The sequence below is a fragment of the Lissotriton helveticus genome, chromosome 4_1 (assembly GCF_964261635.1).
Source record: "Lissotriton helveticus chromosome 4_1, aLisHel1.1, whole genome shotgun sequence".
Lineage (NCBI taxonomy): Eukaryota > Metazoa > Chordata > Amphibia > Caudata > Salamandridae > Lissotriton > Lissotriton helveticus.
Genome location: NC_136063.1, coordinates 334,146,001 through 334,218,089, shown reverse-complemented (window position 1 = coordinate 334,218,089; position 72,089 = coordinate 334,146,001).

Sequence of the window (72,089 nt, the reverse complement as noted above, 5' to 3'; positions counted from 1 at the left end):
TTTGGACTCTTGAAGCAAACACACTCGTGTATCACCCAATGTCAACACTGGGAATTGCCTTACTGCCAGCATCAGTCATTATCATCGTTTTTTCTCCGGATACCAAAGGCTTCAAATTGGAGGCCTCCCTCAGACTACTTTACCTTTTTAAACTCTTCTCATTCATTGCTCCACATTGTTTTCCAACATGTTTTTCATCTTGGCCTATTTGGAAGCATAGTTCTTTATAAAATGTCATGATGTCTGATGCCCTAGGTATTCTATTTCACTAGTCTCACACGTTATGTTATGTTATGTTATGTTATTAGTTTTTATATCGCGCACAGCTTCCCCAGCGAAGGGGCGTCCTGGCGCGTGAACAGGTACCGAACATAACAGAACAAGACAGAAAGAATCCTAGTCGGAAACAGGGAACAGGAAGGTTTTAATCATACGTCTGAAAACAGTAAGATTATTCAACGCACGAATATGCACCGGTAGGGCATTCCACAAACCAGCGGCAAGTACTCGGTAAGATCGACCCCCCATCCTACTGAGCTTGAAACGGGGGCAAAGCGTCAGATGAAGAGCCTCCGATCTTAGGGACCTCAATGGTACATACGGAGTTAGCAAATTCGCTAATGCCGGCGGTGAAAAGAACTTTAGAATTTTAAACGCCAGGCATAGCGACTTAAACTGAATTCTTTGCCTGACCGGCAGCCAATGAAGAGCGGTAATCGTACTGGACACAGAGCAGTATTTAGGGAGGCCAACTATAGCCCTTGCTGCGGCCTTCTGCACCCTTTGGAGTCTAGATGCTTCGGCCTGATTGATCCCCAGCAACAGCACACTGCCGTAGTCCAGCCGAGATAGAACCTTGGCTTGAACCACGATTTGCCGGGTAGAAGAGTCAAAAAACTTAAGGACAGGTCTGAGGCCCCGCAAAATACCATAGCAGGTGGCTGCAACCTTCTTCGTGTGACTCGAGAAGGATAGGGCTGAATCCATCCAGGCTCCTAGATTCTTTACCTCGGAGACAGGGACGGGGGCAACGCCCAATTCCGGCGGCCACCACTGATCACTCCAGAGCTCTGCATGTTTCCCCAACACCATAACTTCCGTTTTTTTGGCGTTCAGTTGTAGGCAATTGGATCTTAGCCAATCTGCCACGGCCAAAAGTCCTGCTCGGAATCTGGGGGCGTCCATCTCGGGGTCACTGCTCAGAGTCACCGCCAGCTGCGTATCGTCAGCATATGAGGTCATAGTCAAACCCCATTGTTTGACGATCACAGCTAGCGGTTTCACATACAAGTTGAACAATGTTGGGCTCAACGAGGAACCCTGAGGGACCCCCAGATCCAACGAGTGAAAGGTGGACTGGCCAGGTGGTATAGCCACTTTGAAGGACCGACCGGAAAGGAAAGAGCAGAACCACTGAAGGGCAATCCCCGCAATACCAGCCTCCTCCAAGCGCAGGGCCAGAATACGGTGAGACACAGTATCGAACGCGGCGCTCAGATCTAATAAAAGGAGCGCCGCCGTTCGCCCAGCATCGAGTACTCCACGTAGATGCTCGGTCATGTAGAGCAACGCGGTCTCGGTACTGTGTCCCGACCGGAAACCATTCTGACTCGGATCTAGGATGTCATTGCGAGCAAGGTGGTCAGACAGGATGGAATTTACATGTGCCTCAGTGATTTTGGCTATCCAGGGGAGAAGGGATATGGGGCGGTAGTTCTCAGGTAGAGCTGGATCCAAGGTAGCCTTCTTTAAGACAGGAGTAACTACCGCCTGCTTCCACAAGGAAGGAACCGTTCCCGAGGCTAGCGACAAGTTGATCAAGGACAACATCGAGGCCCGACACGAGAGGGGAAGGATCCTGATATGATCAGGCTTCAGCGGATCTAACGGAGACCCAGATTTGATCCTCAGACCCAGTGTGTCAAAGGCCTCCATGGACAATGCCGGCAAAGAGGACAGAGTCTCCACCTCTAACAAGTTGAAACTCCCCAACTCTGAGTCATGCAGTGCGCGGTTAAATCCTCGGTAAATAGTCTGCACTTTTTCTAAAAAGAAGGATGCCAAACCTTCGCAATGAGCGTCAGTGCAGATAGCAGTCGAGGTGGCCCTTTTATTCAGAAGGTCCTTGATGACCTTAAAGATAAGTTTAGAGGGATTAGTGCTGGTTTGGAATTCCTGGGCGTAGAATGTGGCTCGGGTTCTGCAAATCGTTCTGTGATAGTTCTTGAGTTTAGCAAAATAAATGGACTTCAGAATAGGATCATAAGTCTTCCTCCATTCCCTCTCAGCTTTCCGACAGATTTTTTTTAGTTCGGCAAGCGAGTCATTGTACCATGGGCTAGATACTTTAGCATGGCATTTGGACCAGCGCATTGGTATGAGGGAGTGGAGGGCGTCCGAAATCCATTTACAAAACGATTCATACCCTTGTTCCACAACACTCCTTTACTTTTAACGCCATGACACTTATTTTCAGAAGGACTTTAACTACCATAACTCTTTTGTCAGGTTCTTCATGATGCTTCCATACCCTAAGAACATTGTCTTGGAGAAAAATGCAAATCTTCTATTTCTCCCAGCAGTTTATTCCTCACACTTTTAGAACCAAACCTGTGGTCACTAGGGGCCCGATGTAGGTAATCCCAGATTACCGATTCTTAAATACCGAATCATACCGATTCGGTATTTAAGAACTGGCAATCGGGATTTAGGTAATTTTACCAATTTCATTTCCGAATCGGTATGACTCGGTAATTACCTGGAGGCCCATAGGAATGAATGGCAATTACCGAATCGGTAAATACCGATTCGGTAATTGGGGGAAACATTGAAGGGTGGCAGGGTGTCACTTTGACACCCTGTTGCACCCCTCAAATGTGCATGGGTGCACATGTTGCACATGTTGCAGACGTACATGCCCTTAGGGCATGTATGTCTGCAACATGGCACTGTTTAAAAAGCAAAAAAAATGCTTTTTAAGGTTTTTTTTAAGGGGTTTTCATTATTTACCACCAACTTCTAGTTGGTGGTAAATAACGAATTCTTAGACCCCTGTAGCACTGATTGCAGTGCTACCTACATGTCAAAATACAGAATCGGTAATTTTACAGATTAAGTATTTTACAGAATCGGTAAAATTACCGATTCGGTAAATTTACCGAATCTGTATTTTAACATGCCCCTACATCTCCATCTTCAAATAACGGTCGGTAACGGCCGAAAACGGCCGTTACCGACCGGTATTTGGCGACCTACATCGGGACCTAGCAATACAAATTCAGTCACAAAAGCTGTAAAACATCAAGACTGCTCAAGCAGGATAATCTGGTGGTATAGTGTGCACACTAAATATTGACCCCAGAATATCAACACAATATCGAGGACAAAATGTAGACAGGTAAGTAAGACTAGGTCATCCTCAAGGTACATAGATACGGAGTTAAGAACAGGACATCTACACTTCTCTAAATGCACTTATCTTTTGATAATTTGTCTATCAATATTCTGTCCTCAAGCTTCTAGTACCATGGTTTCATGGGGGTCGATATTCAGTAGAACCTGGTGGTCTGTTGAGTGATGTTAGGGCCAATGATGTAAACTTTTCTTGTTTCAAAAACACAAAGCATGTCCCAATTCTGCACTACCTGTTATTATCCAAATTGAAACCTGTAAATAGCAAAGCATCCTCCATCTAAAAATATCTTTATAATCATGTTCTGGTACCCCCAGTTGTGAGAGTAGGCCTTCAGTACTCCATCACTGTTTTCAATTTAATGAATGCCCAATTCGGTGCTGTTCAATGTTATTTCAGGAAAATCCACATGAAATATACAAATGTAGTAAATACAATATTTCATAAAACATTTAAAACATAAAAATACACATTTCAGCAGTTAATTGAGAAAATAAATACAACTGATGTACTAAAAATCTATGCTTACCCACCTAATTTGTTTCTTAAATACCAGGCAGAGTATAAAAATGTAGACAATCTCATACATATCAATTAATTAATAACTGACTCAAAACCCTTATTGTAGTTATACATTGCCTTATAGCCAGATTCCAACAAATAGGGATAATTAATTTCCTCCTGCCAATTTCCCTGCCCCTTTGAGAATGGCTACTGGTTTGTCCCAAATATCAAGTAATCTAAGTTAATAAAACCAAGACCTTCCATATTCAAGCCAAAGGCAGAGTACAAGCATTGGTCTTATCTTTCAGCTCAATAAATTAGATACTATATCGCTTTACTTGGTGATTCAAACAAAGTCTCAGTCAATATAATAAAGGTTTTTGGTTTGCTATATGTGCTATGCTCTTAAGGCCCAAGTCCAGGTGAAGAGGGATCACTGGGGTGTTTTGTGGCATATGAGGCAATGAGGGTAATAATTTTTTTCTGCTCTGACTAATCCACTAGTGTTGTCATTGACCCATACCTCAGCACCATGCAAAACAGCATCCACGTTCTTGGCTCACTATATTTCTAATGCAGGTGATACAAGCTGAAAAATAGAGAATTTTTGCATTTTCACAACTAAGGAGGCTCTGTATTGCAAAATAAATTTCCTCTTCATGATCTGTGGAACCCATGATACTGGATTTGTCACTATGCAGTGGGGGCAGGACCCTAAGCCCCATAAGCCAAATGTCTGGCAGCAAGGAGGCAGGACCTTTGATTCTTGCTGGTTGAACACTACAAATTGCGGACTCTCTGCCCATAGCACAGGATGTGCTAGGCAGTGGGGGCAGGATTCAAAGCCCCATAAGCCAACAACCCAGCAGCATGGAGGTGGGGCCTTTGATTTGTTCATATCAGGTGCTACAAAAAGTGGACTCTCTGCCTGCGGCATGGGATATACAAGGCAGTGGGCGCAGGACTCAAAGCATCATAAGTCAACAGTCCTGCAGCAAGGAGGCAAGGCCTTCGATTTGCAGTGGTTTGGTGCTACAAATCTGCCCGTGGCACGTAATGTGCATGGGATACACCTATGTACGTGCCTGGGCAAAGATCAGGCCAAGTGAGGGCCCTTCTGTACCAGTTCCTGGCTGAACGAGACCAAGCTGGGCCTACTCTCTTGTCTGACTGCCTCTAGGAGGCTGAGAAGCCGCAGGAAAGTATTGTCATCTATACACGTTACTGTTATGTGTTAGCTTTTAATATTTGGACCATCCTTCAGCATGGGGAAGAGGTAAGCTAATGGTTCACAAAAAAGTTAGTTGTTTAAGGCCATTGGTAATCATTTGACTACTACTATGGGGGCTGTTAAGTCAGAGATCGGCACTGTTGAGGGGATAATACAGTGCCACCAGAAATGCTTCATCTGAAGGACATAAGGCCAATTTTAGTGATGTCACTGAAGTCAAGAATCCATCTGATAATATGCCAGATGAAGACGGGGAAAAGTAGAAGAAACATAATTGGCTCACTTGAGGGAACCTGAGGGGCAAATTCGGAATAGGGATGGACAGATGGGAGAAAAATTCTTTTATTTCTATCCCCCCTGATCGAAGAGGAAAAAAGGGTATAATACCACTAGAGGGTGGTTTATGGCTGTTCCTAATCCTTTTTCAGATTTAGAAAAAGGGGGAATGGGGAGCCTAGAGCCACTAAAAAGAAATAGATTACTAACTTGAGGGCCCTACTTGCAGAAGATATACAGGAGTTGAAATTTTATTTTTCAAACAACTTTTCAAATTGTTTGGACAATTTGGATTGTGTGTTTATCGATTTCTCTGTTAACGAATTGGCAAGTTTGGAAAAACAAATGCACAAACTAGATGGATTAGAGACCCTTATCCAACAGTTTGGTGAACTTCAAGGAAATAAACCTAATCAATTTGCTCAAGGTGCAGTCATGGCCTGTATGCTCTGAGAGGCCAATGGTAACGTTGGTATAAGTAGGGCAAGGAATTTACCTATAACTTAAGGGACGGAATTGAAATTAATGGCATTGGTCAGTGAGATCACCAGAGTAAGGGAAATACTTTCCAACAGTTATTGCCAGCATGTACTCTGTATTTAATAATTTTAAAAGATGTACCAACATTACCTCCAACTGTGAAAATAAGACAATCTACTGGTTAAGGAAAAGTTCTGGTTGGCCTTTCAATCTCATAACCGAGGTATTGATGGTAAGAAGAACATCATGGATTGATCCAGGCAAAAAGGAAGTACCAGGAGACTGTGTAATCATCGGTTTTAGGTCTCCCAAGACTGTTCATTCACTCTTTAGACACCAGCATAGCCAGATTCATACTCTGGGTTCAGTTCAGGCTGTACATTTAGGATATTTTTACAGACCCTCTGTTCTTCTAACAAATAATGCTGCTACAAATGGATAGGCCAAGTTTCAATGTGGAAGTACATAGCGCTTTTAATGTACTGGATTCCTTTAAAGACCTCAACTGACTTTCTCCCATAGCAGGTTCAGTGGCCCAGAAATATATGAACATTGTTGAAGCTCGATCAGCGGATGATAAGTGTTTTAACTCTGATAAGGCTTCTAAGGGCAATTCAATCTGAAGTCCAGCAGTTGTTAAGCCACACTGAATGGGACGATATTTCCACAACCAGCTCTCACGCTCCTCAGATGGAACGCTGCTGGCATACATTTGAAGCTTTCAAATCCATAATGGCTTTATGGTATTACCAAAGTAGATGCATGTCTGGAAACAACATGGGATACTGAGGTCTTCAGTATAAACAGTTTTCAATCTGTGTGTAACCCCACTATGCCTTCTCATGTAGGTAGAGCTAAAGGGGGCCTAACTATTTTGTTTCTGTGAAATTAACTGAACTGTTGACAAAAGAAATTATTTCTATGCCTTAGTATCAATTGGTGTTATTGAACATTCCCAACTCCTTTGATGTCTTGTTAATTAATTTTTACAGTAGAATTTCTGATACATGTGCTGCCAATGTAATAGATTACATTGAGGATAGTTTAATGAAATGTTATGATAGTCATACAAAGGAGGCTCCATCAATATGGGTGGGGGTTTTTAAAATGTGTCTATGTGTGGATAGTAAATCATCACTCTGTTGCCTGAATGGGTTGGAGGGAATGGACACTTTACACTTTCTGCATATCCATAACGGGGAGGCTCTAAATAGGAAGGATTTTAGTGTCCATAAATCTGCCTGTTGCTAAAGTATTCAGGACAAGTGAGATACCTCCCCCCACCCATAAATGTTTAAATCCTGGGAGTGACATATACCACATTATTTGTCCTCAGATAAAACTGCACTATTGAAGGACTATAATGTAGAAATCTCCTTCATAAGTGACCATAACCCCTTTGTCATGGTCCTTGATCTAGATCTCTTTGACTCCAAAGGGTCTATGGGAAATCTGCCTTTAAAATGTTCACAGAATAAAAGCACCAGGATAAAATGGGACAGAGTAGATAAGGAGGCCTTTCTACTTAGGTTCATTAAACATCATAGTCAATCAATTTTATCTTTAACTTCCCCTGAGTAAACTCCTGAAAACATTCTAATGGTTTTTAATACTCTTTACACTTCCACAGTAAAGGGGCTGAAAATATGTAATATTTCTAAACAGTTTCATCTACAGGACTGGTTTTGACCATGCATGCACAACTGCTCATAAAAAATTAAAGCTTGCATTATCCAATATTCCACTCTTAAAAAGAAGACATTAGGGGCCATATGTAGATAGCCCAATACCGGTCAGTAATGGCCGAAATTACCAAATTTTGGCCGTTACAGACCGGTATTTAGGGTTTGAGATGTAGGAGGCAGGTTTAAGGATTCGGTAATTACCGATTTCTTAAGGAATCGGTAAAATACTGATTCCTTATTTTAAGGAATCGGTATTTACCATATCCAAAAAGCTATGTAGGAGGCATTCAAGTGAGTGCCTTCTTGAATTCAGGATTCGTTATGCAGGGTGTCAATGTGACACCCTGCCACCCTTGAATATGTGCCCCCTATTACCGATTCGGTATTTACCAAATCGGTAATAGTGAATGACTTCCCATTCATATGGACCTCCAGGCCCATAGGAATGAATGGGAATTACCGAATTGGTAAATACCGATTCTTACATACCGAATCATACCTATTCGGTAGTATTTACTGAATTGTTTCCTACATACCATTTACCGATTCTAAAACACTGAATTGGTAAAATTCGGTATTTTAGAATCGGTAAATGTAGATTACCTACATATGGCCCTAGCTGTGCTCAGAGTCTCTCTAAGGAAAACCTTGAGGCTAGGAAAACAGAGGTAAGAAGGAAGGTGTGGGAGAAGTTAGAAAAGGCACCTACTCTGAGGGAAGTGCACATTTTTTAGAAGGCCGTAAATCAACATTTTCTTTCTGTGTACAAAAAGCCCTTAATGGAGTCTATTGTACTTTTTCAAGCCTGGCTGGAACATTTCACATGCATTCATGACCCAGGAAATAAGAATGTTACTCTAGGAAACAGGGAAGTAACATGTAAGTAGGAAGCCATCGCCCAATTTAATGAAACTATCAGAGATGTAATTGCTATCACCCTGAGTCCCCCTGGTAAGGCCCCTTGTCCCAATAGAGACCATTAGATCTATATCAAGAAAATGTTACTTCCTGTTTTTAAGACTCCAATAAAGGGGCAACTGCTCCCATCCTGGAGTAAACCAGTGGTTGTTCCCATTTTCAAAAATGGTAACAGATATTTTCCTAATGTTATCATCCAATATCCCTCCTAGATAGCTCCTTTACGTTGAGCTATCGATAATTGGCAAAAAACCAATGACAGGAGCGGATCAATTCACCTTGCATTTATGGACCTCTCCTGTGCCTCTGACATGGTGAACAGGGTGAAACTTTTGGATATTATGTGAATGAAGGGGATTGATCAGGTCCTGATTGATTTACTTGCATTGGGACACTGGTGAGGATTAGGAATGGTATACAGGGTGAACTTTCCAACATAATGAAATCTTCTTAAGGGGGCCATAAAGGATGTGTGATGGCTCCATTGTTATTCCACATGTATATTACTGGCCTAGAACAACATCTGTGCAATATAGGGAAATATCTATCTCAAATTAATTCCTGTGCAATACCAGTTTTACTCTATGCAGATGTTTTAGTTTCCAGAATGGTAAATGGTTTACAACTTCTTCTTGATGCTTTTAATTCTTTCATAGATGTTTGGATCTTAAAACCATTCTTAGCTAAGCAAATAATTTGCCAAAAGCATAGGCCCAACAAATATTAAAACAAGATAATTTCAATTAGGAGGGTCATTAATCTCTGAAATAACAACTTTACTTATCTAATCTTGATTCTCAGCTGAATTGGAACAGCATGTTTAACAGAAGGGTATTGCAATGCCAAAGAGCTATAGAGTCAGACTTAAGCTTTGCACATCGATTCAGAAACAGAGTTAGTCACCATCTATAAAAGAAAGAGTGCTTCAGTTACAATGTATGGAGCTGTTGTTTGGGGGTGCAATCCAATTACATTGGGCTGAAACTAAATGTATTCTCAGAGTTCGGGCTTTCCCTTAATCTACACCGTCCTTTATGTGTCATCTCGTGGTAGGACTGGCACCAATGGTGGATAGGATAAAGCTACGTCCCTTACTTCTGTAAATAAGAATCTGGAGGAATCTGGAAGCTCTCTTCATGAAGGAAGTGTTGTCGGATGGTCCTACTTTAGACAATGCTATGGCAATTCCATGGATTAGATCTATCAAAAGGGTTTTTTCAGACCTGGGTCTAGCGTAGTTGTTTTGCAGCCCAGAGGTTATTGAAGCACGAACCAAGATACAGGTGAAGGGAATGTCCCTGGAAAGTCAAGCTAGACTTCACCATGAGAAATTTGACAAACTGCTTCCCAGCATTAATTACAGTTTAATTCAACAGTCTTTGAGAAGGAAGTTTTATCTAGTCGGTGTCCCAAATGTTAAACATAGGTTTTATCTTAGAGATTTCGTTTCACCCATATCCATTTGCCAGTGGCATTTCCAAGGAAATGTGATTGGAATTCTTTATTGCCAAATTGTCCATGTGATAGTGATTCCCTTCAAATCACCTTGCACCTTAAGCTTTTTTGCCAGATATATTCCTGTGTACCTAAGTTTTATCTAGAACCAATCTTGTGCAACACTACTATCAGACATCACAAGGAAGCTTGAGTGTATTCACAACATTTAAAAATTTAGAAACATATGTTGCTGTGTTAAATTGTATTCTCTGTGCCTTGGTAAGTAGTAATATATATGACACTTTATAAACTATTTTGTGATCTGTTTCTTAGGTTTTTATCTGGTGAATATTGTATGAGAACAGTTTTAATATGTGATTTTAGTGTATATTTGATGTATTTTGTATACTTGTATTTGCATTGTTCTTTTATCGATGTGCACTTTTATGGCTTTCAAGCCGAAAAAAATTGTTGGAATGATGATGGGTTTGCCAACCTAACTCCTAAATAATAAAAAAAAACCTTAGCATACTCCAAGTTGGCGTCTCCTGATTTTAAATCACCCTGGAATAGTTTATGCAGGATAAATGTAATTTAACAGTATTGATTTGTAAGCCATGCCGCTTTAAAAATATATGTGTATAATGAGCCCATTTTTATATTATCACAAGGAGCAGTAATTGATGTAGCACTGCTGCTTAGGACTGTTCAGGCTTCCAAAATTGGTGCTCCAACTCTTTTTCAGTCTCTATCTTCAAGATCTGAATCTGTCAGTAAAATTGTTGGTACAAAATCTTTACCTCAGTTACTTTAAATAGATACATGTTGGTAAAAAATCTTTACCTCAGTTATTTTAAACAGATACATCTCTGGCAAGGATGGAGGTTGAATTATGATGTTGCACGTATGAAGGTTTAAGTTTAAATTGGATTTTGGATCTGTTTAGTGGCGAAGTCCATTGGTCAAGACCCAACAAACCCTACACTGGTTCTTCTTTTAGTGCAATAGAATCAAATGCTCATGTGGGGATGAGTAACACGTGATGCATGGAAGGTCAGAGTGCAACTCCGAGTAACAGTGGTGTGTGTGTCTAACCCAGTGTATAACTTTATTTTTCAGAGAATAGCAATTTTCCCAGGAATGAGGTGAGAGTTTGAGGACTTTAGTCATGTACAGCTGTGGAATCCACATCCTCCGCTCCTATCCAAACACCTTTGGGGAGTTTGGCAAAACCTGCCCTGACTCATCCTTGGATACTAAATATTCCAACCCTTTGTAAAGATGCTTTTCAGACTTATTCTGAGTCTATTATCACTTGTGCAACACCTCACAACTGGAGGGTGCTATTACATTATGAGTAGGGCTCCCGGTTTTATGGTATTCACTTTTCTGACATTTCTGTCTGTATTTATCCATATTTCTTTTTTGTCAACTTTATCTGTATTTATCCATATTTATTATGGGTTTTGTGAAAAAAAAAAATCTGAATCTGGTATATTTCCACATTTATTTAGCCAATAAATATGAAGTCATGCTTGAACACCTGCCAGGTTTCAGTGATATGAACACCCGCAGAAGATAAATCAATGCACTTATATGAAAATATGCACATTTCAGTATCAACCTTGTGCATATCTACTGCTGCTTAAGCCTCTTTACTAAAAATCTTTTTTTAACCCTGTTACCTATGAATCCACACAGTTATTGCCCTCGCAGCCATAGCAAAGTGTATTAACAATCACTCAAAGAGCACCCAATTTCCGTTTTTATCCACATTTAAAAATAAATACAGACACGAAAATAAATGGTTTTCTGTCTGTATTTATCTGTAAAAATCAGTAAAAACGGAAAACAGGGAGCCTTAATTATGAGGGATGTCTTCTGTTCAGAATAGATGTTCCTTTTGCCAGATCTTTCTGTTCTTAAATCAACCTCGCCTCTAGGTTCTCTCTTATTCCCTTCACTCATTGCTTTTTCATAAAGAGCTTGGCTACTTTTTGAGTTACTTTTATGGTTCTTGCTAAATCTTTCAGAATGTAGGACAGACTCTATCTCCTCAATGAGAACATCTATTCCCCCTAGGATGCAATTTCTGCAGCATGGCTAACTGATTTCTTAGTACTAACAGTGTCCTCCTGGTTCTCTACTGCTTTCCTTTCGCCCATCGCTATTAATAGATGCTTCTGCTGTTTTGGGGGGGATTTGGGTTGAAAATAATCCCCTACTGGGGAGAAAGAACATTCTCAATCAGAATAAGACCCTTACAGCATACCACAACTCACTAGTAATAAAGGCATACACAAACTCAGTACATACATTAGCACAAACAGTAACAATGAGAGCTATTACTAAACAGATCATAGATAATAAGAATTCAAAACTATACTCAACTGATATACTTAAGTAACATGAATTAATAACCAGAGAGTTAAAAAGAACTCAATCCAGTGGCAGTTACAACATGCTTATTTCCAGTGGGCTGAAACATACAATCTTGTTTTTAACAAGGCCAAATAATTAAAACTTGTTGACAGACTAATGGGTGTATCTGCTCTGCTACTTCCTCTTCCTGTTGCTGATGGGTGGACCCTTGACTGAAGCATCACCCGCACACCTGCATGGCTGGTGATGTCCAGCATGAAAGGCCTGTTTCCTTCTTACCCCTGGTACTGCCTAGAACTGTGGACATGTGGTCTCCAAGATCAAGGTAATTTTCTCTAATTTATCCAAAGTCATATGAATCTTTTTCAAGTTCTTTTTTTTGTGTTTGCTCTTTGAACAACAAAGTCCGATTTTTTTGCTGTATTATCATGAAAAATGCATTCTTGAGCCAAAGTTGTTAAATCATGGCTGCATATATCTAGTTCATAATTGGTATTCCACAAAAATTAATGTCAGCCCTAATGCATTTAGGACATGTAGGTGTTTCAGTAGGGGAAAATTTTCCAAATTACTTACATCACTGCAAATTAAAACAAAAGTGCAGGTTTATGCATTCAGTAAGCATACAAAATATTTATGTCAAACAGCTGGACGTATAAAAATCTGTCATAAATGATAGATCAGAAAGATGCTCTGTACACGTAATTCATCATTTTGTGCATTGTGCCCTAGAACAAAATCTTTTGTCAAGATTTCTAAAACAAATCATTACGCTGAAAGAGAAATATTCTAATGCAGTGGGACAAGGCATATGTTTAAACTGGCTGTGTTGATATATCCGAAAAAGTTCAATGCATCTAACTAGGGCCGGACTGGCTACTGGCCAGTTTGGAATGCTGCTGAGCAGGGTGCTGATTTCGTTCATGGAGACCTGCGTGTGCTAAACTAAATTCATTTTGCTTTAATTATTTCGAAGTACACGCAGGTCTCCGTGAACGAAATCAGCCCCCACTGCAATAAAATCAGCCCCCAGCTCGGCAGCATTCCAAACTGCCCAGTAGTCAGTCCGGCCCTGCATCTAACCGATTATACGATCATTGCCAATGAATTTGTTCGTAAATACCAGCTTTGTAACATAATATTATACAATATAAAATGGATATGACAATGGTGTAACTGAGTCTGCTTACCACCTAATGTGATCAGTTAAACGTTCCCATTGTCAGATCTCTGATATGCCCTGTGAGAAGTTGGCCTGACATATGCTGTCTATTCTAGTGGGCACCTTGCACCAGTCCAAATGACCCCTTATTGATGGTAGGTTAAGGCAACCTTTATAGAAAGCTATCCTAGAGGTAGCTGTGGAGAGCAGCCTTCTGGCTAAGTCTTGAAGGAATGTAAAGCATCTTGCTTTACTAGTCTATAATCTTGTGAATGACCAAATGAAAGGAGAACCACACCAGGTATTTATATATATATGTATATATAAAATATATGTATTTATTCTAAACACATCCCTCTAGTCTCTTTATGAGACTAGAGGCAAAAGTACATACGGTAAACTTATTGTCACACAGTAAATTAGCACAATATACGTTGAGCCCTAGTGGCGTGCCAAACCATATATCAATAAAGTGGTATAAGGACCACGACTTGCATAGACACAAGGCCTGAAGCCTTCAAAACCACTGTGGCCACCAGGAACCACCCAAGGTAGTGACACAGGGGCCCACGGGATGAGAGCAGTGTGTGAACACAGCCGCAAATCCCCATTAACTTCTATGAGGAAAGTCGCGTTGGAATATTAAAGATAAAGGACACTTAGAAGAGGACTTGGAGCAAACCCTTTTAGAACTAGGGGGTTATAGAGTCAACACCCACTGGAGCACCGGAGTACTCGAGTTACCTCACCCAGGGAAGCCGGGTGCATAGGTGTCTTTTCGTGTCGGGTTTCGTCGTCGTTTTCAATGGCGATCTGCTGTAAAGTGCTGCTGGCGTCCAAGTGCAAAGTGTCCGGTGTGATCCATGCCATGATCGAAGATGAAAAGAACCTTAAAGCAGAGGGGATGGAATATGGGTCATCTGCCAGTGACCAGGAACACGATAGGAGGATGTCCACCAATGTCGGGTGATTTCAGGTGAAGAAGGTGAAGCTTGACTCTTCAGCCAAGAAGGCCAGGAGGTGTCGACGACAACCAGGATCTGGATTTGAGCTGTTCCACAAAGGATGTCGAGTGCTGCAGTGTCGGTTTCCAGATTGGACCCAACAAGGACCCACCAGTGAACGGACCAAGGATCGCGAAGGAGCCTCAAGCAGAAATGCAAGAAGCGGGCTCACAGAACACTTGTGGAGTGGCAGCCCACAATCTTCAGTGCATATGATGCTCAGGGCTTGGTCTACAAGCAACCCAAAGCAAAACTTCAGGAAGGATCGGGAAGTTAATGCTCTAGCAAATTTGCACGGTGTCCAGGAGTTCTGGTTCCACATCACTCGTGAAGGCTGCAGGTCTCAGCTTTGCTGGGGACTTGGTTCGGCCTTCGAGGAATCTGGAAATCCTCTTCCTGCACTGCAAATACTTCGGAGTCTGGCAGGAGCTTTGCCGATGCAGACCGGCAAATGCTTTGTTGGTGCCTGTTTGAACAGGGGAGTCACTCCTTGACTCCAAGGGAGATTGTTCCATCCTCTAATCGTTAGGAGAGCATCGAAGTTCCAGGATTCACTTTCAGAGTTTTGTCCAGGTGTTATCTAAAGTCCTGTTGCCTGGGGTCCCTTACTTATACTAAGAAAAGGGATTGGACATACTTTGGGGACCCACCTATGGGAGGGTCTGGAAAGAGGGGTGGCTACACCCATTTCCTTTGTCCAGTTTCATGCCAGGGCAGGGGCTGAGTGTCCCTGCCACTGGTTTGAACTGGACTATGCACAGGAACACCCAATATGCCCCCAGTGCAGACTTTCTGGCACTCTCAGAGTGCACCAACCCAGCCCCAATACACTAAAGCCGGTCTGGGAGGTGCTTACACCTCCCTGTGACAGGAAACCTATTGTCCAGGCCTACTCTGCCGGAGTTTCATCCAGCAGCAGGAGGTCAGATGCGTGTCTGTGGCTGCAGCATCCATTTTATGATGCTGGGGCTCGTTTAAACTAATACCGGGCAGAACAGTGTGTACATATCTCTCCCTCTAGAAGGGTGGAATTCTACCCCCGCCACCAGGACTGGTAGGGGGGGGGGATAGGATTCCAAAGTGACACCAAACACGGCATGTTTCCATGCAGCCATTCCGAAGTTAGCATTTACCGCGAGATTATAATGGACTTAAGAGTGTATGGTCTGGCTGCATCACAGAACAGCTTCAGAGAATAGGCTCCGAAAGCTGCAGAGGGGTCCTGCTCATGCAGGGGCACCCTCTCACACAAAACCAAGAACTCTGCCTTTGGGATTGTTAAGGCCTGCCATAGGAGTGACTGATAGGTTTATATGTGTCAGTGATTAAAGGTTGATATAGGTAACTTATATCTTAGTAAGGGGTGCATGCACCACCTTACCCAGGCTGCAGTAGCAGCCATGTGGTGTCATTTTGGAAGGCTTCCCAGGGGTGGCATAATACATGCTGCAGCCCCTGGTAGGCCTTGGGTGTTCCTATGCCCTTGATACCTAAGTTACCATATACTAGGGACTCACAAGGGTACCCCAGTAACCAAACTGGAGTGTACCCAATGTACATGCAATCAATTTAGAGAGGAAGCAGCTAGGCTGGGGTCCTAGATAGCAGGGCCCCAGCCAGAATAAAGTCGGAAAACAGTGAAACACCAGCGTAAAAAGTGGGGTAACGATAGTAAGCAGATCCTACTCTCCTACATGCCCCATCAAACATTATATTGGGGGTGCCATAATAAGACCATTTTATACTTGTAGATGTGCTCATTCCTCAGAGTCAATCGAATAAAACATTGTGGGCGCAAACTCCTTCACGATGATGGCCATCTTGTAATATAGAGATAATCCGTTTAGAATAAGCAAAGTAACAGCCAAAGTTATGACTGGCTCATGGGATGTTAGCTTAATATTGTTACGGAATAACAGACTATGTGACTGCACTGTATCACCCATATATCAATCTGAGTTACAGAATGCATCATATACTGAAATTAAAACAACTTTTTTCACATTCACAAAGGGGAAGGGATCAAAAAGGGACCCCTTCCCCTTTGTGAATGGGTTACTACATTCCTTAAGGAATCATTACAATAGCTTGCGACTGAAAATAAATACATTAGAATCTTATGTACAGGTATGCTATCAAGCTAGGCTCAATGTTGTATTACAGTCTTCTTTGTCACTAACAGAGCCTCACGTAGGGTGGATCATCATTTAACTACAGTCCTTCTAGAAATATAGTATTCTGACATTTCAACATGAATGAGTCACTAATTCTTTCTTCTGTGGTTACTCCAAACTTGCATGTTGAAACTAACTTGTGCACTGATGTAATATATTTCTCAACACTCTTCCCTTCCATATTTAACCTCATTCCAAGATTATGTCTTTCAAGAACTGTGCTTACTTTGGGTAGATTTATTTTCTGCAGACACAACTCCTGTTCATACTGCTTTCTTGTTTTCCAAGTGTGGTGAATTTTCAAAAACTTGACAAAGCATTATCAAGGATGCTTTACTCTCCACTGACAGCCTTGTGCAACACTCCCTTGAATAATGATACTAGGTTCCAGAGGTGTTGTTAAATAGAATGATGGAGGTGAAACTTTCTGCATGGATGATTGAAATCGAGCCAAAACTCTGAGTTCAAAAGGCACAAGAACTGTAGAAGAGATAGGGGTTACATCCCTAACAACTTCCAACCTCTGACACCTATGCAATGCCTCTTGCTTGAAAAGACCCCAACCATAATGATGCCTCAGCAACGTCTTGCTTGAAATGATCCTAGTGTCCCATTTTGCTGCATCATTTTTCAGTGGCGGCTGGCAAAGATCGGAGGTGGGAGGGTAGAGGGTTGGATGAGCAGAGGGGGTAAAGAAGAAAATTAACTTACGCTGCGTCTTGCAGCTCTCTCCACCCTTGTCACTGGAGCAGCACCCAGGCTTCCCTGAGCCAAACACAACACTGCAATGTAGCATTATGATTGGCTCCCCTTAGCCAATCACAACGCTGTAATGCAGAATTGTGATTGGCCTGAGCACCGTGGCTCAGACAGAAACTGGGGGCCTGGACATGTTCTCCACACAGGTTGTAATGCAGCCTGCGTGGAGAACATGCAAAGGGCTAATGGCTGTTTTTGCTGGCCCTAGATGGGCAGCCAAACATTCATGCGCACTATGGGAGGACAAACCACTCCTCCCCTGCTCTGTCAACAGATCAGCCTGGAGCCACAGCAAAGCTGCCACAACAAAGAAAAAATAAAATAACAACTTACAGTTATTTTCATTTAATTTTTTCTACATCTATACTTCTTTAATAGCAGTGCCTTTTTATTTACAACAATCGAAAAATATCACCAAACAGCGTTGTTCACCTCTTCACAGTCTCACCTTTAAAACTGTGTATTTCTCAGAGATATGCAAGTGACATCAGAATGCTGACAGCACAGTTGGTTCTTTCTCTAAATTCTGCACTGTTGTTTCAGAACTCTGCAAGCATTGCAACCTGGCCAGTAGGTGCATTTTTTCTTGCTTACACTGGCAGTACATCACTACCATACACCACAATCTTTGCATCCTTAGGCACACTGTGTGATGATGATTTTCATCTCACACAGGAAGATATTCTACGGTGCATAAGAGCCACTGGCGTAACGAAGAGTGAGGGGGCCTCCCTGCACGATACTTAGAGGGGCCCCCTCTGGGCTCAATCAGGAGCTCTCCGGCCAGAGTGCAGCGCTGAGGGGGCCCCTTGGAGCTAGAGGCCCCCCCGCGCCGTGGGGTCTGCGGGGGCCGGTGTTACGCCCCTGATAAGAACTATGTGTCAGCACCTTTGTATCATCGTGGGATTTCACGTGATGTCAGTATCATTCTCTTGAAGTGGCCTCTTGATGCCTGTCCCTTGTGATGATGCACTGAAATCTTCATTTATTAGGAGATTCCCTCTGGTTGATGCTGGTAAGTAGAGTGATGCTTGTGCCTTGTCGTAGCGTTCTGTGATTTCCCCAGAATATGGGCTACTTTTAACCGATGGCTTTTTCCACCTGCTTTCAGTTGGCTTTAGGGTGGTAAACAGAAATTAGAGCACAATTCAGTCCAGTATCTCTGCACCACAACTCAGAAAGGATACTCCTGTACCAAAATGCTCATTCACGGGTGATCATCTATTCCTTATCACCATTGAAGTGGTGCAGACTCCACAACAGCTGTGAGTTAGTTGACTTCCTTTACTGTGCTATGCAATCCAGCGGCAGCTATCAGAACCAAGTCTGTCTTTCTAGCAGCACAGCCACAACTCTTCTAACATATATATTCCTTCCTTCATTACTATTCTTAAAGAAGTCCATGAAAACTCACCATTTTTTCCAGGCAGAGCAACACAGTTCTCCCATTACCAAGGACTTCACCAAAGCATTAGAAAAAAATAACCATGGGCAATAAACCTCTTCCTTTTCTCCTGAAGCATCATTTACTTTCCAGTTCAGTTGCTTTAAGATTGTGGCTCTGCATTGTCTTTGCAATTCTGTGCACTCTTGCTTGTATAGGGCTTCCTTTATATTGTGACTGTGTACAGCTATTGCATGGTCAGATATCCTCCAAGAAGCAATTTCCTTCTCCAATTTGCTCCTTTAATCTAGACACTGTCAGCAAGTGAATTGATGGTGGACTTTTGTGTCCAGAGAGATTCCCTTTGTGTAAAGCTAGCACACACTATATCTGTGTTCCGTCTAAGGAAACAAATCAAAGAAAAAAACCAGATGAATGCCTTTACTCCGACTGATTTGACGTGGAGGATTTTTACCAGTGTCTGATTATAATTGAAGCACTATGAACAATACAACTAAGCAAAGGCATGGCCCGGAAATATATTTTTTGCTATATTCTTTCAATAAAAGTTTGAACTTAACAATATTCCTAGGTATATGCCAGTGCCATATAACTATTTATGTTGGGTGTAGTGTTAGGTTAATCCTCTGCCAGCCATTTGATCAAGAATTCTGTAAGGAATTAGAGGAAGTTCAATGGGCAGAGCATGGTTGACCAGAACTAAATGCTCATTAGAGTAACTTGAAAGCAAATGAGGTGAAAAGCAATTTATCTGGTACTACCTATACCTTTCAGGTGGAGTAACAACACTCTGTGATCACTTTTTTCTTAAGCCCCTAATAAGTCCAGCATCGCAAGTTCAGCCACCTCTGCATTAATCATTGAAGAGGAATCATCATCCAGATCCACTGAGGCAGTCTCTGAGCCATGACCATCCTGGAACTCGATCTCACTGAAATCGAAACCACCCTTTTGACTCAGGACAAGGAAATCCACTGATCTTGTCAGTGGACTGCTCCCTTCCATGCACACCTCTGCCTGGTAACTGCTGCCCCTGTAGATCCTGCTGCTGAACCTCACGTCAGTGGTTTGAGGGCCTCCTCCACCGCAGGCACCTGCCTGCGCCTCATCGCTGGTGGTCCAGTGGGAAGCTTCTCTGCTCTGCCGCTGCTATGCCTTTCTTTTCCCTTCCTTTCTCTTGCTTGCTTTCCTCTTACTGTTTTTACTCTCTCCTTTTTGCGCCTTTTTCCGTGCCCTGTTCGTGCCCCATGGCCCTGCCCACTCCAGGGCTGATTCCCACTTCTCCACCCCCCAGTTGTCCAACCCTCCCATCTTACTCAACACAGGCTCCCTCTACAAACACGTCATGGAGATCTGGAACCTGTTTGACTCTGTCAACACCAACATCGCCTTCCTCATGGAAACCTGGATGAAGTTGTGCCACAGACATCACCACCGCCATCCTGGATGGCTACAAGGTAATCCACAAGGATCGCTCGAACAAACCAGGGGGAGACATCGCCATCATACATAAAAGCACCCTCCGCAACCCACACAGATGACCTCTCAGTCAACATGGAGCTCCTCAACTTTCAGGTCCAGACCAACCTGAAAACCACCCTCCATGGCACCCTCATCTACTGGTCGCCCGGACCCTCCCGCCCTTCAACAATTCCATAATCGACTTTATCAGACCCCTCGTTCTCGCTTCCACAGACTACATCTTCCTCAGTGACCTCAACTTTCACCTGGACAACCCCAATGACAAAAAGACCTCGTCCCTGCTGGAGAGTCTCACCACCACTGGACTCAAACAACTGGTCACCTTCCCAATGCACTCATCGGGACACACACTCGACCCCATCTTCTCCGCCAGTGACAACATCACCTCCAGCCACACCACCAGCTCGTGTGGACTGACCACTGCTGCCTCCACTCCACTCCGCCTTCACCAAACTCACCATACACCACCACACCTACTGCTACTCTCTTAGAAGCTGGACCAATGTCACTGAAGTACAGCTCACCGCCTTCCTCAGCAAAACCCCACACCTGACATCCACAGGCGCCAAAACTATAGCACACAACTTCCAGCAATGGCTCTCCGACAGCGCCAACACTTTGGCTCCTCTGAAGAAAGCCCAAAGCCAGCTGGTTCTCTCCCGCCCTTATTAAGTCCAGATGCACCTGTAGATGGCTCGAGAAGAGATGGTGGAGCAGCAAGACCCAGTGATATTACTCAGCCTTAAAGACCGCTAACACCACACACCACTACTTCATCAGAACAATGAAGAAAGTGGCCCTACAAGAAAATACCAATGCCAACGCACTCAACAGCAAGGAACCTTTTTGCTGTGGTCAAATAATTCACCAGACCCAGCACAGAGTCAGCAGACATCCCCCTCCTAAGACATCTGCAACAACCTCGGCACCTACTTCCACCACAAGATCAAGGAGATATATGACAGCTGTGACTGCCTCAATACCCAAGACCCTCCCATCCCACCCCACCCAGAACTACCATATGCTACAACGCCAGACCCCAATAGACTCTACTCATCTGTACCCCTTTCATCGTGGACAACACCCTAAAGATCATAAAGAGCATCCACTCTGAAGCACCCTCTTTCCCCGGCCCACATCACATCTTCAACAGAGTATGCACTACTATCGCCTCAGAACTCTGCCTCACCTTCAAGAGATCCATCAACTCCACCAGCTTCCTGGACGTCTGGAAACACACAGAGATCAACTCCTTGCTGAAGAAACCCACTGCTGACCCAACGGACCTCAAGAACATCAGAACCATCTCGCTCCTCCCCTTCTCAGCCAAGGTCATCGAGAAGACCATCAGCGCTCAACTTTCCGAGTTCATTGAAGCGAACCATATTCTGGACCTGTCCCAATCCAGAGCATCCTCAGCACAGAGACCGCCCTCCTTGCTGCCATAGATGAGAACCATGCCCTCCTCAACTGAGGAGAACCCGCAGCCCGCATCCTCCTGGACCGCTCGGCTGCCTTCAATACCATCTCTAACTGCACCCTGTGCACAACAAGAGTACAAGACACTGGCCATCTGTGACAAAACCCTGTAATAGATCTGCTCCTTCATCACCGGCCGAACACAGAGAGTCGGAACCCACAGAGATCAGCTGTGGAGTACCTCAAGGCTCCTTCCTGAACCCTATGCTTTTCAACATCTACATGGCCCCGCTCACAGCCATCATCAGAAACCACAAACTCAACATCGTCTCCTATGCCGACGACACCCAGCTGATTCTCTCCCTCACCAACAAACCCACAGTTGCAAAGAACAACTTTCATGACGGGATGAAGGGTGTCGCCACCTGGATGAAGGACATCTGCCTCAAGCTCAACTCAGAAAAGACCAAAGTCCTCATCATGGGCTCCACCCCCTCCGCCTGGGATGACTCCTGGTGGCCTGTAGCACTTGGAACTCCACCACAGACCACACACTGAACCTCTGCTCCATCCTGGACTGCTGCCTCACCATGAACTGCCTGATCAACACATCATATCATCCTGCTTACACACACTGTGCTTGCTACGAATGATCTTCAAAAAGATTGCCGCTGTGTACAGAAAGATGGTCACCCATGCACTCATCAGCAGCAGAATCGACTACAGCAACACACTCTACACCAGCATCACCCAGAAATTGCAGAACCTTCATATTGCCTCTGCCAGGCTCATACTCAACATCCCCCGCGACATCACCAGCCAACTCAGAAATCTCCACTGGCTCCCAGTCAACAAAAGAATTACGTTCAAGCTCCTCACACACGCCTACAAAGCCCTACATGACGCAGGACCTGCCTAACTCAGCCATTGCCTCACATTCCATGTACCCACCAAAGACCTCCTCTCCACCCAAATGACCCTGGCTACTGTCCCGCTATCAGCAAGACCACAGCTGAAGGAAGATATCCTTCTCCTACCTCACAGCGAAGAACTGGAACACTTTGCCTCTCCACCTCAGGCAATCCCAGTCACTGCCTCAATTCAGTAAGGGTCTCAATACCCGGCTCTTCGACTGCCCTCCATTCCCCAGTGCCTTGAGACCCTTACAAGACATTGATTGATTGATTGATTGAGGACAGGGTGTCAGTGTGTGGTTTCCAACCACTACAAATCTTTTGTGCAGAGGGAACACTAGAGATAGCTTTATTGCCATGAAGTTATTCTCTGGTACATAATATTCCGGTGGTGACCTCACCATCGTCCTTCCTGAGGCCAGCTTCAAGCAAGCATTCTGCATGGGAAACGCTAATTAACCTACTCCTCTTTAGAGATAAGCAAGCTGCACATCGGTCCTAAAGCCAGGTAGTCAAATACATTCCAACAAGTAGCTGCTTATGTGTGGGACAATGCTTGTGGATGAACTGAGAAATCATATGTAGGCTTAATTCTAAGGTTGTATTACTTTATTAAAAACTAGTGAAATCTCATTTTGTATTTGAGACATATCAGTAAGATATAAAGGGAATCTGCTGCATCTCTCTACTACTGGCATTTTATATGCTGATTATACAATCCCTATGAAACAGGCTGAAAAACATAAAGGTGATAATTCAAGTTGACAAGTTCATTGCTCACAAAATGTCCTGTTCTCTTTCATGAATCACACATTAACAATATACATTGTTAATGGCCCTTTAATATTGATATTATGAAGGACCATAAGAACATTTCCTCTAAAACTGAAATAGAAGGAAAAAAAGTGTATTAAGTTGAGTTTGTCATGAATATTGCACTTCATATTTTTAAGTTAAAATTTCATTCATGAATTTTATTCTGTGTATGATCCGCCATACTGGTGGGCGCCATGTCTGCAGCATTTGTGCATAACATGCATGCAATCCTGTTACGACTTCACCTTACAAAATGTGGTAATCATAATTCGAGTATAGGTTTGATTGTAAAAGATTCTAAAGCATTTTGAAGCTACAGCTAATTACACCTCACATTTCTTACGATTTTTTGATGAATACTACAGAAAGAATTACAGAATTACATCGCAGTACACTCGGTGCACAAATTATGGAAGCACAAATACTTTTTATTTGCACAAGAGCAAGGAACATCTCAAAAGTAGATGAGATTTATAAATAAAGGTTGAGCAATCGCAATGGGATAATATATTCAAAGCAAACAAGACAATCCGTTTTCCCTTTTTATATCTGTCTCCCAGCTATAGGTGAACCAATACCCTTAAAGCACACATATAATTCCAATCATTACAGCTGGCAGAAGCTACTGAGAAATTTTAATTGCCTGTTGCTGTATGAAGATAATTGCAACCAGTGACGTCAGGCATGTCAGGTGGCATTGTAAGGACCAGGTCAGCACACTGGTGCAATGTGTTGTTGTTAGCCTTATGAGATTCCTCACAATTAATAAACCTTCAAGCAGGCTTCCTTTAAATTCTATAAATAAACGTTGCACATGAGCCCGAAGCCTTAAGAAAGTGCAGGATCTGGTGAATAATGTCCCACTCCCTCGACTCTCCTCTTTTGGCGCTCAGCCACAGCGTTTTATAGGTCACTCCAACTGATCGTTCACCATATTTTAGTAATAACAATTCTGTATTCCATAAGATTCAACCGTTAAAGCAACATCAATACTAAGTTGTCAATACATAGAAAACCTACCACTCTTTTTTTTTTTACAAAATAAACACACCCATAAACAAATAATAAAATAAAAGGAACCATTATGATTTTACATAATCTCCAAACTTCACAAGACTTCTTCTAGTTTTGCCACTTTTTCGTTGCATACACTTATCCTGTGAACTAGCCTTCACTACAATTTAGTTGTCTACCTCACGTGCAGAGTAGGGACCATTTCTAGTATTATCACCACTTATTAATAACAACTGCACCATCGTTAGACACATTGACCCCAGCTGAATTAAGAAATGCTTGAGAACCATCACCCAAAATGATGTCCCTGCCAACATCAGAAAATGCATAACCATCACCACACTCATTCTCCACATTGTCCTTAAACAATGAAATTCTTCTGAGGTCCCATATCTTTTCTTCTTCCATTCTTTCAGCTTTCCTGAAAACTTCCACTACCCTTACAGGATCAGGCTACCTAGAAGCTCTTTACCAGATTTTATAAGTAATTACATTTTTAAAAGATCTAGGATTTTTAATTTAGTACTGAAATGTCATCTTCCTCTTTCATTTTCATTTTCTTTTGATGTACTTTCACACGGTCTCTGACTTTAGAAAATCAATATCACAATCAACTTCCTTCTTCCCTATGAGTCGACAAAAGTTCAACTTCAATCCAGGTTTTCTCCCTCTTAACATTTCAAAAGGAGACATTCCAGTGACCAGATTGGGAGAGGTCTTATAAATTAAGACAGGATGCTACATTATGTATGTTGGTAGCCATGAAGGACAACTCCTCCAGGACAGCCCACTTTTAATTTCTAACTGAACGGACTCTTTCACAGCACTGTTAGAGAACTCCACTTGGCCCTTGGCTTGTGGGTGATAGATTGACAGCCTTTTATGTACTATATCATACCTATTTAAATGTCTAGAGGCCTGTTCCTCTGCCAGGGCGAAGGAATAATTTGCTATGTCACCCTGGCGGAGATGCTCCCTGCCAAATACAGAATTGACTGCCAAGCTGGTGTAATTTCTAATCGCATTGCCAGGACCCTCTGTCACTGCAGTACCTGACAATGTTTTTCGCAGTTTGGTGCAGGAATCCGTCAACATGACGGAGCATTGCACCAACCTGGTTTCTTTTTTGTTTTCAAAAAGAAAATACCAAAGCTGTATTTTCTTTGAGGAAAATAAAAGAAAATGCCCACCCACCCCATGGCGAGGAGGACATTTTTTGTATTTGATTGTCCCTTACTGCCAAGGTTTGCCTGCAAGTGATGGACAGTACAAAACAGCTGTATGTCCGCCCATCATAATTGGCCAGACAGACATATAGCAAATTCTCTGATGGTCCGATGGAGTAAGGGCCATCAGAGAACTCTGGTATGGGGGTGATGGACTAGTCACCATAAAAGGCATAAATACTGGGTACTTGTTATGTCTCATGCTGCTGACGGCGGCGGAGCTCTTGGTGTGTGTGAGATTTGGGGTTCCAATTCCATGAGCGAAGTCTATTGCTGTTGTCCTGTATTGCCATTACTTTTTTTCTTTTACAGAGTTTTATATAGCGCAAACTTGACCTGAATCGGGTATCAGAGCAATATACATGGCACCAGTTGCATTACATGAGGACACATTCATTTTTGTTAGGCACGGGGAGATTAGGTGATTTGCCCAAAATCACAGGATGTTCATCGTCATTGCTGAGACTCGAACCCAGTTCCCCAGATTCGAGGTCGACCGCAATAGCCTTTAGACCAACTAATCTCCGCAACTTGATTTGATTGTGTCAATAAATAGACAGCTGAATTAAGTGGACTTACCTGCTTTTTAACGGATGTGGGAGTACCACGGTTTCAATTCCACTGGTGGGTCGTCAGCCATTTGTGATTAAGAGGGCAATATTTGTCACATTGAATGCATAAGGAGAATAAGGCAGGATTATATTGTTTACAAGAAATAAAAAAAATTCAACGTAACAAAAGTGGTAAATAGTTAGTGAGCGGTACTAACAAACAGGATTTCTGGTGTTTCTATACATGTATGCAAGTATTACTGAAGAAAACGTACTACCCACTATAAATCTGTGCACAAAGATACACAATATGCTTTCCAATGACAATGATCCCAATCAAAGATGGTGACCGGTTTCTGACAAAATACACACCTCTAGTGCATTGTGAGTCAAGCACAGACCAAGTTAAGTTGCTTCCAGTGACCTTTATAAACATGCCACTGTATTGAGAATTAGGAGGAAGAAAGATATGCAAATATAAACATCCCAAGGAAACACTCAGCAAGCTAAACTTTGCAAGTGATGATGTATACAGCTGATAGAAAAGCGTCTGACACAGTGGCATTCACATCATGTGGTCTGGTTCCAAACCTAGGAATTGCATTTCCTTGCCTCACTGCAGCCGCGGTCCGTGCAGGTAACATCGGTGGGATGGTGGGGCTGTGTGAGGGTGAGGGGGATTTCAAGGGACAATACCTAGGGCAAATTATTTATTTATTTAGTTTTAAATGGCCTTCAAAGGAGCATTTGACATCAGAAGTTACACCCAGCTTCCTCACCTTACATACTTGTATAGGAAGAGAGCCAAGTTACTGCTGGCACCATTTTGGCAACCAAAAGGACACAATATTCCAAAAGAGTAGGCCCTCTTTTGTATTGGAGTTAAGCTCTAGACAATTTAAAGCCATCCAATTGTTGACCTGAAGCAGGCATTCGTGGAAATGTGCGGCAGTGTAAGTAGGGTTACTGGCCACAGATACTACAATTTTGGTGTCATCAGCGTAGGACACTACCGAGAACCCAAAGAACTGAATCAGTTTTTCCCGTGCAGCAATATAAATATTAACAAACATTTGCAATGCAATTGGTCTCGCCTTTGGGACCTTATATGTATTTGGCTATGCAGCATATTAGCCTGGGTGCTGAAACATCTACTGTTTTTTCAGAAGAAGGGAAAGTATGCATTAAACTGCGAGACACACAAATATTGACTTTCAGCGGGAAATGGTAAAGTCCACAGCTCTGTTTTTAATTTAAAATCAGGGTCTTCGGTGGACATATCACTGAAAATACAAGATTTGAAAAAATATTATTGTCTATGGGTGCTCGTGGAAGACAATTTCTATGGACTGGAATCTAAAGAATGCTAAAGTGATTCTGGTATTTTACTGACCTCTGCTGGTCCTTTTCTATCAAGAAAGTTAAATAGAGGCAGTTGCCAGATTTTAAAAAAAAAAGAAAGTCCTTCAGGAGAAATAAATTCTGGTAATTTACTGACCTCTGCTGCTCGTTTTCTATCAAGACAGTAATAGAGGCAGTTGAACAGAAAAAAAAGTCCCTAAGCGGGAGCAGACAAGTCCTACGGCTGATCTCCAGAGCCCACAAAGTACATACACAAATAAGTATATACTAAAGTATATACAAGAGGTCTTGAATGCTCAACCTAAAAAGGGTAGGGCTCAACGGTAGGGGACGCCAAATTGGAGAGTGAAAGTTGGTGAGTTAAAATCCACCAAAGCAACAAATTATTTTCGATCGGTAAGAAGACATTTGAGCAGTGAGAATGCACACCCCTTAATACAGATTGAGGTGAGAAGGTCTAGTAGCGTTTTATAGTTCACAGTATTGAACGCTGGGGAGAGGTCTAAAAGCACCAGTAGCACATTGCCTCCTACTTCTACTGTCTTTCTGACTTGTCTGAAAGTTTAGTACTGTGGTGGCTTCTGAACCCAAACTGGGTGGAGTCAAGGTGTCTGTGAGCCTCAATGAAGGCTGTAATTTGTGTATTCATAGCCTTCTCCAACATCTTGGCAGGGAAGCGAATTCTAGAAATGGGCAGATAGTTATTTGGGTCGGTGTTATCCAGATTTGGCTTTTTCAGAAGCGGAAGGACTGATGTTAACTTCCATTTAGTAGGGAAATTACCAGAAGTGAACATGTATTTGAAAATGACCAAGAGATGCTCTGCGCTGGTATCTGGTACTAGATGACATACCATGGGAGGGGGATCAAGTGGGGAGGCAGACTTCATTTCAGAAAGTACGTTCATGACTGTAGCTGTGGTAAGAGTTGAAAAGGATGTTAGGGGGGGTGTCACATGAGACCCCTACTAGGTCCTTCAAGCTGAAAGACAAAGATTGCCCAGGGAGGTAGTTGCTTGAGAAGTTGCTATAAACTGCCTTGATCTTAACCTGAAAGAAGGTTGCACGGGTGTCACAGAACTCTTGGTTAGCATTGGTATTTGTATTTTCGGGAGGCTTGGGGAGTTTTTTCACTGTGGCAAACAGTTCCTTAGATGAATTTTTTGAGGCTTCATTGGCAATCGTGTAAAAGTGTTTTTTTTTTCTTGGAAGATTAAAGTTTTGTAAGTTGCTAAGGACTGTTGAGAGGATTTCCTTTCAGTGGAGCCATAGTGAGGGTCCGTTTTCTTTCTAGCTGGTGTCAAGTTTACTTATGGATCATAAGACTCTCTGAATATCATGGTTCTGAGAGCTTGATTCTCTGTTTTTTGTATTTTTTTGGCTGGTGCCAAAATATTCAGAGATGCATTGATCCACTGGTTAAAAGAGATTGCAGCTTCATTTAAGTCTTACTAGGTGGCAGGGAATTATGAGAAAGGGACACCCCCAAGGCTTCTGCTGTAATAGAATCCCAGGGGCGGATCATTTTCTTTGCATTCTGCAGCACACATTGAAAGAGGAAAATGCCTGTTGCGATTGTTTTCGTGCAGGAAAGTGACCCTTCCTGCACAAGAACAATCTCCCCATGACGCAGGCATCCTTGCACCATGGTGCAAGGGTGCCTGCGCCCGTGCATGGCAGCAGTTTGTGTGCCAGCGCAGTGGAGAGCACAGGAATGCGACATATCATTGTAAACATGACACATTCCTGTGCTCTGAAAGTAGCGCCAAAGGGATTCCGGTGCCGTGCGGGATAGCTGTTTCGTTCGTGCCGTTTAGCATCCTGGTCCCAGACATTACCCTCACATCCATTCCATCATTATCGCCTGTGGCTCCGGTTTCTTCCCAGACTGGTTGCCCGTTTACACCATGTTCAATTGAACCGCCCAGTTGTGTTAATATCACCTACTTACCCTCTACAGTCCGCCGCTGTGCACCTTCCTCGGGCCCGAGTTACGTTCACCTGTATTAAGGATCATCTTTGGATGGACACTTGATATTTCAGAGTCATTTCAACACCTATCACCTTCATCTACGTATTCGCCACTGCGGTTTCTGGAACCAGCTAAGTTTAAAGAATTCTTCTTTCTCTCTAGAGCATACGTTCTTTATAGAAGATTACCCAGCTGCTGTCTTCTTTCAAGTATTAGAGACGTTTCCTTGAGGATTTTTGCACAACGCCTATAATCTGAAACTCCTGATGAAGACTGTGTTTCAGTCGAAATGCGCGTCGAGTTAGACTTGTACCCGTTTCCATTTTTAAAAAGATTCATCAATTCATCTATATAGATTGCACATCATCCATAATTGCACATTTTGTTATAATTTATCTTAGTATTTATTTATGAATTGAGTTCTATGTGGGATAGTATGAATGTGGTAAGTATGTTGTGCGTCTGTGAAAGTCTCTACCATTATTGTGTGGTCATTGTTATTATCTCCGTATGCAAAATTATTGTGTTTTATAAATCTATATTCAGAATATCATATGAATAAAGTAAATGTATTTTTCTAAACATCAGTATCTTTGTAGAGTGTCACTTTAATGTTTTCCTTTAATCATTTGTAAAGGAGTTGTTTGAGTTGAAGTAGCCTAGAAAGCTTACATTAGTGTATTTCCCTGTCTAGGTGTACTTCATACTCGTTTTTTCAGGGGTCCCCCTTTTTTTTGCAATTCCTTCCTGCACAAGAACAATCTCCCCATGACACAGGCATCCTTGCACCATGGTGCAAGGGTTCCTTCGCCGGCTCATGGCAGCAGTTTGTGTGCCAGCGCAGTGGAGAGCACAGGAATGCGACATATCATTGTAAATATGTCACATTCCTGTGCTCTGAAAGTACCGCAGTGTGGCACAGCCAAAGGGAATCCGGTGCCTGGCTTTCTTGTAAATCTGCCTCATCGTAATTTGAATCGCTTTTGTAACATTGTGCTAATGTGTTTGGCAACTGAAGCAGACATTCTAAAAGCTATATTTTTACTGCATTTTAGTACCCTTCGCGCTTATTTAAAAAACGTTTTAAATTCAGGCCTGCATCACCGTTGTCTTTGTTTATACTGCACCAGCTGCATCGTGGAAAATGTGTTATCAGCTCTGTGTGAGTTTTTACTGGTTCTCATTGCAAATGGACAGCTGTTTACTTTTATAAAATTCTCTGTACAACAGTCCTAAAGCTTTTGAAACATACAGAGCATCACGCCTCCTCCTTTTTTTCCCTAATGTATTCTGGCAAATCTACAGTCACTTAGGTCAAATTGAAAAAATGGTTTTACTAGTACCAGTTAGCACTCCGTTTGCATACATTAGGTGTGGGGGCATGGATTAAATGAAGTTGAAATGTCCTTCAAAAAGCAAAACTGGGTGTATATTAGGAACCCAGTACTGTGTGTGTGTCAAGGGTGTATAAACTTTGAAACATTGTTTCCAGAAATATTCAAAAAGAACATTGGATGTGCCAAAGGATGATCCTACCAAATTAAACTAAAACCTATTACTTATCCTGTTGTAGCCAAGGTTAAGAGGATGCTGTTAAGTGTAGAGTAAAGATTGTGCATCATTGCTCCGGAAGAGGCATCAGAGTGGTTGTCTTTATGTTTTATTAGACCAATTGGCTCTTTTAAATTTCTCGGAATACCTTTTTTTCTATCTTCGGCTTCTTCAGTCTTCTAGGGGTAAGGCAATCTATTCTTGAGACATTTAAAAAAGGAGTGCATTGTTTTCCAAAACAATGTACACATGTTTGGGTTGAATTGGGAAGATCATAACAACAAACGTGATGAGTTGAATGTTAAATGCTGAAAATTATGTATTTGAAAAGGATGAAATAGCATTCTTGCATCACTGCATAATTAACGATGGGGTCAGAGATCAGAAAGAGTTGGGGGCATATTCACAAGCAAATATAGCCACTTTAGCGGCGCTTTTCTGACGATAAAGCATCAATAGATATATTGCACTATTCACAAGCTGTCGCTAACAGATGTTAGCGACAGCTTTTAGGGGAAAAGGACCATTCTAAATTTCGTAACTTCGGACATCGATAATTATAGCTAATGACATACAAGGGAGGAGTCCCTTGCAAAATCTGCCATTAACGCCAGATTTCCCTATTCACAAGGGGATTTCCCTATTCACAAGGGGATTCGTTAAGACAGAGGATCAACAAAAATGTATCTAACTGCGAATAGCGGCAGTTTATTAAGACCAGAAATGTTCTGGTCTTAAACTGGAGACAACTATTGGGGCCTCAAGTAAGCATGTTTTGTTGCCTCTGAATTGTATTTCCTAACATGCCTGCATGGAGGGGTCGGGATAAATACACCATAGTCACCCACCCCTGGACTAGGTGGACAGTTGGAAGAAATCTCATTCACCATGCCGCTAATAGTTGTGGGATACAGAAGGGTTATAGACACTCCAGAGGACAGTTTCCTAGCCGCTGCAATTCACATCTGTGTGACCAGACAACAGGATTAATGGCCCACATAGCCGGCATTACATGTATAGCAATGGACATTGATCGCTGAGCCTTCTGACATTGCAATTTGCATTCCTTTTGACCAGGATGCTGCTGAAATCCATTACCATGGCCAGGCAAGTCACCCCCGTTAAAACCCCCAACCATGGCCATGGTATGGCCCCCACTCCCAACAAGCTTTAGTTTGTTACCTTCATTTCTTAACTAGTAAAAAAATAAGAGCTGGATTTGGCAGTTGGAGTAACTGCAGCACGCAGAGGGAGGTTCTACAAGAGAGAAAACGAGAGGGGGGTTAGAGAGAAAGAGGGGAGAGAGAAAATAATGGATGGAAAGGAAGTTATTGAGCAAGAAAAGAAGGGAGCGAGGTTGGTTTGAGCATTTTTCCCAGGCTGCTTTTGGTTCCTCAGTCCGGCTCTGTTTTATTCCATCTCATGCCTCCTTCTATCAACAACACAGGTTCTTTTCATCCTTGCTTTCTGCCCTTGTCTCTGTTTTCCTATTTTTATCTCCCCTCCTTTCTGCGTTTTCTCTCTGCTTTTCTTTCTGGGTCAAAGTGGGGCGAAGAAAAATAGCTGGGCTGGCACAAATTAAGCACAGTCAGTACGCAAATATGCCAAGGCTCTAGGCTATGCAAGGACCTCTTGAGTGCTGTGTGGGTGCTTCAGGGACCTTAAATCACCTTCATAAAGTTTCACTGCGAGCCAATTGACCATTTATTCCATGTTGCAATGTAACCTTGCACGCTGGGGTGCAGAAACCCTGGAGAGTGGGCATAGCATTGGTCACTGCTGGGAAAAACAAGGAAACAGAAGTAAACATGGCGTTATCACAACAGACGCCCATGACCTCATAATGGCAAGAGTCAAGAAGGGGAAAGGTCAAAGGGGTTAATTGTGATAATGGAAGTGCAAAGATCTGTGGTTCCCAAATCATAGTTGCCACAAAGATTTCAAGGCACGAGTTCGATTCCTGGTCAAGGCGCCTTAGACTTCTATCCTTCTTATGTCGGTAATATTCGGCAATAGGGTCCTAGAAACGGCGGACCTGCTGAATAAAATAAACTATTTTTAAATGTTGCTTTTGATAATGTACAGAATAGAAACAGGTTAGAAGCGTGTATGCAGAATCGGTGCTGTCCTCACTCCCAGTGCCACAGCCTCAACAGAAGTATCGTCTTGTGCCGCACAAAGTAGAGGGGCTATGTGACCAAGGGGCATATTAACAAGGCCAGGCGATAATTATCGCTAAGCACACTTAGCGCTAGGATCATTATTGCCGGCCAACTCTGAATTTTATTGCGGAGATAAAGCGAAAAAATTCAAGAGTACAAGCTGCCAATTGTAAGATTATCGCTGGAAATGCAGCGATAATCCCACAAGGTTTGGGGATAGCTTGCTGATAGGGATAGACATACTTAGCCATGATATCCACCTTAAATAGGATATCATGGCTAAGTCAGAAAAATACCAGACGTTAAAAAGCAGCGTTAACCGCGGATAGCGCTGTTTTTTTAAATGCTAACAGGGTTAGCAATATCCTTGATAATAGGAGAAATGTCGCTTGGCGACATTTCTCCTATTATTTCACTCTGGAACCATCTCATTAGAGATGCAAGGGGAAGCGTAGAGTAAGAGGGTGCTAACATGCAAATTTGCGTATTAGCACCTTGTTGCTGATAGGGCGTTAGTTTTATCTCTGCTTTTTTGGCTTGTAAAGCCAAAAAAGCAGCGATAAAGCCCTTGTTGATATGCCCCCAAGTCACATGGGGTAAACCTCACACAATGGGCCATATTCACAAGGCAATATTGCCGAAGTGAAGATGGGACTTTTCTGGCGCTGATGTCCCGATCCCCAGGTATCGCCGGTTAATGCAGGAATAACTATAGCCATTGAGATAATGTTATCGGCTATTTTCTCTATCGCTCCCTGTTATTATCGCCATGTAGCGTGGACTTGATAATACCCTGCTAACATGGCGATAATATTCAGGGTCATGCGGGGTTAACTTTTTTGCTAATGACTGACGTTGGCGATAGTTATCGCCCGTCATTGTGAATATCCCCCTAGGTTGGTTCGATTTGTAACCTTTTGCCCTCCCTCAAATAAGTAGGCATGAAATACTGTCTTTTTTAAGGATGGTTGAAATTTTTGCTCGTTTTATACATTTGTCTAATGGGGCCAATTCAATGAGAACTCTATCTAAGAAGAATGTGGAATTTGTGTGGTTTGATGAGTACGAGAAAGAATTTAAGGAAGTCAAATTGTAATTAAGACAAGCTCCTGATTTCAATGTGTTTTTTCTGGGGAAAAGAGCAAACTTATTACTGTGGTCAGTAGGCTTGGTCTGTGTTTTTGCTGCAAGAGATTGAAGAGCAAGAGAATCGTAATGCCTGTGTTTCCCTAGCTTTAAGCGGTAGAGGCTGTGGCAAATTATTTGATAATCAAAAGGGAGACTCTTGCTCTTTTTTAGGCCATTAAAACCGTTTAGACATTTTTTGCGGGGCTCTCCCTTTTCAGTCTGGATCAACCACAAACCTTTCTTTGTGGAGAAGTGTGGCTCAAATGGTTAGTGCGGCAGACCCTGATGCAGAGGTCTGGCCTGGGACCAGGGTTCAATACCCGCCTTGGCGGGTCTTGGGCTCAATTTCCTCGGACCTGACAATTCTCTCCTCGGTGCCTATTCTAATCATGGGCCCGACTCTGGACAATAGCTTGCTTAATCTCCACAGCGGCCCCAAAAGTGCTGGGATGCCTGGTTTCACCCTGGGGGCTGTCCAGGAGTGGACACTCACAGGGAAAACCAGGAAGGGTTCCTAAGCGGTATACGGACAGAGCCGGGACACTACCTCAGGGAAGTAGCTGTGTGCTCTATAAATACAGGTACATTTACAAGGAACGTTTTATCATTTAATTTCAGAAAGAATTCAGAAGTGGATTGCAGAACTTCAAGAATTTTGATTGATAACCTTCCAGGGGTATACAATTGTGTGGCAGACTGTCTTTAAAGACTGGTGGTGGTTGAGATTGAAGAAGAGATAGGTCTGGACAATGCAGCGTGGAATGATGAAAGTGTATGCTACTACTTACGGACTTTTATTGCAGGAGGAATGGAAACCAGAACTGGATCAGTGTGAGTTTATCTAGCAATGTTGTACATTTTTGCCAGAAGATTGTGCAACGAAAAATGGTGTTTGAACGATTAAAGAAGAATTATCACTTCATAATGACATTTTCTTCAATGGTGAGAGATCGGTAACAACCAGTAGTTTACTTGAAAAGTTATTTAACTTTGCTCATGGAAGTAATTTAGGGATGGCAACACCAAGGCAAGATTTCATGAACATTTCTGGTGCCCAAGTTTTGATTTGCAGATCAGGAGGAAAATCTGTGAGTGTGTTGTAAGTAAGGAAAGTGATAAAATGTGTTAGGTAAGGCTCTTCTCACGCTCCTAGATGATCGTCAGGTGGATCATTGCAGGACACAGTCAATGATCTAGTAGGTCCTTTGACAAGTAAGAATACAATGCCACACCTGTAGGGCTGACCTGTTAAAAGGTGGCCAGAGATTGCTTGTTTTTCTGAGCAGTTTTAAAAAAAAAATTTAATTTGCTCAGGAGGGTGGGTTGTTCAAGAGTATTTTAACAGACTACGAAATTCAATTTCACTCTCATGAAACGGAGAGTTTTCCTAACTCATATGCCATTATTCATAAAAAATCTTCTCTTTACCATTCACAAACCACTGCATTGGTGAAGCAATTCAATAAGACCATAAAGGAGGGCTATCAAATGACCGAGTTGAGTGGAATAGATTGGAAGAGAGAACTACAATTTTGCATGGTTGCGAATACATTTACTCCACACTCTACCACGGGCTGATCTCCTTTTGAAATCTTCAAAGGGCTAGAGACAATTTCCAAATTAGCTCCTGATGGATGTCCATGGGTAAGGTTTGGTTGCAAGTGTCAGTGGAGGATGACCGGAGGAAAATGTAAAATTGAGGAGAGGAAATAGAGTTTTGAGGAAAAGCTTCGCTGTTGGCAAGGTGCTTGTGGATGTAGGTGAATGGGTTAAGATCTGTGTTCCAGAGGGCGCAAGACCATGTTCTAAATTCATAATACCCCAAAATATTGTAAAACATTTTAGAAAAATAGCGAAGTTTGTGAGTCCGTCCCCGCTGTGCCACAGATGTGGACTAGTTTAGGCGGATGATATTCACATCTTTTATGATTGTCCTATCTTGGGTCTCTTTTGGGCTAATGTAGAGAGGGCTATGGAGGGTATTTTTAAAGTTAAATTGAGCCTGAATATAGCTAGAGTATTGTTTGGTTTAGGCGCTGATCTGTTAAGGGGCTAATGGTGTCACAAGTGGCCTTGTTTTTTAGTTTGATTCTTATTGCCCGCAGAGAGATCTGCAAATTATGGAAGGATGCTAGCCCGCCTCTGTATGAAAACTGGATGCGTGCAGCATTGGGTATTGCGCGCTTAGAATCTGGCACGGCACATAATGTAAATAGCACGGTTTGGGAACCTTTGACAGTGTGGGGCAGAGAAATGAGGCTGGTCTAAGGGCCCGAAAGGTCCTATGATTACACCATGCCTCGGACAAAGGGGCAGGACGGGCCGGCTCCAGGTGAATGCAAGAACATCAGCCCTGGGCGCCCAGGATGGATTGGGGTTTAAAGTGTTCATTTGCAGATGCCAATGGTGAAATGAGGACCAAAAAAAACCAAAAACATTTTAGAAATGTGGTCAAGACTGATGATGGTACAATCTGGAGTGTAATAATACACTTTGGTTACTCTGTCAGGATCCTTAGGAATACCAAATACCTCTGGAATAGTTCAAGATCAAGCTATCACTTCTAAAGAGTTTGGTGAAAATGAGAAGGCATCTACCTCATGTGGCATTATCCTCAATAAAAAGATTCCTAAGAGACCTAGATATGTGAAGAACTGTATGTAAATAAGTAATTTCATTGTATGTTTAGGCTAGGTTTATTTTGTTTGTTTTCTTTGTTTAAAGAGGGTAGATGTGTAGTACATTAAAAGTCTGCTAGCTGTTTATCTTTCTCTGGGATCTATAGATTTCTTCAATCTGGCACTATGGGAAGCTCATGGCTGTTAAGCCGAGATCAGTTGATGAGGTAGCATTAAAAAAGACTTGCTGCTTGCCTTACCAGCTTCCATGTCTTCATTTCGATCTCTCTTCTTAGTATTCATATGGAGCAGGTGCCGGCCTATTACCTTGAACCCTACATTTGCACGGCAAGACAAAATACAATTGTAATCAATGCTTTCAAGTTGAAATCAAAGACTTAAAGACTCACGAGGTCAAGAGTTTTAGGGGGTTATTAGGATGGTGGGCAGACTTTAGTCCGCCCGCACCCTAGCGGTGCTGGAACCAGCCGCCAGACATAAGGCGGTCCCGCACCACAATTTAGGATGCGGCCGCCACCCTGGCGGTCGCATTCAGCATTTTTTACATTGCGGCACGCGCCACAATGCCAAAGTGCCATGCCGTGCATTGCCATGCACAACGTGGCAGGCACCGTGCGGTGCCTGCTACCTTGTGCATGGCAATGTAGTGGGGAACAATAGGTACCCCCCAAGTGCAGCCCCCCACATCCCGGGGGCCCACAACGAGCTCCCAAAGCAATTCCTCACCAGCCTTTCCATGGTGGCATCACTGCCATGGAAAGGACTTCTAGGCACCGCCACCATATTGTGGCCCAAGTCCGCCCTGCCGGTAATCGGAACGATTGCCGACCTGCGGAAAACCGCTGCGTTACCCCCGCCATTATGACATGGCAGGGGGGTAAATCAGGTTGCGATGGCGGGCGGATCGCCACTGCCGGTCTGGCGGTGGCGATCCGCCCACCATCCTAATCACCCCCTTAGTTTGTGGGGAATTTTATATAGTTTTAGCATGGAAGCCAAAGTCATCTTGCTTTACCTTGAAGCAGGAAAATCCCCCTCAGCTAGATTGTAGAACAGAAAATATGGAACTAGGGACATACTGTCAACTTGCACAAAGACAAAGCACAAAAATTCACATTTAGTTGAAGACCTGATGTTCAGGTCTAGTGCACTTGTGCTAAATTAACACAATGTATGCACTATGCACAGGCCTATAATGTATACTAACATTATTAAACACATACTGAAGAATGTCTCAGAGGATTGTTTTTATCTGGGAAGATGCCATGTCTTGCACAAAAACAAAGTGCTTCTGAGTATTGTTTTTGTGCAGGTAGGTGTTCTATAATACATAAAACAATCCTACCAACGCAGGCATCCTTGCACCATGGCACACCCTTCCACCATGGTGCAAGAGTGTCTGCATTGGTGCTTGGCAGTAGATTGTGTTCCAGTACAGGCAGAGAACAGGAATGCAGCATATATTGGTAAATATGCTGCATTCCAGCCCTCTCCCTTTCACTCAGCGCAGCAAGTTGTCTGATTGCGTTGCGTTGCGTTGTGTGACATTTTGATAAATCAGGCTCTGGATATTTTCTGCGACCAACACTATACACAGGAAAATTGTTTTGTGTATGCTCCTTCTTGACAGTTGTCGTGTTTTGGGGTATCTCTTACAGTGCATTTGATGAATGTGTGCCCTGCTGTTTGGGAACTGTGAGTCTTTTTTAATAATAAAAAAGATAAGTATTCGCAAACAAATATGTGCTGCGGTATGTCGGCATGGAAAGTTTGAGTGTAACTGCTAATAGAAATGCTTTGAAGTTTATGAGATCGAATCTCGTTAAGGCCTGGATGTGCAGAATAGATCAATTATTAGATCACTAAATTAAATCAATTGTGAAACTCTTTCGCTAGCCCTTTCGCTGGCAGGACTACAAGCACTTTTTCAGTGGTTATATTTCTTGCCATTGAGCTTGTGACCTGAAACATCTGCGTTGTTTTGGGTTTTGTTTTTAAACAGGAATGCGTCTGTGTGATGTGTGTTTGGCCAAAAATACATAATAAAACTTTACATGTACTTTACCAAGTACATGTACAAACAGCTCTTATAAGTAGGCAAGTAAAAATGCACTCTTGCCTATTACAAACAGCAGTTTCTACACCTTGTAAATAGAGGAGAAGCAAAAAATTAGCAGAAAGAATATTGGGGCATATTATCAAGAAAGGGCGTTACATTATCGCCGCTTTTATCGGCAGGAAACTGCCGATAAAGCGGCGATAATGAGCTTGATAATATGCTCTAAGGAATTCCAATCGAAGCCCATGTTAGATGTGAAGACATCTAACATGGGCTTCGATTAGAATTCCTTAGAGCATATTATCAAGCCCATTATCGCCGCTTTATCTGCAGTTTCCTGCCGATAAAAGCGGCGATAATGTAACGCCCTTTCTTGATAATATGCCCCATTGTTTTAAGAACTGTAGCTTTGCCGCGCAGTTTACTGTTCTCCCTATCACTATTATCTCCTACTTCCACCGTCCCTTTACCGATAGGACGAGCATGGTTTAAATATGAGGAAATCATGTGAAAGCCTACAAAATGTATGAAATCATGCAATTTTGCAACATCATGGCATTGACCGTACGCATTTACCACAAGTGAGAGGAGAGAGGAGTTGAGGAGAGGAGTTGGCCTAAGCGCTAGGGCGGTCGACCTCCAATCTGGGAAACTGAGGGGCATATTATCAAAAACAGGCGATAAAATTATCGCCGCTTTATCGGCAGGAAACTGCCGCTAAAGCAGCGATAATAGGCTTGATAATATGCCCTTGTGAATTCCCATAGCAGCTCAGGTTAACACCAGAACCTGGGTTGCTATGGGAATTTATAAGGACATATTATCAAGGCCATTATCGCCGCTTTAGCGGCAGTTTACTGCCGATAAAGCGGCGATAATTTTATCGCCTGTTCTTGATAATATGGCCCTGAGTTCGAGCTTCTTCAATGACGCTGGATATCCTGTGATTCTGGGCAAATCACTTAATCTCCCCGTGCCTAACAAAAATGAATGTGTGTCCTTATGTAACGTAACTGGTGCTATGTTAAGTGCTCTGATACCTGATTAGGGTCAATTTGCACTATATAAAACTCTGTAAAAAAGAATAAAAAAGTGCACAGGTACAATACTAGCAACAGAATGTGAGTAGCCGTTATACACCGTGCAAAACGCATTCTAGCATCCAACGTGAACTCAAAAATGCATTTTGTGCAAAAATACAGCTCAAAATAGCAATTTTGCATTTCGTAATATTGGGTGTGAATTTGCATAACTTTCTGAAATTTTTAATAATGACTTAAAAGCAAATTACACAAATTATTTAAAATGCTCCAAGCATGTACCTCAAAGGCGAGCACTCCCTTGTCATTCAGTGATTATTATTATTGAAATGGCAAGATTGTGTTTGGTAATAAAGTGCCTTGTTCTTTCCATGAAGGTTGGAATGATTCCCCAAAAATATCTTATGCAGATTTCACACCCCCCCAGCATGCACCTCAATGGCTGGCACTCCCTTGTCATATTGTGATTAATATTGAAATAGCAAGATTGCGTTTGGGCAGAAAGTGCCTTGTTCTTTACACAAACTTGAAGTGAATCCAAAAGAATTATCTGATTGATTGTAATGTTTTAGGTGTACTGAACGTGCTGTTGGTGGGACAAACTGGATTCTAGTCGGAGTTCAACGACGACAGTTTGCAGAAGAGCAGAGTCCTGGCACGGTTGTCGACAAAGGTGAGAAAGCCCCAAGTGGGCAAAGTCTAGCATCCATGCTGAGGCAGGTCTCAAGATTGATCAGCTTTGACTCTATGGGGCATATGTACAAGCTCTTATCACCATGGGAACGTCACTTTTTGTGACGTTTCCAGGGCAAAAGGAGCTTTGCCTTATTTACAAGGCAGCGTTAAGCCACTTAATATTGCTGAACGCTGCCTTGTTGATAAGGCCCCCATTTCACACTATGCTTAGCGTAAAAGGGGTGGGCAGTGGGTGTTGTGGTAGGCATTCCACCGCAACACTCATTGATTTGGATGCTGCCCCCTATTTAGGGAAGTGTAAATAGGAGGCAGCACTAGAATTAAGACCAGGGAAATCCTGCTCTTAAGTTAGCGAAATGAGGAGAAATGTTTTATTTCTCCTCGTTTTTGCTTTTTCCATGTGTGCTGCCTTGTGCAGCACACAATGAAGAAGCAAAAAGCCTTGGATTGTTTATGTACAGGAAGGTGACCTTTCCTGCATGTAAACAATTTTTTAAAAAAATGTCATTTTGTGATTTCCATGTGTGCTGCATTAAGCAGCACACATAGAAGTGACAAAACGCCATTTAAAGATTGTTTATATGCAGGAAGAGGGATCTTCCTGTACATAAACAATCTTCCCCTGCACGCTGACACCTGTGCACTGTGGTGCAAGTACGCCTGCGCTGGCGCTACACTGCTAAGTGTAGCACCAGCACAGGGGGAAGTGCAATTCTGCACCATAGTGTTGTAAATATGATGCAGTCGTGCGTGTCTCAAGTCGCAGAGTGAGGCGTAAAAGCATGATGGCTAACGCCTCACTCCGCCACTTCCTTGTACATATGCCCCTTTGTTCGGGCTTAAAAAAGTTTTTGGAAGTCAGATCTCCTTCAGTGGGGCAGACCAGCAACTTGGATTTCACCAACATTCGAGATTGATGGGTGATGGCAGTCCTCGTCTCATGGTGGTTCTTCAGTAGAAATGTTGGAAACATGTTTCGAAGTTTTGTTTTTGCAATTTGGGCAGGAGGAGTGGCCAGGGACATGATCAAACCCTCCACTGTGATCACTCAAAATCTGTTCTAGGGGCAGCTCTTCTCCCACTGGGGTTGGTGCCTAGCTTTCTGGAAGGATAGGAAGTTTCATCACTGCCAGGACATGTAAAACATATGATATACATACATGTTCTACTTTTTAAATACCATCCATGGGAGACAACCTTTAGAACGCAACGATTACTACGCAGTGTCATTATGATGCAACTTTTACAACGCAAACCATTACAACGCATTGCGCTGGGGGGCGCTCTAGGATAGGGAATAGGTTTAATTTACTATCCAACACCTTCCCTACTATCCACGGGGACTGGAGTTGGAATAGTAAATTAAACTATTCACTATCCAGCGCCCCAAAGCACTATGCGTTGTAATGGTATGCGTTGTAAAAGTTGCGTCGTAATGGCATGCGTTGTGAAAGCATGCGTTGTGATGTCATACATCCACCATCCATAGAAAGCACGCAATCCTTTATTTCCATCTGCTATATAAAATGATATGGCTGATGAAAGCAGTGTCTATAAACACTGAAGTAAAACTTTAGACATGTATGATGTTGGCACTGATATTTTTACTTCTAAAACATTACAATCAACCAGATAATTCTTTTGGAATCATTTCAAGTTTGATGGAAAGAACTAGGCACTTTGTGCCAAAACACAATCTTGCCATTTCAAAAATAATCACAGTATGATAAGGGAGTGCCCTTTAGAGGTGGTTCCCTTCCTAACTTGGGAATGTGCCATCTCAGAACACTAATTATTATGGAAGACATTAATTCTCAATTGCAAAAGGCTCTGACCTTCAACACATGCCCAATTCAAAGGGAGGTGTCTGGTTAGATCTGCTTAGTAACACACAAAATAATATTTTTAAATCGTGTTGCCTAATGTTTTATCTTTCCATAGATTCTCTGCTTTGGCATCGCCAGAGACAGTCAGGCTTGGCAAGTTTCTTTGCTGGAGAGTTGTCTCGCCTTGGGCACATTCCCATTTCACTGATCCAACTGGCTGCAGAGTACAAATTGAAATGATGAAATAGGCAAACATCCTATTGGGATGTGTGCTCAGCCCGTCTCCACTGGTAATTGTTACTGTCTGGGTTAGCAGTTGTCCCAGCCCTCAGAAATAACCGCTCGGTGCACTCCCTGTCTTACTTTGCATCAGGAACCGGTGAAGTGTTCAGGAAGACAAAATGCCTCGAGGGCTCATTTCAACTGTGCTAAAATGTGTAGGAAGAAAGATTTGGAAACGATGGCGCTTGTTAGTCTTTATGTTGTACTTGTCCTTTGTAGTTTAGGAAAGAACCCTGGTGCAGATCTGAAGAGACGGCTGCAGTGGTTCTAAATATTGAAATACTTTATGTGTGCACCGACGATGCCTGCCCAGCAAAATGTACCTCTTAGCGTGGCACAAACATTTGTGAAACCTGAGGTGGACAACAACATAAAACAAGCTCTGTCATAATGCCCAATTCAGACCCTAAACTCGAAAATATTGTCAATTCTTGGATTTGACAGCTTAGTTTGAGTCTAAAGAGTTCTAGCATTTGATCAAGTACAAGATGATGATAAAGGTTTTTCAAAGATTAAGACAGGCATCAACAGGGACTATAAGGAACCAAGGACATGCTTATTAAAACCTACCACATGACTCTAGAGTCTAGGGTCAGGCGGCAGGATTCTGGTCACCCGTTGTTACTTCTTACCCATCTTATCGCTCTCCCAAGTACCTCCAGTCTTTCATGGCCGTATTGTCCACTATTTCCAAAGAACACGTCTTAGGAGGAACCCCAAGCCATTCAGGCATCAAGTCTCCGATTGGTCTCCTTAGCAAAGGCCAATCAAACTTAAAACCAGGCACATCCCCATAAGAATAAATACATATGAATGAATGAATGAATGAATATTGTAATTATAAAGCGCAACTTTCGCTCTCTAGGGAGCATCTTGGCACTAGGCGGATAAAAGCAGAGTTCGTCATAGCAGAATAGGGGAAGGGGCTTAATTTTAATTTTACCGAATGAATCAAATGATGAGAAAATCTAGGTGTTAAGAAGTTTCTAAAAAAGGGTTTCGGAGTCAATAAATCTCAGCTGTTTGGGGAATTAATTCCAGGCCCCTGTCCCCATTACTGCTAGTGTTTTGCCACCCTTGGTCGTGGACCTAAAGGTAGGGGGTTTGACAAGATTGGCCGAAGAGGATCTCAAGTTGCGAGAGGTAGTATAATGAGTGAATCTGGAAGATAACCATGTTGGTCCTATGGTTCTATAGGCACTAAAAGTGAGCACAAGGATTTTGAACAGGACCCTCTTATGTATAGGGAGCCAATTTCTGGCTCTAAGGGCAGCTGAGGCGGAGGAACAACATGGAAGTTTCAACACGAGCTTGGCAGCTGCATGTTGTACCACCTGGAATTTTTTAAGAATTTTTTTAGTTGTGCCTTCATATAGACAATTGCAGTAATCCAATCTGGATGTAATTAGTGCAATGGTTAATATTTTCCTTGCTACAAAAGGGAGGTAGTCACATTTTTTTATTAGATTGAAACATGTTCCTTCCACTGCAAAGCTTGTGGACGGACCTGTGTTAGGCGGGGGAGGTACAGAATCTGGCCACCATGTTTTCGCATAGAAGGAATTGGTCTTACCTAGAAGCATGATCTCCATTTGTCAGTGTTGCATTTAAGATGGTAGGACTGCATCCACCGGGTAACCTAAGTTAAGCAGTGTTTGAAGTTCAGTTCAAAGCCAATGGATGCTTTGTCTGAAGTCAAGAAAAGCAGTGTGTCATCTGCGTATGATGTAGTTTTAATTCCAAAACAGGAGATCAACATGATAAGGGGGGGCATGTATATGTTGAACAATGCAGAGCTAAGAGATGAGCCGTGTGGTACCCCTGAAGTGATGGTTTTTTCAAGTGACAAAAAAGGTTCTAATACCAAAGTTAGCCTGTGGTCTGTGAAAAAGGATTTCAGCCAGGCCAGGGTCAGATGGGAAATACCATAGTTTTTGATACACTGCATTAAGATGTCATGTGAAACGGCATCGAATGCGGCTGGTAGATAATAAGATCAGCACTACGTTTTTACCTACATACAATGTTAGCTTGTGAGTGTCTGCCACTTCCAGAAGAGCTGACTCCGTAGAGTGTTTGGGACAGAAGCCAGACTGTCGAGGATGGAGAATGATGGCTTCTTCTAAGAATGTCATCAATTGACTGTTTACCAGATTTTCAATGATTTTCCCTAGCACAGGAAGTAATGTGATTGGACGAAGATTTGAAAAGATTGAGTGATCTGAAAGGTGTTTTTTTGTAGTGGTTTCACAACTGCAAATTCCCAGTCAGTTGGGGCTACTGCAGTGGTCAATGTGGTATTTACAATCTCATTAATTAGTGGGAACCTGATTTAATTTTAGTTTTACATTTCTTTATTGAGTTTATAACATACAAAATGACCACATATGAGTAGCTGTCGACAATCCGTGCTTTAGGACATTCAGCCTAACAGTGCAAATAAAAGCAGCAAGTCACATATATGGAATAACTCTAAATAAAAGGAAACAACCCCCTTGAGCGCCCCCTCCCTTCACCCATCCCATACCCACCCCCCCTGTGTTCCATGTCCACTACCTAATCTAAATGAGACCACAAGTGACCTCCCTCGCTAGCCAGTCTGCCGCGAATCGGTAAGGTGCAGTAGCCGTAGGTACCTGGGGCATGTGACCTCTCAGAATTCAGTGGCTAATAGCGACCGAAAGGGTTGCCACAGCTCGTCAAATTGGATCCCTCCACTGCCATGGTGAGTGTCAGCTTCTCCATACCAAGCACATGCCACAGACGGTACAGCCAGCCTGTAAATGATAGGATATTGGAAGTGCGCCAAGGTATGAGTTTGTTTTGTGTTGCTGACCCCAACGCAATTGCTATCTGTCTGCCTCTGTGAGATCGAAGCGGGTAGGTCAGTGGTTTGGGGAGACCCAGCAGGGTATATTCTGGAAAGAGTGGGATCTCGGTCTCGAAATGCTTATCCACCTCATCCAGCACCTAGGTCTAGTAGAGTTAAACCTGCGTACACTCCCATAGCAGGTGCACCAAGGTGCCCACTTGGCCACAGCCACGCCAACAAATCGCCTCCCGGGTGCGGTCCATGGCGTGTAAGCGCTCCGAGGTGTAAAACCAGTATGTTGCAACCTTCATGAGAGTCCAGTAGGCCCCATGTGGTGTGCAGAGTGTCAGGCCCTGTAGTAGATTCCTTTCCACTCTTTGTGGCTGAGTGACCTGCCCAATTCCCTCTCTCATTGCGCTTTACTGGCGTTATACGTGTGGGTATGACTTATTTGTAGCATCTTGTAGAGATCGGACATATGTTTTTTATCTGATGTGCGTGTGATGAGCCATCTTTCATACAAGGTAAGGTGCCTATCTGCCTCGGAACAGAGCCGGGGTTGAAGTGCCCAATGCCTTACTTGTAGATATTGAAGCCTCTCTGTCTCTGAAAACCCGTACTCCTGCTTGAATTGAAAAAACTGAATAACCCCTTCAGCGTCGTACATATGGTGTAGGAAGCGGCACCCAGAAAGCCCCCATCCCACGAAGTCGGCCACGTCCATACCGGGAGTGAAATCAGGGTATTCTATCAATGGAGTGAGCGGGGACGGGAAAGTTGTAAGTTCGTGTTTGACATTGGTAGCGTCCCACACCTCAAGGGGAACCCGCGTAATGTACGAGGCGTATAGATTAGGGGGACTATGGGACTTGCACAGGTAAGGAATTTCTTGAAAGGGTCGCGCCGCCCCTGCCTGGTCTTGGAATAGCCAGTGTTTCTCCGTCTCACATCGGCTCCACACAACCAGGTGTCGTAGCTGGGCCGACTGGAAGTAGAGCTGCAGATCAGGAACACCGAGTCCTCCCCCCTCAGGAGCAAGCGTCGCCAGAGCTCGCCTCATGCGTGGTTTCCAGCCACTCCAGATGAACTGAGCTAGGTCCGATTGTGTCTGCCGTATCCAGCCTGCAGGTGGCCGGAGAGGGATGGTGCAGAAGAGATAGAGAATTTGGGGTAGAATGGTCATTTTAATTGCCGCAATTCTGCCAAGTCATGATAGAGGGTAATGCTTTGATTGACCGAGTTCGGGACGAATCTTCCGACGCAGGAGTGCATAGTTGGTAGTAACCACTGCAGGGAGGGTGGACACCAGCTGGATCTCCGGATAGGAAATCGTGTCCGTCGCCCACTGAATAGGAAGCAAGTTTTGCAAATAGTCCCAGGTTGTTCGGGAGAGGGACAGGTCTAGAACCATCGATTTGTCTGTATTCACCCTGAATCCCACGGCCCAAGCGAAGGTATCCAGGTCTGCCAGGCATGCCGGCAGTGCATTCCCTGGATTAGCAAGTGATATTAATACGTCGTCAGCATATAAGCTAATCGTGTGGACATAGCCACCAAATTTGATCCCCGTAATCGCTGGGTTCTGCCGCATTCTCTGAGAGAAGGGTTCCATGTAGAGAGCAAAAAGAAGGGGCAACAAAGGGCACGCCTGTCTTGTACCAATTCAATGTGGGAACCTGATTTACAAGAAAGAATCACTTGTCACTGACTGGTCTAGACTAATTCTCTGAAAGGCTTGAAGGGAGAGTCCTGTTTGGAGAGTCTGTCTCTAGTTCCAGTAATGTCAGCTGAGTCGCACTAAACTCTAGTTGAATATTTCAAATTTTATCTTAAAAAACATTGAATTTCAATTACATTTCTTAGGAGGAGGAACACAAAAAGTACAATGCATTAGTGAGTGGCACACAGGACAACGGGTGCTACCAGGATGCAAATAAGGACCCTGGAGATTAGAGATGACAAGAATGCAGAGGAAAATGAACATGCAGAGAACACCAGTAACGAGTGGCTAATGTCCTTCTGACTTTGCATGCGACCAGAAGGCAAATGCAGAGGGAACTGCACATCAGCCAGTATTAGATTGACAACCTGTATCTTGGTCATCCATCTTTCTCCAAGCTACAATCCCTCCGGACCTTGGCAGCCACCATATTTATATCTGACTCTGCTTCAACTATCCCTGACCAGTCCATTTATAGTTCAAGGAAAAATACCAACTCTGACTACCACATCAAGAGTCTGAATGTTGCAAGCATGTATCAGCTTGCCATTCATACTTCTCAGCTCACTCATCTCTCTCACTTTCTAATCACCCATTCTCCCAAATATTCACCCATATTTCATCCATTTCCACATCCTTTTATAGCACACTAGATCACTCAGAGTTTTTAGCTAACAGCTGGCCTACCTCAGAAGCACAAGATCCTCTATGATCACATTTGCTGCGCATGCCCTCTTCACTTCCACTACTCACCCAATCCTTCCGCTGACTCTTTGATTCAATAATGTATTTAATTCAATTTCAATTTCAAAAGTCTTTATTTCGATAAAATAATCATAAAAGACACAAACAGTGTAATGTCAGGGGGTAAGAAGTCCCATGTCAGGCCATACAGACAGTATGTACATTTTTCAATTGATGTTATACATACCAGGATTATGCGACAGACTATTATCCTTAACACAGATTAGGAAAATAAATTAATACTATTCATTAAAATACATGTTAAAACCGTTAGAAAGATACAAATAGACTGTGGATACAATGGAAATCTAAAATATTCACCTTGGGCATACTTTCTTCATACGTAAACTCCATGCCCAATATAAAAACTTAGCAACAGCAATGACCACCAGCTGGTTGGTATCACTTCTGAGGATCCTTAATGCCTCACAACCTGTCGGAAGATCCTTCTGGGAACTTTATATTCGGGACAAATAAAGAAAATGTGCCCAATGTTCTCATTTGGGAGGGGCAGAAAGGACAGGTGGGAGCTAATCCATCTCGCCAATTAGAGACAAAGGAATTAGTTGGTAAAGTCCCTACCCTTAATTGGTGGTATCTCTTTCTTGCCTCCGGTACAGTGATATAGTCCCAATAGGCCTCACAGTCAGGAAGATGTTTAAGTTCCAAAAAGTCTGCAGTCAGTGAGGAACCAATAGTCGAACCAAATCTCTTCGATAACACCAGTCTCCAATAGAGATCTTTTAAGGTTTTTCTAGGTGGAAAAATACTACCCATAGGGTCCTCCCACTGGCTAACCAGGCCCATGGCTAAGTAAATAGTTTTAACCTCCTGAAACCATTGGATTTGGTGTGCTCTATCAGCGTTTACAACATCAAGGAAGGCCCCGGCATACTGAGAGAGTTCTGGAGTTACCCACAATCTCCTCCAGTATGCCACCGGTCTATAGCGGGCCTTGTCCTCCAAACGCTGAGAGCCCAGGTCATAGAAGAGGGGAATCAACGGGGTTGAAGCCGGTAGGCCCGTGATCCCACGGAAGAACTTCTTTGGGCCCTGGTAAGATGTAAAAGATTACTGAAGCCCCACAGTTCGGCCCCGTACAGAGTGGCTGAGGCTATTTTTGCTTCATATATTTTCAAAACAGGCAGAATGGGTCTAGTGTGGGAGAGGAATAATTCTTTGGTTAAGGCGCCTGTTAGTTGAGCATGCTTAGTTTCCAGATGGGCAAGATGTGGTTTCCAATCTAGCTTAGAGGCAAGGGTAATTCCCAGATACGAGAATACCCCAGTTTGATCAAGTCTGACCCCACTCATTGCCACATTCCCTCTTACCTGTCTCGACCTATGAAGGACCATAAATTTAGTTTTGTTAACATTCACTGCGAGGCCATGATCTTTACAAAAGACCTCAAACACGTTTATGGCCTTTTGAAGGCCCTGCTCCGTTTTAGAGATCAGGAGGGTATCGTCGGCAAACATCAACAGGGAGATCAGCTTGACATCCAACTTTGGAGCATCTGTTGGGTGGATCGCGTAATTCACAAGGTTCCTCCGAATTCCCCTTCCCCATTTCATTATCCATTAACATTCTATTGTTTTACCATCTATCCTCCTACCCTTTAATTGCTGATAGACGTAGCAAGCTAAACCAAGAAATTTGAATTAGGTCTCTAGATCCCAAGCAAAACTTGCAAAGCACACATCATAATTGGTGTATCTTTACTCCGCTCTTATCTGTGATTTGATTTCTGTTAAAGGACTTCCTTTTCTACTAAGGCTTTTAGAAACCTGTTGTTCCTACAACCAAGTATGTAAAATCTTGGAATAAAAAACAAATTCCCATGTACCCACTCTGTTTCTTGCAGTCACTGCTCATGTGAAATGTATATATTAACACTTCCTGCAACCTCTCACTGAGTTATCCCCTCTCACTTTAATAATCCCACATTCATAACTACTTGTGTATACTTGGTAAATTATGGAATATTAATGTGAGGGAAGTGTCACACCAAATTAATCATCAATTATTCTGCTAGCACAAAATGCAGTGTTATTGATAACACTTCAGGTTAATTCCTAGTATCTATAAGTAACGCACTGAACTCCAGCATTTGAACAGCAGCAAGAGCAATATTAACCTCCTAAGCAAACAAAAAACAATTTTCAATTTAGTAAAAAGGATACAACTATAATAAACAAACTTACACCGAAACAGCTCCAATCCGATTAAAAAAGCCAGCAATATTATGGTCCAGATTTACTTTAAATACAACTCAGTGCAACATCCTAATTTTCTGCACTGCATTATGCCAGATGGAAAACAGTGCAGTGCCTTATCGACAAAAAGTTGACTGCTTATCATGTTAGAACCTGCGCTGGCACTGAAAACAAGTCTGCCTTGCACGACCCATAGCCTAGCACCATAGTGCAGAGGTCAGTGCATTCAGTCTTACATAGGATTTGTACTTGAGGCATACTGTGGAAACGTGGATTATTAGTTTGGGGTGGATGGTCGTCTACCACAAGTAATAATGTCCCTGTTCTTGCTAGGTCAAGTAAAGGTTGCAATAACGTAAACCTGATCTCAAACCCTAGTAGCTATAGCACAGAGCAAACAGGCCTAACTGAAGAAATTGTTTAAAGTGTTTAGAAGTACAATAACAGTACAAAAGTCAAAAACACAACACAAAAAAATCCCACTCCAATTTAAAAAAATTGATAATTTTTCAATGAACAAAATAACTCTAAAATGGCAAAAATAAGGGGAACTAGAGAGATATATTTGAAAGGTTTTATGTAAAGATAGCGGCAAAAAGCACAAAGTGCTAACCACAGGCAACTGGATCTGCTGGACCAGGACAAAGGCAAGGTTTTGGGATAAAATGTGGTGTCTACTGAGTTGTTGGTGTGGCAAGCTGGAATCAATTCAGAATTAAACAATGGCAGGTTGCTGAAAAGTGGGGTCCTGGCACCGTTGTCAATGAGGGTGAGAAAGCCCCAAGTCGGCAAAGTCCAGTGTCCATGCCCTGGAAGGTCTCAACATTCATTGGCCACGGCTCGGCAACACACTAGGGGACGCCCTCTATATTCTCTCTTAAAAACATTATTAGAAGTCAGATCTCCTTCAGCAGGGCAGAGCAACAAGTTGGATCCGACCAGCATTCTACATCAACGATTTTGGCTTCTTGGCAGCCCTTGTCTCCTGCCAGTTCTGCAGAAGAAACGTTTGCAAAATGTTTCTAAGTCCTAGTATTTCCAGTTTGAGCAGGAGGAGTGGCCAGGAAAATGAGCAAACGCTCACCTGTGGTCACTCAAAATCGGTTCTGGGGGCAGCTCTTCTCCCGCAGGGAGAGGTGCCTAGCTTGCTGGCAGGACGGGAGGATTTTCACGGCCAGGACATGTAAAACATACAATATACATTCCCTACTTTTAAAATAGCATGTACCTTGCTATGTGGGAAATTAGAGCCTAGCGTAGGGGTTAATTATAATAGAAGGTTTAAGACTGTCAAAAGGTTTATTTTGCCAGGTTTGATTTACAGATTTAAAACTGCACACCCAGTCTTCATGGCTAGACCTGGAGTCATGCTCTGCATTGTCACTTTAGTGGTGGTGCAATATGTGCTGCAGTCCACTAGTGACATTTAACTTACAGGCCCTTGGTACACTTTTGTGCCATATACTAAGGACTTATAGGTAAGTTAAATATACCAATCAGGGCATAGCCAAGTTTTACATGTCTGAGGGATCAGAACACATGCACTGGAGCCTGCTTAGCAGTGCTCCAGTCCATAGAGTAAAACAAACATCTGCATCAATTAACACAATAACTGGGGGTGACCATACAAAAGAGGCTTTTTCTTACACATACCCTTTCTGTAAAAAGCCTATGCATAAATAAACTAAGAATGTTTTCCTGCATTGTATCTACTCCATACATTGACCACAATTTTTGTCAGAAATTAAAACATTTCCCATTATTTGCACTGCTTTAAGCAGGCATTTGATTTTGACAGGTTTGGCTACCCTAATAGATTATGCCTTGCATCAAAACCTGGGTTTTTGCTTTGATTTGCCCCTGTAACACTAGGTCCTGGTAAAATTGTATTTACTACGTAATCAAATGAATTTCACTTCAATCTTGTGAAATGAAATTACTGAAAATTATGCGATTATGCCTATTTGAGTAATTTAGAGTAATTTGTTGAAAAATGGCTATCGAAGAGCACAGTAACAGAGAGAAAGAAGTTGCTGATGTTCGTGTTCTATTGCATTTATCACTATTTACCTAGTGCAAAATGCATCCTTGGGACCATTTTGGATGCAAGGGCGCATTGTATGCTATTAAAATAATTTTAAATGCAGGGTAACACACCTTGTGTAATTTCACCCAATCTCATGAAACTTTGCTGTGATTTTGCGTAATTACGCTACAGGAAACTACGCGAACTATGTCACCTCCTAAGAAACACTGCCTTGATTCAAAGAGGATCAAGGTGTTTATAGATGTAAATGTACAGGAATTTATATAGCGCAAATCACCAAGCGGTTTCTAAGCGCTTGCTTAGGGAACCCGTCCTGGTATTCCCCTGTGAGATAACCCCGGAAGGGTATCCGCAAGGTGAAAGCCAGGCATCCCGCCGCGAGGGGCCGTTGTGGAGATTAAGCAAGCTATTGCCCAGAGTCGCAGAGTGTGAACCCGTGAATCGAGTAGGCACCGGAGCGAGAATTGTCGAGTCCATGGACATTTTAGGACTCAAGACCCTGCCGAGCCGGGAATTGAACCCTGGTCCCGGGCTGACCTCTGCTTCCAGGTCTGCCTCCTCTAACCAGTGAGCCACACTTCTCCACTTATAGAGTTCTGGAGAGTTCACATAACTAGTACAAAACAACTTTTCTGCTGGATAGAAAATAGCATGAGGTGCTTTGTGCCACTTTGTATCATTCTAGCACCAGCACATAAGCTTAATAAATCTGGACACTAATTTTAAGTCAAAGTATTCCAAGAAAACACATTGCAGCAAAGTATGTTAATTCTTGCGGCTGGTCAGGGTGTAAGCGGGATTTCAAACTGATGGTATTGGAACAGGGAACAGATTGTGGGCCACGTGGGACAAAAGTTTTACTTTGTAACCTTGTTCTTTTTATGTAAATACAATTCAGCCAGTGGTGTAAGGGACGATTTTGTAGCAGCTCAGGAGCTCTCTGAGTCAGTTATGTCGAGTCTAGGCTCCCACTCAAGGTTTTAGCTTTAGCATCACAAAGCGTAGAGTGTGACAAGCATCAAAACTATGGGGCACATGCATCATTGTAGGAATTTGCGATTCCTAAATTGCGAAAATTAAGGAATCGCAATTTAGGAATTTGAAAATCCTACGCATCAATATATTTCAAAAGTTTTAGCGATTCCTTAATTTTCTGTATTTGCGATTCCTTAATTGCGAATCGCAATTATGGAATCGCATTACATTGATTCCTATGGGCCTAGAGGCCCATAGGAATCAATGGCAAGGCATTCTCATTTTGCGAATTCGCAATTAAGGAATCGCAAAATGAGAATGCAATTTCAAGGGTGCAGGGGGGTGTCCAAAGGACCCCCCCTGCACCTCTGAAATGTCACGTAAGTACATTTTACTCATACACATGTCCCAAGGGCATGTGTGTGTGTAAAATAGAAGTTTCAAAAATGCACTTTTGTGCATTTTTGAAACTTTTTGCAAATTGCCATGAAGGTTGACTTCATGGTAATTTTCCCCTTCCTAATTGCGAATTCGCAATTTAAAAAAAATCATGCATAGCATTTAAGAAATCGCATAATTTGCGATTTCTTAAATGCTATAGCAATTTAAGAAATCGCTATAAATTGCGATTTCTTAAATTGCGAAAAATGAAAAAAAAATGATGCATCCCAAAAATCGTTTTTGCATTCGCAAACGGACGATTTTTGCAATTCGCACCAATTACGAATGCAAAAACCAATGATGCATGTGCCCCCAAGTCTCCTAATGTCGATTCATCACTGGGGAAACATTGTCGCTTTGTGCCGGAAGCAACTTATACATTCAGACACCGTCACCTTTATGGAACTCCAGTAGGGCACGGCTGAACATTGTAGCCCAGCAAGGCTTCACAAAGCCTACCACCTTCACTGTGAGTCCCTGTAATAAAGTATTTTGAGCAGGGCAAACCTGTAAGTCTTGTCCACTGAGGTACTGCCTGTTCTGGTTTTCAAGTGGCCCAAAAATGACTAAGTCCCACCTTTGTGCAGGTGCTGATAACGTCTTCCAACTCACCACTACATATCAAAAACATCTTGGTGAGAATTCTGCAGTCCAGGTCTCTATGCAGCAATGCATGACAGGATCAACCACGTCTGCCTGCATTTGAGATAATTACAACTCAGTTCATCTTCAGCCCCAGAGTCAGGAGGAGGCAATCTAAGCTCCCTTGAGAGCACCTCCAAAGCAATGATACCAGTTATTTCTCCAGGAAAGGCAGCAATTAGCAAGCAGGCAAGTAGGCATTCTCTTTTACTAGTCTCTCCCAATGTCATCTTTGTACGGAAATGCTGGTGGTGTGAAGTTTGAAGTGACAGAATCCAATATCTAGTCCAGTCCCTACAAATTTCATTGCCTATACTTGCACTCATTTCCAGTCATTACTGTCGTTTGCTTCCACCTAGGCTCAGAAAGTCTTCGTCTAAGAGTATTTCAAAGTGGCAGGCTTCCAGTGTTAGTGTACAGAGCTCTTCATACTGCAAGATGCTGGCTTAACTAGATGAGCAAACTCTCCTTGAAATCTAACCCTGGCTGGTTCTAATGGCAGAGTCCCTCCTACTGTGAGCTGAGACAGTTTGGCAGGTAACAGAGTCGTGTCTAGGCACTACTAATAATTCTACCCTGTCTACACGCAGATTCTGGTCCAGGCCAAGATCCTAACCCAGAAAGGGCTTTTCATGCCTCACGAAAGGACTATTTATTCCCACTGAAGTGAAGGTGCATAGCAGAACTGAATTTATTAGTGTCAAGGCTCTCAGACATAGGCAAACACATTTTCTATAAAATCATCTTCGCAATTTGCCTAGTAAAAATATATGTTCACCTCTGAATCAAACTTTTGATAAATATTCCAATAGTACACTGATAATCTCTGTATTGACCTATAAAATGCATGTTTTTGTTGGACACATACATTTTCTGTAGGGATAACTACTTAGTCCTATGCAGGTAAAAGATCTTTCAAATCCTGTAACTTCGGTAAAATACCTAACTAAATATTAAGTATGTTCCACAATATGCATCCTCAAAAAAAAGAGGTCAACAAACCTTTTCCGTTTTAGCTCCCAAGATCTAGAATGATGTTCCTGTATCCATCTGGACTGCCCCAAGACTTTTCCAACTTAGAAAAGGAGCTAAACACAAGACACTTTAAAGAACATTGAATCACAATAGGTCCACCTCCACTCTCAGAACTCAGAATTCCTTTCTCTACCTTCTTCTTTGCCTGTACAGCTCTTCACTGCCATTTGGCTAGCTTTGCTTTATATAAATTAATCAATAAATCATGATTTATAAAGCAATGTTAATCACCCGGTAGGGTATCCAGGCACTTGCCCAGAGGCTTATTCGAACAGCCAGCTTGTGTTATGTTATGTTATTAAAAATTTATATAGTGCAGCAAATCATCCCAGAGGGTGTATCTCGGGGCTGAGATACAGTCCCAAGCTATGAGGGGGAAGAGGAAAATGTTAAGAGGCCTGATCTTTCGTAGTTTCTTGGCTAGAAAAGCCAAGTTTTAAGCAGCCTCTTGAAAGATGCCAAATCGGAGCATATGCGTATGTGAAGCGTAAGCCTGTTCCAGTGAAGAGGGCCCAGATAAGAAAGGATCTACCACCCTGCCTAATTGTGTGACTATGACGTGTGCAGAGTCAAAATTGATCCTTAGATGTCAAATTTCTGGTGGGATGGTAAATTGTTAGTTTTGTTTTGGAGGTACATTGGTCCTTTCCCTGACACAGCTCTGTGTACTAGGCACAGATGTTTGAAAGTAACCCGCTTTTTAATGGGAAGTCAGTGCAGGGATTTAGGCATGGGTATAGAAGGTGTGCAGGGAGGGAGTTTAAGGACAAGTTGAGCCGCAGTGTTTTTGATAACCTGAATTCTAGACAGGAGAGAATCATTGGCTGCATTTAGCAATTCAGCAAGCGCAACGAAATTTGTTTTATTTATTTATGTGTTTACTTACCTCTAATCGGCCATAATCCGTAGTTTACTACACCCCACCCTGCCCCTCCCCTGCCTCACGTAGGCGCTCAGCAACACTCCCACCATGGGCCGCTACTGCTTTGTCTGTGTCTCACCCTGATCTCAACTTCACTCCATTTCACTATCCAAGCCTCCTCCTTCTTATGTAGATTGATGTTTTGGGGCTGTTATTAAACTAAGTAAACATAAGATAAGCAACATGACATTTTGTATGGGACAGGAGATCCTGGGAGTTGGAGTTATGTATTAGGTTGTGTGGGTATTGATGAGGCCTAGTTTTGTGAAGCAACAACAGCAGGATCTAGAGTCGTATTTGACTTCACCTATAGTTACCAAGGTGTTTGATGATGTACTCACCAGGAGAGCCTGACTGAAAGGTTTATATTTCATGGATTGGCTGTTTTGCCAAGGTTCTTGCAGACCGTACCCTTGTGTGGTCAGCCGGAAGTGTGGAGAGCAGAGGTATAGATTGTGTAAGTTTAGGTAAATGATGGCTGGTATAGGGCAGCTATTAGGCAAATTCAGAGACAGTTTCACATGGTGATAGTGCTTAAATTGCTCGCTTTAGAAACTTTCTGACATTATCCTGCACCATAACAATACTATTAGAATACTGTTTCTAAGTTTGATTGATACCTCCTTTGATTTCTATGCTCTTGGTGGTGATCAACACTTTCCGGAAGTTGAGTTATGGGAAAAAAAGAGGGTTGTTTTATTGGCTTCTGTGACTTGAATAAACATCAGAGGTGAGAATTTATGCAAATATTTTCATGATTGCTTTCATGGTGAGCATTTGAGGATGTTCTTTTCCTTCTTGGATATAGAGCTGTATGGAAAATGGATGATGGAGAAACTTTCAGGACTGGCACTCTGAAGCTGAGGTGCCCAAATCTTTTTTGCTATGTAAATCCACGGCAAGGGCTAGCTTGCGCAAGTAGTAAAGTTTGGATATGAGAGTTGTAAGAGTTGCCATAAAACGGGGGGAGAATGATGGCCGGAAGCAGACGGCCGTAGGAGGAGTCCCGGAGATGTGTGGTGCGCGCGCACGCTGATGTTTCTTGCTGCGATGTGAGCCGCAGTGTCGGAGGATCGATGCCTCGTTTGATCTGGGTTTTTTTTTCCTTTCCCCTCGACCTCTGGTGGTGCTCTTATGGTGGTGCTTTTGTGGTAGCAGCGCCATTGTCCGCGTCTTTGTCTGCGTGGCCACCCGGCGAGCTGTTGGGCTGCAGGTTGCTCGACGCCGCGAGGGAGTGGAAGCGGCACACTCCAGGTGTTGTCAGCGGGGCACTGCGAGTTTTATCGATCCCTTCTACAGCAATTGGCTTAACAACCACCGCTGCGGCTTTATCCCTCAGCGGTAATACCCTACATACATACTGCAGCAAGGTAGGAGAGGGGGAAGGATGCGGTGGCTGGAAGGGCACGAAGCATGAACTATTTAAGGATTTTCGGGTGACTCGCTGTAGCCTTAATAGTAGTGGAGGGGGGGTGCAATAGCCTGATGTGTATGGAGAGCAGGGAGGAGACTGAGGTGGCAGAATGGGCTGAATCTGCATATTGCCTGGCTAAAACTGAGGCTGACGCCCCATTTAAAGCCAAAGTTGAACGTTATACACTCCGAAATAGAGCCCTGGCTAGCACCCCTGCACTACCAGAATTAACAAGGGGAGTGCCGCCGGTTGTGGAAGTGAAAGCAGGCATTAGACTGACAGAGCAGAATAGAGACCCACAAGAGAGCTCACGTGATTTACAAGATCCTCTTGAGAGGGGGAAGCGAAAGAACAAAAAGCAGAAAAAGATTGGTTTAATAACTAATCTAAAAATGACCCCCTCACTGAAGTCGTTCTATAAAACCTGGGACACGGCTACTGCCTCTACCTCCATATCCTCCTCATCTAAGAGGGATATGGCAACCAAAGAAGTTTCAGACTTGACTACCCCGAAGTCTCCTACCCCAGCCCCGGGTGTGGTCCCAGTTTTCCCTGCTGTCTTACATCAGAAAGAGGCCTCAGACCAGGAAGGCGGGAGGAAGGGGGCAGGTGTTTCACCTTTACCTAATTACACTACTACTGGCATTATCGGCACTACCGATATCTTGTCAGAGCCCTTGTTAGAGCCCTCCTTGTCTGCCTCACATGGGGAGCATACAGAAGTCCATCCATTAATTGGGCTTTCAAACAGCTTTTCCGCCCTTGATATACAAGATCCAGACTTGGAAAATATGCCTGGCGTTTCTACAGAGAAGTGGGTAAGGCTAAAGGAGGCAAGGAGTCTAGGAAAAGCACAACACAGGGAAGAGTCTCATAATTCAACACTACGAGATACGTCCCGAGACCCCAGAGGCTTTTAATCACTCGAAAGATCTTGAGGTTCACGATATGTTTGGAAGCCTCCCTGAGGCATCTTCTTCCCTTCAGCCTCAAATTCATACCTCTATCCCTGGAACTCTGGCTGACATTTTGCTAAGTCTACGTGATGATTTAGGTAGGAGATTTGATGATATCAGTAGGAGATTCTCTACCTCGGAAGCTAATCAGGAGGCCATTCGAGCTTCTTGCGATCTTCTGTCACAAAAGGTAGAGGCAGTTTCACAGAGAACGGATGCGCTTGAAGCCGAGGTACCTAGAATCAAGGAAAGTATAAACTCCTCCTCCACTATGATTAAAAAGTTGACCCAGCAAAATCAAGAACTATATGACGACGTTGAGATATGGGAGAACCATTCTAGAAAAAATTATCTCAAGTTATTGAATGTTCCAGAGGATATCGACATAAAGAGCTTTGTAGTATCCCTCTTGAGGACATTAATCTCACCCGCAGAAGAAGAGATAGATCTAAAAATTGACATTCAAAGAGTCCATCGCGATCCTTAGAGAAGAACCCCAGGGAGAGAACGTCTGACGAAAATACTAGTACATTTTCTAACATACTCCCTTAAAGAGAAAATCCTTTCCTTTGCACTAAAGTCCGGCCAATTGAAATGCAATTTGACTCCCACTCCATTCACTTTTTCTATTAGGTCGGATGTATCTCATCGAACAGCCACAAGACAGTGGGCAAAAGAATGGCTATACTGAACCAGCTGGGGGCTAAAACTCAACTTAGATTCTCGCTTCTCTTCGTATTATGTGGGATAATCATATGAACAATATGCTTCACTTAGAGGAGGTGGATTCCCTAATAGATAAGATCCAAAAGAGGGGAGGGGCAGGAGGAGGAGGAGACAGAGATCAAGATAGTGGGGGGGAGAGGTAGTTAGTAAAGTATGAACATGAGGTGTTAAGACGCTGTATTTGAGTAAATAAAAAAATTATTAAAAAAACTCCCTCTGCCTTAGATTTAAACGAGGGTGAAAATCAAAAATAGACATCGACATCACTAAGCTTACTGTTATGTATCACATATTCTTTTTTTTTTATAGTATAGCCACACATCGAGGGGGGCTCCACTAAGGGTATATGCCCAAGCAGAAAGGAAGGGTTCCCCAGGGAGGTAGTGGGGTAGAGGGGTCACATAGGGTTGAAGGGGGGGGTAGGGTGGAAGTGGCACGGGTGGGGTTGCAGTGGGAAAATACAAAAAAAATGTGTCCTTATACCTCGTTTCGCTAAAGTTAAGTATGTTAGTTTGGACTATTGGTCCAAGTAGGGGAATGGAGTACTACAGCCAATATGGCTGAAGAAAGGTTACAATTTATATCATGGAACGTCAACGGTCTGCGGTGCAGCAGAAGGCAGCGCCTGATCATGAAATATCTTGAGCAGTCAACTGCCCAGGTATTACTTATTCAGGAAACACACCTAAGTTATGCAGAAACCAAAGAAGTCTTTTGTAAATACAAATGGATAGAGCATTTCATCTGCTCCCAAAATATGACACATAACAAGGGGGTGGCAGTCCTAATAAGGAAGGGAGTTATTAATACCATGAAAAATGTATCAACCGATTGCTCGGGTAGGTGGATCTGGGTGCAGGCACACCTGGGGGGGAACGAGGTCACTATAGTATCCTATTATGGCCCGAATATAGATGACCCTGCTTGTCTCCTCAAAGTACAGGCTAAATTAACAGAAGTTACAACTCCAATAATAATAGGGGGCGATTTTAACGTACTTCTTGACCCCGCCCGGGATAGGTCTAACTTTAGTAAATATGTAGCTGCACCGCGCGTTCGGCGAACAATGATCAATATGATCCATGACCTTGGCTTGGTGGACGTGTGGGAAGCTAATGGGGGAACAGGATCAAGGTTCACCTACTTCAGCAAAAAACACGGCCATTCCTCTAGAATAGATTACATTTTAACGGATGCAGTAGGAGTAAAAAATATAGTGGATATCTTAGTTCAGCCATCTATTCTCTCGGATCATGCACCTATCACACTTACATATGTGGGTAGTAGAGTTAAACCCCCTCCCCGTTGGACGTTAAACAGAGGTATATTGGTAGACCCAGAGTTGATCACTAACATTAAGGAATCAACAATTAAATACTTCTTAGATAATGTAGGGTCAACAACCCCTGACATCGTATGGGAGGCCTTTAAGGCCTACATTCGAGGGGAACTCCATACCTGGACTTCCTTTAAAAATAAGAATAGGCTAGAATTCCATAGAATGGAATCAGAGATATCCAGATTAGAGAACGTTATGCTGCATTGCCAACCTGAGATACTCCCCTTAATTTTAAAAGATCTAGAACGAATTCGCTCCAAATATAGAGCAAAGTTGGAGAAAAAAGTGAAAACCCAATGGGAGGTTCACAGAATGGAGCATTATGAATATGGGGAGAGAGCAAGTGCCACTCTAGCCTGGAAGTTAAAAGCTAATAGAGTTAAAAATAACATCAATAAACTAATAATAGATGAAATAGGTACAACATCAAGCAAGCATGAAGATATGCAGCAATGCCTGGTTTCGCTGTTTTCTCAGCTATACAAAGAGGAGGCGGTCCCTGACATGAATTGCATTCAAGAGTGGCTGAAAAGTAAAGATTTGCAGAGACTGACTAATGATAGTCAAGAGACACTTGAAAGACCTATTACAGAGGAAGAGATTAAGCTGAATATTACTAAGATCAAAAACAATAAGGCAGCGGGGACGGACGCACTTCCTGGGGAAGTCTATAAAACCCTTGATGAGGCAATTATATCTAGACTCCTTGAGCTTTTTAATTACATCTACTTAGAGGGGGGAAAATACCCCCATCTTGGAAAGAAGCAACAATTGTTCTTATATTAAAACCCGGTAAGAACCCGCTGAAGGCAGACTCCTATAGGCCAATCTCCCTGCTAAACGCAGACTATAAGATCTTTACTAGTGTTTTGGCAGGGAGATTGGTCAAGGTGATACCTCAGGTAATAGGGGATGATCAGAAGGGGTTTACACCGGGTAAGTACATACAGGAACAGACATTGCAACTAATTGGATGTATCGATTTGGCGGTAGCAATGGCAGATCCGCTCGCAGTAGCAGCATATGACGCAGCTAAGGCGTTTGACCGCGTCAGTTGGATTTTCCTCTGGGAAACCCTTAGAGCTATGGGATTCGGTCCACTGCTTATAAGATCATTAGTAAAATGCTACGATGGTGCATCAGCTACTATTCTCCTAAATGGGATAATAACACCTAGGTTTGAAATAAGGAGGGGCACCCGATAGGGGTGCCCCATTTCACCCCTAATATTTAACATATATATCGAACCTCTGGCGCAAATGCTCAGGTTGGATACCCAAATAACCCCCTTTCGCGGTCAAAATGTAAATATTAAACTCGCTCTCTATGCGGATGATTTGCTAGTTTGTACTAGCAATCCTACGGAGGTTTTCCCCAAGGTTGAACATTCCTTAAGTGAGTTTGGAAGGTTCTCTGGTTATGCAGTTAACACTCTTGAGGACCGAGATAATGTGTTGGGGGGGTTGAAGGATGGGAAAGGCGAGGTGGATCGGGATTTAAATACTTGGGAATCAATATAGAGCAAGACCTGGGGAATATCCCCTTGATCAATCTGAATAGAGTAGCAAAGGAAATCAATCACCTTTTTCTTAGATGGAGAAACCTCCAACTAACAATATATGGTCGAATAAATATAGTTAGGATGGTAATCTTACCCAAACTAACATATCTCTTTAGTGCCAGCCCTCTTGAATTTCCTTCTAAACTTCTCGGGAAAATTCAAAGTAAGATCGGTAGTTTAATATGGGCCAATAAGAGCTCCAGATTATCCTGGAAGAAGCTGAAGAGGAGATTACTCAAAGGGGGGCTCGCACTACCTGATATTTTTCGTTATTGCCTTACTTTTCAGTTTAAAAACATCCGTGGTCTGTAGTCCAGTCCTATTGATAATAATTGGGGGAGGATCTTGAAGGCTATGGCAACTCATTAGGGGGGTGGATCTGGGTTCCTGTACAAATTTGGAGCTACAAGGTTCTTTAAGAAAGTTCGCCTAAAGGTGATTCGGGCTGCACTTAACTCATGGCATAATCTGAAAACTAGGTGGGGGATAAAATATTACTCAGACTTCGCCCCAATCTGGGACTCCCCTGGATTACCTGACTGTCTGAAGGATAGTCTGGCGGTCCCGATAGAACGTGCAGGCATATGCATATGGTCTGAACTAATATCTGCAGATGGGGTCCTCCCCTGGGAGGTTTTGAAAGCAAGGATTGGGGATCCCTTCTCACGATTTAAATTTCTACAATTATGTTCTTGGTACATTGCAGAAAAGAGCAATATTGGCGGGAACTGGGAAATAGAGCTCAAACTTCAAAGCCCCACCCTATTGAAAAAGGAGGTTGGGATGTGGTATAGGAGCCTATTAGATAGAGAAGACATTGAACTCCCCCCACCTAACTTGGTTTGGAGGACATCAACATTAGCAAATGACGCCGCAGAGTTTTACCTTCCATCTATTATAAACCTTTATAAATTCGTTAAGTCAGCCTCTTTGAAGAAAAAACATTTCTTTACTATCAATAGGCTATATTATACCCCTTATAGAGTTGCTAAGTTTGTTAGGAATCCAAACCCCTAGATGCCCTAAATGTGGTATGCTTAAGGTAGATGATCTGCACATGTTTTCTGAATGTCCCCAACTAAAAAGGTATTGGCAGAATGTAGAGTTGGCATTAACGGGTATATTTAGTCGCAAGGTTAATTTGGACCCAGCATTGATTATTTTTGGTTTGAAGTCCTCACTGGAAAATTCTATATCTAGAGCACAAATTGGACTTTTTTTAACTTGATCTTGTTGGCCCGTAGGGAATTATGCATATTATGGAAAGATCCAGCTGCCCCGTTGTATGAGAAGTGGCTCCGGGCCGCATTCGCAATGGCAAGGCTTGACTGAGTAGAAGGCAACATTTGGACGCCCTTGGTGTGCTGGGGAAAGGCACTAAGGTTGGTTTAAGATCGTCCAAGGATTACACCAAGCCTCGTACAAAGAAGCAGGCCTGGCGGCCCGTAGCGAATGCAGGAACATGGACCCAGGGTGCCCAGGATCAATGGGGTCTAGTATGTTGCGATTGCAGATGCTTACGGTGGTATGAGGACAATCAAAAAAAAAAAGAAGAGTTGCCATAAAACAAATGATGCCTACAGGATGAAATGCTTGCCAGTTGTTAGGCAATACTTGATGGTCTTAGATTTTTTTAGTCATTTTTAATTTTGATGTCTACACTGTAGATATAAATAAATTAATGTATCCTTGTTAAAATAAATGTATGTTTTCTTAATATACAGGAGACAGTTGCCATTGATGACCTAGAGGAGGAGGATATATTTATTGGTTTATTCAGTGCATTCATATTGATTTGAGATACTTGAGATACACAGTGGGAGCACAAAAGGGAAATTGCTTTAGAAGGGCTCACACCCACCTCCCCCGTCAACCAACAACCCAATTTCTCACACCAGTTTACAAACAAAGGTGTAACAACTGATATCCACTGGATTAGTGAGCAGTCACTTGTACATAGGACCAGGATTCAGGTCCTCAGGTTTACTCATTATGATGTTACAACAGCAGTCTCTAGCACCTGTATTCCCAAGGATTAGAGTATCCCATTTTATTGGAAATTATTGAGCTTTGTCTGCTGCTTCATCACAAAAAATATACAGTTTCACCACAAATGGTTACCCAAATTTAGTGTTTCACTTTCACTTTTTAGATGATGTATATGTTTTTATTTTATTTTCATTCTTTTTTGCAAATATGTATGTATGTACAGAGAAGGACTAATCCTGAAGCGCAGTGAAGCAGATCGATTGAAAGATTATCAGTATACATTTCGAAATGAGAAGCAAGACAAATATCTGTAATGCAGAATACAGGGTGCATAGTAAGTAAAGTTGTTGACATCCCTTTTACAAAATATATGGAGTTTATTATATACGTATATTCATTATTCTATCAGGTTTCTAGAGGAGCATTGTCCTGAGGGGGATATGTTAGGAGAAATGCAATGAGAACAATAGGATCTTGAGTTTCTTTTGGAAAGTTGATAGGAAACCTGATAATCCTATATAGATTTAGAGAATATTACAGCAGGTGGGGAAAGGATATCAATAACTGTAGTTTTGATTTCTCTCTCATGGCTCAAGAACCTATACTGAATGTTTATTTAGGTGCTATGGGACAGGCCAGCACAGGACAGTTTATTTGTTAAATCCTTAATTATTTTTAGGTTTGTATGGCTTTGTGATGATGCACAGGCCTATAATTCAATGCAGCCTTGTAGTAGGAGCCAGTGAAGTATACTGTGTCTAGGTGTGATGTGGAGAAATGTCTACTCTTCTGTGATAAGGGTGGCTGCTCCATAGTAGGCAGTGTGGGTTGTCCCTAGCAATTTTGAATTGAATGAGAAACTTTGCTAAAAAGAGAATATTTTCTTAGGAAGGAGCTCAGATGCCATGTAGACTCTCAATGGCAAGAGTACTTTTTAAATAACTTTTTCATACGTTTGTCAATTGGCCCTGAAAAGTCAAGTCTCTATTTGAAAAAAGTGCAAAGAGGGCACAATCCTTCCTATTTGCACTATATTTATGTGAATATTCCATGATTATTCTTAATCTAGATGTCTTGGGGGTAATTCACTAAAACATGTAAGACTATGTAAAAGAGTGCAACAGGAGAACTATTTTACATATTCCAAAATGCCTTTGTGAAGAGGCCCCTACATGTATTGAGATGGCCTTTGAGGATAGACTTGGGTCAATGCACAAGTCAATGGATTTCGCTGTTTTATAAAGAGCAGGGGTGAAAATCTCAAGTTGCATTGCATTTGTCCAGCTTGCAATCAAATGTAGTGTTTTCCACCATTATGATTTTGTTATTCAGGACCGTGGACGCCATCCCGGATTGAAAAGAATTTCAGAATTTCATTTGATGAGGGCTCCTTAAGCTAAAGCTGTGTATTATCATTGGAGCTGTGGGGAAAGATGTCATGATTTGTATGAATTATTTTTAGAGGCCCGAAGATGTATATTAAAAGGGTGATGATAGATCTGTGGGCGAACCAGCATTTTACGTACGGTGCAGAATATAGCCATAGCTAGAGGAGAGTATAACAAGTAGAACCTGGGAGTCAATGATGTCAAATGATATAGAGAGAGAAAAAGACTTAGAGGCATGCCTTACATTTATTTTCGATTCGTAAAATGGCAGGGTTGCAGTCTCAGCAGCGTACTTGAGATTAGAAACCAGATCGATAGATAGGTCTGTGGATGTGGCAGATTATGCTGTGCAATGTGTGTCTGGAGCTGATGTGTTACTGCTTTTACTTTAGAATACTACAAAAGAATAGGATTGAGACATTGGGTGGTAGATGACTAGGTCATGGATGTTGGATGCAACCTTCTCTGCAGGGTCACCACCACACCTTTTTTCTTCCACCCCTCCTGTTTTATGAATTTTGTTTTTGTTGGCAATATGGCTCTATGCACTTTACTGATAACCAGAGCTAATGGTTGTGTTCTCTCCCTAAAATATAATACAGTGGGCCTACACCTGATTGGCATATTTAATTAACTCATAAGTACAAAGTATCTGGTACTACATGTACTCAGGGCCCTTAAATTAAATGCTACTAGTCAGCCTGCAATTGCAAACACAACAGTGATGGACAGAATGTGGATCAATGTCACACATTCACCCCAGTCCAAAGATCTGGGCCCAAATCCATCGTTTTTCCACTCCACACCACCCTGGGTTAGACAATGGCGATATGCAAATCAGCGCTGACCCTGTGCCCCATGGGAACAGTCCAGTCCGAACTACAAAAGCCATGTCCTTCCCAGAACGGAAACAAGCATCCGAGGACCGGCCCGGTTTCGAGGTAACACCTCTCATCAGCCCGGCTAGCTTGAATCCAGTGGTGTGGAGTGCCTGGGACTCACGTCTGAGCATCCCCAGTACACTTAGAGCGGTAATTGCAAACACAACAGTGATGGACATAATGTGGATCAATGTCACACATTCACCCCAGTCCAAAGATCTGGGCCCAAATCCATCGTTTTTCCACTCCACACCACCCTGGGTTAGACAATGGCGATATGCAAATCAGCGCTGACCCTGTGCCCCATGGGAACAGTCCAGTCCGAACTACAAAAGCCATGTCCTTCCCAGAACGGAAACAAGCATCCGAGGACCGGCCCGGTTTCGAGGTAACACCTCTCATCAGCCCGGCTAGCTTGAATCCAGTGGTGTGGAGTGCCTGGGACTCACGTCTGAGCATCCCCAGTACACTTAGAGCGGTAATTGCAAACACAACAGTGATGGACAGAATGTGGATCAATGTCACACATTCACCCCAGTCCAAAGATCTGGGCCCAAATCCATTGTTTTTCCACTCCACACCACCCTGGGTTAGACAATGGCGATATGCAAATCAGCGCTGACCCTGTGCCCCATGGGAACAGTTCAGTCCGAACTACAAAAGCCATGTCCTTCCCAGAACGGAAACAAGCATCCGAGGACCGGCCCGGTTTCGAGGTAACACCTCTCATCAGCCCGGCTAGCTTGAATCCAGTGGTGTGGAGTGCCTGGGACTCACGTCTGAGCATCCCCAGTACACTTAGAGCGGTAATTGCAAACACAACAGTGATGGACAGAATGTGGATCAATGTCACACATTCACCCCAGTCCAAAGATCTGGGCCCAAATCCATCGTTTTTCCACTCCACACCACCCTGGGTTAGACAATGGAGATATGCAAATCAGCGCTGACCCTGTGCCCCATGGGAACAGTCCAGTCCGAACTACAAAAGCCATGTCCTTCCCAGAACGGAAACAAGCATCCGAGGACCGGCCCGGTTTCGAGGTAACACCTCTCATCAGCCCGGCTAGCTTGAATCCAGTGGTGGGGAGTGCCTGGGACTCACGTCTGAGCATCCCCAGTACACTTAGAGCGGTAATTGCAAACACAACAGGGATGGACAGAATGTGGATCAATGTCACACATTCACCCCAGTCCAAAGATCTGGGCCCAAATCCATCGTTTTTCCACTCCACACCACCCTGGGTTAGACAATGGCGATATGCAAATCAGCACTGACCCTGTGCCCCATGGGAACAGTCCAGTCCGAACTACAAAAGCCATGTCCTTCCCAGAACGGAAACAAGCATCCGAGGACCGGCCCGGTTTCGAGGTAACACCTCTCATCAGCCCGGCTAGCTTGAATCCAGTGGTGTGGAGTGCCTGGGACTCACGTCTGAGCATCCCCAGTACACTTAGAGCGGTAATTGCAAACACAACAGTGATGGACAGAATGTGGATCAATGTCACACATTCACCCCAGTCCAAAGATCTGGGCCCAAATCCATCGTTTTTCCACTCCACACCACCCTGGGTTAGACAATGGCGATATGCAAATCAGCGCTGACCCTGTGCCCCATGGGAACAGTTCAGTCCGAACTACAAAAGCCATGTCCTTCCCAGAACGGAAACAAGCATCCGAGGACCGGCCCGGTTTCGAGGTAACACCTCTCATCAGCCCGGCTAGCTTGAATCCAGTGGTGTGGAGTGCCTGGGACTCACGTCTGAGCATCCCCAGTACACTTAGAGCGGTAATTGCAAACACAACAGTGATGGACAGAATGTGGATCAATGTCACACATTCACCCCAGTCCAAAGATCTGGGCCCAAATCCATCGTTTTTCCACTCCACACCATCCTGGGTTAGACAATGGCGATATGCAAATCAGCGCTGACCCTGTGCCCCATGGGAACAGTCCAGTCCGAACTACAAAAGCCATGTCCTTCCCAGAACGGAAACAAGCATCCGAGGACCGGCCCGGTTTCGAGGTAACACCTCTCATCAGCCCGGCTAGCTTGAATCCAGTGGTGTGGAGTGCCTGGGACTCACGTCTGAGCATCCCCAGTACACTTAGAGCGGTAATTGCAAACACAACAGTGATGGACATAATGTGGATCAATGTCACACATTCACCCCAGTCCAAAGATCTGGGCCCAAATCCATCGTTTTTCCACTCCACACCACCCTGGGTTAGACAATGGCGATATGCAAATCAGCGCTGACCCTGTGCCCCATGGGAACAGTCCAGTCCGAACTACAAAAGCCATGTCCTTCCCAGAACGGAAACAAGCATCCGAGGACCGGCCCGGTTTCGAGGTAACACCTCTCATCAGCCCGGCTAGCTTGAATCCAGTGGTGTGGAGTGCCTGGGACTCACGTCTGAGCATCCCCAGTACACTTAGAGCGGTAATTGCAAACACAACAGTGATGGACAGAATGTGGATCAATGTCACACATTCACCCCAGTCCAAAGATCTGGGCCCAAATCCATTGTTTTTCCACTCCACACCACCCTGGGTTAGACAATGGCGATATGCAAATCAGCGCTGACCCTGTGCCCCATGGGAACAGTTCAGTCCGAACTACAAAAGCCATGTCCTTCCCAGAACGGAAACAAGCATCCGAGGACCGGCCCGGTTTCGAGGTAACACCTCTCATCAGCCCGGCTAGCTTGAATCCAGTGGTGTGGAGTGCCTGGGACTCACGTCTGAGCATCCCCAGTACACTTAGAGCGGTAATTGCAAACACAACAGTGATGGACAGAATGTGGATCAATGTCACACATTCACCCCAGTCCAAAGATCTGGGCCCAAATCCATCGTTTTTCCACTCCACACCACCCTGGGTTAGACAATGGCGATATGCAAATCAGCACTGACCCTGTGCCCCATGGGAACAGTCCAGTCCGAACTACAAAAGCCATGTCCTTCCCAGAACGGAAACAAGCATCCGAGGACCGGCCCGGTTTCGAGGTAACACCTCTCATCAGCCCGGCTAGCTTGAATCCAGTGGTGTGGAGTGCCTGGGACTCACGTCTGAGCATCCCCAGTACACTTAGAGCGGTAATTGCAAACACAACAGTGATGGACAGAATGTGGATCAATGTCACACATTCACCCCAGTCCAAAGATCTGGGCCCAAATCCATCGTTTTTCCACTCCACACCACCCTGGGTTAGACAATGGCGATATGCAAATCAGCGCTGACCCTGTGCCCCATGGGAACAGTTCAGTCCGAACTACAAAAGCCATGTCCTTCCCAGAACGGAAACAAGCATCCGAGGACCGGCCCGGTTTCGAGGTAACACCTCTCATCAGCCCGGCTAGCTTGAATCCAGTGGTGTGGAGTGCCTGGGACTCACGTCTGAGCATCCCCAGTACACTTAGAGCGGTAATTGCAAACACAACAGTGATGGACAGAATGTGGATCAATGTCACACATTCACCCCAGTCCAAAGATCTGGGCCCAAATCCATCGTTTTTCCACTCCACACCACCCTGGGTTAGACAATGGCGATATGCAAATCAGCGCTGACCCTGTGCCCCATGGGAACAGTCCAGTCCGAACTACAAAAGCCATGTCCTTCCCAGAACGGAAACAAGCATCCGAGGACCGGCCCGGTTTCGAGGTAACACCTCTCATCAGCCCGGCTAGCTTGAATCCAGTGGTGTGGAGTGCCTGGGACTCACGTCTGAGCATCCCCAGTACACTTAGAGCGGTAATTGCAAACACAACAGTGATGGACAGAATGTGGATCAATGTCACACATTCACCCCAGTCCAAAGATCTGGGCCCAAATCCATCGTTTTTCCACTCCACACCACCCTGGGTTAGACAATGGCGATATGCAAATCAGCGCTGACCCTGTGCCCCATGGGAACAGTCCAGTCCGAACTACAAAAGCCATGTCCTTCCCAGAACGGAAACAAGCATCCGAGGACCGGCCCGGTTTCGAGGTAACACCTCTCATCAGCCCGGCTAGCTTGAATCCAGTGGTGTGGAGTGCCTGGGACTCACGTCTGAGCATCCCCAGTACACTTAGAGCGGTAATTGCAAACACAACAGTGATGGACAGAATGTGGATCAATGTCACACATTCACCCCAGTCCAAAGATCTGGGCCCAAATCCATCGTTTTTCCACTCCACACCACCCTGGGTTAGACAATGGCGATATGCAAATCAGCGCTGACCCTGTGCCCCATGGGAACAGTCCAGTCCGAACTACAAAAGCCATGTCCTTCCCAGAACGGAAACAAGCATCCGAGGACCGGCCCGGTTTCGAGGTAACACCTCTCATCAGCCCGGCTAGCTTGAATCCAGTGGTGTGGAGTGCCTGGGACTCACGTCTGAGCATCCCCAGTACACTTAGAGCGGTAATTGCAAACACAACAGTGATGGACAGAATGTGGATCAATGTCACACATTCACCCCAGTCCAAAGATCTGGGCCCAAATCCATTGTTTTTCCACTCCACACCACCCTGGGTTAGACAATGGCGATATGCAAATCAGCGCTGACCCTGTGCCCCATGGGAACAGTTCAGTCCGAACTACAAAAGCCATGTCCTTCCCAGAACGGAAACAAGCATCCGAGGACCGGCCCGGTTTCGAGGTAACACCTCTCATCAGCCCGGCTAGCTTGAATCCAGTGGTGTGGAGTGCCTGGGACTCACGTCTGAGCATCCCCAGTACACTTAGAGCGGTAATTGCAAACACAACAGTGATGGACAGAATGTGGATCAATGTCACACATTCACCCCAGTCCAAAGATCTGGGCCCAAATCCATCGTTTTTCCACTCCACACCACCCTGGGTTAGACAATGGAGATATGCAAATCAGCGCTGACCCTGTGCCCCATGGGAACAGTCCAGTCCGAACTACAAAAGCCATGTCCTTCCCAGAACGGAAACAAGCATCCGAGGACCGGCCCGGTTTCGAGGTAACACCTCTCATCAGCCCGGCTAGCTTGAATCCAGTGGTGTGGAGTGCCTGGGACTCACGTCTGAGCATCCCCAGTACACTTAGAGCGGTAATTGCAAACACAACAGTGATGGACAGAATGTGGATCAATGTCACACATTCACCCCAGTCCAAAGATCTGGGCCCAAATCCATCGTTTTTCCACTCCACACCACCCTGGGTTAGACAATGGCGATATGCAAATCAGCGCTGACCCTGTGCCCCATGGGAACAGTTCAGTCCGAACTACAAAAGCCATGTCCTTCCCAGAACGGAAACAAGCATCCGAGGACCGGCCCGGTTTCGAGGTAACA